General features: G+C 40.0%; 6 protein-coding genes across 7 annotated transcripts; all 6 read right to left on the bottom strand.

Moving 5' to 3' along the window:
- Positions 1-7,612: 7,612 nt before the first annotated feature.
- On the bottom strand, positions 7,613-10,193 carry HOXB4 (homeobox B4; the record flags this gene model as incomplete). The annotated part of the gene is made up of 3 exons (XM_083376099.1): positions 10,115-10,193; positions 9,519-9,930; positions 7,613-7,938 (listed from the first exon to the last, which is right to left on the bottom strand). Exons 2-3 carry the CDS (start codon positions 9,925-9,927, stop codon positions 7,613-7,615), a joined length of 735 nt encoding a protein of 244 aa, XP_083232225.1. The 5' UTR covers positions 9,928-9,930; positions 10,115-10,193.
- An 18,739-nt stretch (positions 10,194-28,932) lies between these two features.
- On the bottom strand, positions 28,933-31,286 carry HOXB5 (homeobox B5; the record flags this gene model as incomplete). Its single annotated transcript, XM_083378027.1, has 2 exons — positions 28,933-29,229; positions 30,647-31,286. 2 exons carry the CDS (start codon positions 31,284-31,286, stop codon positions 28,982-28,984), a joined length of 888 nt encoding a protein of 295 aa, XP_083234153.1. The 3' UTR covers positions 28,933-28,981.
- Positions 31,287-33,719: 2,433 nt separating this feature from the next.
- On the bottom strand, positions 33,720-37,025 carry HOXB6 (homeobox B6; the record flags this gene model as incomplete). The annotated part of the gene is made up of 2 exons (XM_083378059.1): positions 33,720-34,570; positions 36,605-37,025. 2 exons carry the CDS (start codon positions 37,023-37,025, stop codon positions 34,314-34,316), a joined length of 678 nt encoding a protein of 225 aa, XP_083234185.1. The 3' UTR covers positions 33,720-34,313.
- A 10,515-nt stretch (positions 37,026-47,540) lies between these two features.
- HOXB7 (homeobox B7) lies at positions 47,541-52,130 on the bottom strand (the record flags this gene model as incomplete). The annotated part of the gene is made up of 2 exons (XM_083378709.1): positions 47,541-48,071; positions 51,731-52,130. 2 exons carry the CDS (start codon positions 52,128-52,130, stop codon positions 47,818-47,820), a joined length of 654 nt encoding a protein of 217 aa, XP_083234835.1. The 3' UTR covers positions 47,541-47,817.
- Positions 52,131-55,131: 3,001 nt separating this feature from the next.
- Positions 55,132-56,748, bottom strand: HOXB8 (homeobox B8; the record flags this gene model as incomplete). Of its 2 annotated transcripts, none has more annotated exons than XM_083379112.1 (2): positions 55,132-55,439; positions 56,322-56,748. In XM_083379112.1, 2 exons carry the CDS (start codon positions 56,746-56,748, stop codon positions 55,132-55,134), a joined length of 735 nt encoding a protein of 244 aa, XP_083235238.1. The 2 variants fall into 2 exon arrangements, with proteins under 2 accessions (XP_083235238.1, XP_083235239.1); XM_083379113.1 differs by having other exon boundaries at positions 55,132-55,436; positions 56,322-56,742.
- Positions 56,749-66,042: 9,294 nt separating this feature from the next.
- Positions 66,043-69,951, bottom strand: HOXB9 (homeobox B9; the record flags this gene model as incomplete). Its single annotated transcript, XM_083378026.1, has 2 exons — positions 66,043-66,278; positions 69,438-69,951. The coding sequence occupies 2 exons, from the start codon at positions 69,949-69,951 to the stop codon at positions 66,043-66,045; spliced, it is 750 nt and encodes a 249-aa protein (XP_083234152.1).
- Between the last annotated feature and the right edge of the window lie 1,844 nt (positions 69,952-71,795).

The following is a 71,795-nucleotide window of genomic DNA, read 5'->3' as shown; positions in this document are numbered from 1 at the left end:
CTTTGCTTCACCCTGGTAGGTGTGAGAAACCGAGAGGATTTTTCTCTCTCTGAAGATAAAATGAACATTTATATAGGGGAAAAGGCAGATTGATTTACGAATTTAAACACATTGGTTTTATTGGGGATCATAAATCTGTCAAGGAGACTACTGATCAAACTGAGCATGTTCCTAAACTCCACTCTCTGGCTAGCTTCAACTGCCCACTTCTTTCTCCCTAAAAGGGACCTTTACCAGATAGAAAGAAAAAAGAAAAAAGAAAACAGAAAACAGAAAAAAAAGGAAGGAAGGAAGGAAGGAAGGAAGGAAGGAAGGAAGGAAGGAAAAAGAGAAAGAAAGAAAGAAAGAAAGAAAGAAAGAAAGAAAGAAAGAAAGAAAGAAAGAAAAGAAAGAGAGAAAGAGAGAGAGAGAGAAAGAGAAGAAAGAAAGAAAGAAAGAAAGAAAGAAAGAAAGAAAGAAAGAAAGAAAGAGAAAACATAGCATAGATAATGAAGAAAGAGAAAACACATGCTTTGGGCTTGGTTTGAAGCAAATATATGCACACAGGAAGCAGGGCACACCTGCTTTCCTCTAATTTCCAACTTGAATGCACCTCTGAATGTGTTGAGCTAGAACCCCATCATTCCCAAAGTAAGTGGGGGTATAATTTAGTAAAACACATGCAAAAGCGGTGTGTGTGTGTGTGTGTGTGTGTGTGTGTCTGAAATAAAACTACAAGGCAGAAAGGGGAGAGAGTGTCAGTGTCCTTGGCCTGACCACCAAAGATTCATGGCTCCAGACTGGTAGGCCCCAATTGCTGCATCTAGAAAGTTTTCGTTCTGGAATTGTGAGCAACGCACAGGGAGGCTCTGACCCTTCTGGAGGATTCAAGGGCATATTTTTACACATGCGCTGGCTAGCTAGTTTTCTTGGTATGACAAAAGACAAGCATAAGATGGGCCTGGAGAAAGAAGGTAGGTCTGTGTGTGTGTGTGTGTGTGTGTGTGTGTGTGTGTGTGTGTTTGTATGGGTAAGAGAGAGAAAGAGAGTGAGCAGAGGAGGTATACAATGTTCTCTGTCTTTCATTGATCAGTTTTCCTACATATTCTAGCTTGCCTCAGTTGCCTTTCCCCCAGATGTCTTGGGCTATAATTCCCATCATTTGTACTTTCAAAACATCTGGAAGGTGGCCTGGGGTTTTCTTGTTTTTATTTTATTTTTTATTTCCTTACTCAACAAAATACATTTCGCAAAAAAAAATTCCTTTATTAATCACTACTCATCTGGAAGTTAGCTTTCCTTGCGAATGCCAACTTGGGGATATGGGAGGAGTGGGGAGCCTTGTGGGTGATCTTTAAAGAATATTTTAGGTAGCCCAAAGCAAACAGCAGTTTTGGCCATGGTTTTGAAATGCCTAAATGGAACCTTGCAGACTGTAACCCTGTAGTTCCTTTGCTTTTACTTAGGTAGCTTTAAATGGCCTTAGATCAGTTTAAAGCAATCAGTTTTGAGGTCTCAATAGGCAAAGATTAGTCTACAGCCTGGCTTGTGTTTTATGACAAATATTTCATGGATTTCCATAGTTATAGCTCTCACTTGGCCTTGCAGGTTGGAAGGGATAAGATTCCCTATTGATTTGATTTATTCAGTCTCCCTTTGAAAAATATGGGCCTTTACTACTTTCCTTGCCTCCTATAGCTAGTATCAGAAACAACATAAACATGCTACATTTCATGGGTAAATATATACCTGAATTATTTCCAGAATTTTGTAAAATCTCCAAACATTACAAGCATTTCTCAATTGATATTTCACAATTTCATAAGAGAAAGAAAAGAAAAGAAAAAACAGGAAAAAATGGACAAGTAGGGAAAGAAAGATAAAAGATGGCAAGACAACCATTTTAGTCTCTGGGCTATCTTCAGTAGTCAAGAAATATATTCATCAAACTCTGGACCACCAAAGCTTTTTTAGGCAGAATGAGATGTTAAAACATTTGAGAGGTATTGGAGGTAATCTTTCTCAAAAAGAATGAGGAAGACAATGAGAGGAGGATAAAAATCTTCTCTTTACATTCTAGTTTGGTAAATCTAAGGGGGTTATGAAGGACATCTAGTCATAAAATGCTGTCCGTTGTTCTTGCAGGGAAGAAAAAAAAAGTGAAAGAATCAACCCAACTGAGAAGCAAGGCTAAGTCACAGCACTGCTACTTCTACAACAATCATTGTGATTTTTGTTGTCACCTCTGATGATGACAAAGTAATATCCAGTGTACTTTGGGAGAGGGAAATTGTCTCTGTTCATAATTAAATCCAAGCAGACCAAACTAAGATAAAAGCACATTAAATTAATTTCTATCAATCAAACCAGCTTAACTTTTCCCCAATCCCCATTCATTATAGGGGAGCACTTTTCTTGGGATTCTGCCCTCAGCAGCAAAGTCTGCCCAAAAAAAGAAACTTCAGACAGCCTAATTCAGCTAGAGGAAACATTAACAACGTCTACAAGAAGCAGAAGAAAATCTGGTGGTGAGAAAGGTGTTGTGAAATGGCTGTTTTCAGATTGGCCTCCAGAGTTGGAGTTTAGCCCAGCCCTACTTCTGTGTGAGCCATGCTACATGGCACAATGTCCAGTCCTGAAAAGGTCAAGGGGTTTGGAGAGGTCATCCTGTAGTTGCAATACCAGGCTAATCATTCAGAAAATGTGTCCCTTGGATGAACTCAGCACTCACTCTGCAGCTCACCAGGGTCAAATTTTAACTGCGTTTGTTTAATATAAGTGTTACCCACCTTGAAATGTAGATGGATAGATGAAAAATAGATCGATGATAGATAGATAGATAGATAGATAGATAGATAGATAGATAGATAGATAGATAGGCAAAAATCTATTGCTTGTGTCTCTGCTAACAAATGTTAAAAACTTCATATAAAACATACCAGACATATGCATTTTAGCAGCAATTTACCAGCTATGCCTCTTTTTCCTCAAGTTGCATTTATGTACCCGGACTATAATCTGTTTGCTAAAGCTTGAAAATGTTACTGGGCGGCAACCCCAATGTTGTTCCCAATCCCGTTCCTACCCTAATCCCGATCCTAACCCCATCCCAAATCCTGATCCTTACCCTGGTCATATCCTCTTCCTAACTCTATAAATTTTAATAAAAACTCTTACAAAAAATGAAATATATTATCTTAGACCGTGGAAAAAACGATTTCTAGGAAACACAAAATCTATAGTGAAACAGATAGGGAGTTTCTTAATTTAGATGCCTTCTGTCTTATCAGTTCTACCAAAATCTAAGAAAACTGCATTAAAATTAAAATAAACCTTGCACAGGAAATTAAGTTCCAGAACTCTCACATAATCAGGAAACAAATTAAAACCACTGTGTTTGTTCCTTTGTTCTTTTGGTGAAAATAAAAACTCTGTCTTCATCCAGAACTGCAAATTCCATTAAAACACTTACGGGGAAGTAAGACCACAGTGGTCATTGGAATAAACAAGGCTACATAGAATCCAGCTTTTTCGCTTCACAGGATACAATTTTAAGAGAAGACATTTGACATCGTCCCTGCCCAATTTCATTCTTAAAACCCAAGCAATATGCAGTTTCAAAAGAGCAACCCAAAAGATATTAAAGTAATATCTATATATAGGTATATTATTTTACATATATTACCTTTTTAGCTTCACAGGATTTTTCCCCAGATGTTTAAAGCTGATGGTATTCATATTTGAAGTCAAGTCTTCCATTAAAAATAAAAAAAGTGTTCAAATTTTAATGTATATTTCGGAGAATATTATCTCCTGGAAGATATCTTAAAAGATTCAAGGCTCCTGGGTGCTCCCTTTTTTTTCCCAACAGAAGGTCTGTAGAGGTTTGCTGTTGAATAACAATAGGAAAAGGATAAGTATTTGAAGAAAAGAAAATGATTAATGATTTTTTCCGCATAATTCTCACATTTTTCTCAGCTCCTGTCTGCTTTCAATGCCTGTGAACTTTTGGAGGCTATAGAAATCCCCACCCTAAAATCTATTCACACTCTCCAGCTTTGATTTGGTTCTATAAAAGCTACATTCTTACCAGTATATGCTTTAAAGTTTTGTTTGGGATACATAGAAGGGAGAAGGACTTGTGGTAGCCCTAAACAGTCTGAAGTGAACCCTCCAGTATCACAAAAATCAAGAGAAATTAAAACAATGTGGTCTAGCTACCACCAGTCCTGGGGGGGGGCAGGGTTGGGATTGGGGTTGGTAATCAAGCTTACAAAACATTTGTTCCACTTCAATATGGCAATAATAGGAAATCAGTATGGAATACAATTATAAGATGCTGCTTTTCTTCCTTCCTTATTTTTTTTCAGCCTTCCTCAAGCCTGTCACTACCAGATGTGTTCTGAATATTCCTGAAATAATAAAAATCTACCAAATACTTGAAATGACATTGCCCTCAAGTATTAATCCATAAGAAATATGGGATGGGGGAATTAATTAAATGTATTGTTATAAACAGATCTTTTTTTTTCTGTAGGTGCAGGATGCATGCACTTCCCTCTGTGCATGCATATATAACTGTCCCAAGACATCCTGGAGGGACCATATTTACTTATAAGTTAGTCCCATTAATTTCCATAAACAAAGGATCTGTCACAGATTATTTTTTATTTATTTATTTATTTATTTATTTATTTATTTATTTATTTATTTATTTATTCATTCATTCATTCAATCAGATTTAAAAACTCTCCCTCTCACTCACAGACTGACTCTGGGTAATGTACAATGATTCCCAGCATTATGGCTGTTCTTTGAGTTGTTCCAAAGTAGTTCTATTAAAAAGCAATGGATTAAGTGGACCTGCACAATTTTTAGCAACCCCAAACTTCTTAGTAAAGGATTAATAGAGGGTATAATTGGCACATTCTTAATTTGATTTAGAGTAGTCTCACCCAAATCAATGAGGCCTAAGTTTGCAATTATTATCTGAGCTATCATAAAATTAAATGATTTTATATATAACTAAATTCTAATCAGGACAGGAATTTTTGCTTCAACTTTGATATGATATATATTTATTTATTTATCTATCTATCTGTCATATGAAAGGTGAGCAACACAATTATAGTAGATCCAGTAAAATTAATGGGATCTAGCTTGTTAGGAGTTGTTTAAGTCTCATTGATTTCAGTTGGTCTGCTCTAAGCATGACCAAGTTTGGATCCAACCTATTACAATTAAATGTAGACATGCGGATTGTGAATAAATCCTACTGAGATGCATGCTTTGATAACACAATAAAGCAGTAAAATAACACTCAGTTTGAATAATGGATAAAAAAATATAGCCAAAAGGAAGGTTATAGAATCGTTAACTCTCCCATGGAAATTACTTTCTCTGAGGCATTTCTCAGGGTAGAAAGCAAGCGGGATTTCTCTTGCACAAACTCCATTAAAATGAATGTGACCTTCATTTTTACAGGTCTTCTGGTAGAGAACTTCTGGATGAATTCTACCTACATGATCAAATAAATTGGGACCCACATTAATGATATAACTCTTCTGTCTCTCCCTCCCTCCCTCCCTCCCTCCCTCCGAGTCTATGTGTGTGTTTGTGTATGTTTTTTCAAAGAGAATTTAAGTTTTCTTCACACTAGCTTGTATCACCACCATACACAACCAACCATATAAACACACACACTCACACACTTGTAACTTGGAAGTGGAATGCTATTTCATCCAAAACAGTATTTTCGATACTTTATATGGGAAAGAAAATGAAAATTAATACAAGAGCTATGGAGCACAAAAGAAGTCATTTGTCTTCTTGATTATCTATTTGCTTGTCAGAGTTTGAGCTATTGCAGTGGCTGGCTCCTTTGTAATATAAAAATACATAGAAAAACCTGCAAACACCAAGAAACATCTGCGCAAAAATTATGATCATAAAATGCAGTAAATACCTTAAAGAAGGTAGCTTTTCTTACAGAAAAAAGAGAAGGGAAGGGATAAATCTCATGGAGAATGTAAGTCTGCCCTCTTAATATCAGATAGAAATCTATTACTGTAGTATTTTTTAAAAGCAAAATGGAACCACCCTGATGCATACTTACAAGATAAATCATTCTATACAGCCTGAGTTGTAGTAAAGGAAGGAATAGTCTATGGTCAAGCATTTTTCATTTGTCAGAGAAGTTTAGGCTTAAAAATTGACAGTTAAAATCTGCTAGAATCCAAAAGTGGTGGAATGTACAGTGGAGAGGGGAGGTGAACAATCACAACAAAGTAATCCTGTCAATATTCTAGCTGTTAACAGATTCTGAAAAACGCACAGTCATGTTCACAATAAAATGTTTTATTTTGTGGTATACTATATACATGTTTGCATGGATATCACACAAAACAGCGAGAAGTAATTATACAAAAGCGAAAGAGGGAGGGATCTTCTCTCCCTCCATAGAGTTCTCTGGCATCACCCCATTTTGGAATGTCTTAGAGGGAAGGGAGGGGAAGAAGGGATTTGTGCCTGTGAAAAAAGGATGCAGGGAATGTACAGAGGTCATATATATCTTCTCCTTGCCCCTAACTCCCTGGGGGAATTCCCTGAAGTCCCATCTTCATGTGTACATTATTTGGTCCAAAATTGGGTATAAAGACACCAGAGGGGCACTCTTATAAATAAGGCCCCCCTCCCGTTTTAATGGCTACTGGAACGCAGATGGCCTTATAATCAACTTTATGGAGTGAAATGTACAGCACTCTTGGCTTTCCATGTTTCCCATGTTATGTAATTAACCCGAAGAAGCTGCCATTTTTAATGGGTTTATTATTTCAACACCCCCTCCCCATTTTTTCTTGCTCTTCTCATTTTGTTTTGTTTGTTCCTTTTGGGCCCTTTTCTTACTACATTCACCAGCCAATTATATCCTTAGAGGGTTCACGCTCCAGCCCCCTCCCCAATTCTAATCATCCCCTCATCCATAACTGCATTAAAACAGCTTTCAATAGTCTTAATCAGCTCTCTCTCTTTAGGATGGCTTGTATGGTAGGTGAGGATGGATGATGGGGGGGGGGCATAGGGAGCAAAAGGATGGGATTCCAAAGAGGAGATAGAAAGGAAGGAAGATGGAGAGGGAGGGAGAGAATCCAGTCCTCCTTAGGTGAAACCAAGCCTCATTTATTAAAGATGACTCTGGCTGTCGAGCTAATGGCTGGCATAAGGTCCTTCGTTTGTACGGGAGAGTAAACATGACAAATGGGCCCAAGTTTGGCTTGATTAAGGATGAAGAAGGGATCCATCTTAGCCAAATCTGGAAACCCCTACCTCCTATACAGTAGAACAGAGAAACTACCCCCAAACACAACCCGGCCAGTGAGAAACCACCCCCCCTTCTCTTTTGTTTCCTCTTCCTCGTATAAATAGTGATCCCACCCACCAACCTCCATATCCCTAATGGCCCCCATCTTTCTTCTCAGGGAACAAAAACCCATTCCATAATCACTTCTTAGCACACGCATTCATATACATCCCGCCCCAAACACACACACAAACACACACACACACACACACACACACACACACACGCACGCATGTGTGCACCCACACACCCTAAGGTCGCATTCAAGGATGGTTATAGATTGGGGGTGGGTTTTGGGGTCGGCCCATTGGTTCGATCCTGGGGGCCTCCTGCCCCGCCTGGCACCGGCAGGTTGGCAGCAGCATTTGATCGGATCTTAGTATTGGGTAACTTGTGGTCTTTTTTCCATTTCATCCGCCGATTTTGAAACCATATCTTGATCTGGCGCTCGGACAGGCAAAGGGAGTGAGCGATTTCCACCCTTCGCCTCCGGGTGAGGTAGCGATTGTAGTGAAATTCTTTCTCCAACTCCAGCACTTGCTGCCTCGTGTAGGCTGTCCTGGAGCGCTTGGGCTCCCCTCCGGTGTAGCTGGGGTTGACTGGAAGAAGAGGCACAAAAGAAGTGGGAAGGAGGGAGGACAAAAGAACAAGGGCGGAATGGGGGAGTGTGAAGGTTACTCTTCTGCCTCTTTAAAACAAAACAAGAATGGTCTTCACTGCCCTCAGTCTCCTGCAAGTGATAGTCAAGCAGACCACAAAAACAAATCGCAAACCACAGGTCCCCGCCCCAAATCTGCTCAAGATTTTAAATCCTTCCTTCCTTCCTTCCTTCCTTCCTTCCTTCCTTCCTTCCTTCCTTCCTTCCTTCCTTCTCTCAGAAACCTTTTATGTGGGGGGCACTCCAACATACCTAGGATGGTATTCCAGTCTTAGATCTCTATCAGCCCACCAGACACACCCCATTGCATTTAGTACAGCTTACTTTTGAATAAACCCACCCAGGATAGGATTACAGAAATACACCCATGGGTGTAGCTGGATGCAGTGAATGGAGCACGATGTTTTTAAAATGATACAGGCTTAATTGGAAGGTTTGAAGTAGAATATCTATTCAACCTTTTTTTTGTCTACCCGGAGATCAATGCCTTTAACAAGGACTGGAACCTTCCCTCTTCCTCCGGCCTTGCATAGCCCTAAAATTTATACATCCTGCATTAAAAAAACCTTCACTTCATTCCCAGCCTTAGCTGAGATCTTCAAAGCAATTAAACAACAAAGTTTTAAAGTTAATCTACAGTAAACCCATTAACTTACTATCTGTTAGTTTGGTATCATTGCTAAGAGAATGACAGCAGACTCTCTGCCTTAAATTACGGATAGCAGGCCACTTTTAAATTTATCGGCAATCATAAGCAGAAATCAGAAACAGAGGCCACTATTTACACATGTCGACTATCTAATAAGGAATCCCTCAAGGATAGGAATGAAATATAGAGTGCAGTTAAACCTCACCTTATTGGACTGATAAACACCATAAGTACCTTGAAATCACTCATAGTGAACAGCATTAATAAGCTCAGGGCTGGCAATTTAAGTGCCCCAAGCAAAGTAATATTTATCCACGTGTACCAAAGAGTTAAGTGTGCACCCCAAAGTTCTATAAAGTTTCTGCTGGAATGTAACACACTCTTTAATACTAAATCATCTTTTCTCTGATTCCACTATATAGCCACCTTCAGTGCTTTGAAAAGAGGTTGTGAAAAACTGTCAAAAGACTTTTCAAGAGAGGAATTTGAAAAAAATGTACAAATTGAACTTTTAAAAATCCCATACCTCCTTAAAATTTTTCCAGTGGAAAGGAAAGGAAAGGAAAGGAAAGGAAAGGAAAGGAAAGGAAAGGAAAGGAAAGGAAAGGAAAGGAAAGGAAAGGAAAGGAAAGGAAAGGAAGAAAGAGAATCTGGAGAAGGATGTTAACAGGACTTCAAAGGCAGTTGGCCAAGAAGAGCAATAAAAATTTATGGAGGATGTAATTATAGAGCTCTGCAAACAGGGAGACCATAAATCTCCAAGGGGAATGGTTCTTTTACAACGGGGGCAATAAGCCTTTTTCCCTCTCTTCCCAACGAGACTTTGAGGTGCAGGTTAGTATAAAGCGAACAGCTCTTTAAGGTTCACTTACCCGTGCTAACATGAACCTTCTTCATCCAAGGATAAACTACCGGCTCTTTGCCAGGGCTTTGGTTGAGAGAGTTTTGGCTACAGGAAGGCGGTGGGCTTGGCGTGATGGATTCGCAAGTATGATTTGGTTCGGAGAGATGGTTCTGAAGTCCAGCCGGAGCATGTTGGCTCCTGGGGGAGAGGACCAGTGGCTGGTGCCCAGAGCCCTGACATGGAGGATAGGATGGTTGGTTACAGGCGGACCGCGCTGGGTACAACGCCTCGTGTTGGAAAGAGTTCTCCTGTCGCCTCTGGCCGCTGAAATATTCCGGAGTATGACTGGGAAGGTAATCGTGCTGGGAATATTCTTCGCATGGTGGGAATTTGGGGTCCACATAGTTGGAGTTGATCAAGAAAGAACTCATGGCCATTAATTTTGGAATTGCAAGAGCGCGCGCGCGCCGGCACGCACACTCTCGCTCACTCACACACACACACACGCACACCCCAAAAATATACTAAAATTTATTCCTATTTCTTCAAACCCCCCCTCCCTTTCCCCCTTCGCCCTTCCTTCCCCTCCCCTTCTCGTTTTCCTGTTTCGCAGATCCCTCCTACTTTTGCCGTCAACTGAACAAAGTTAGCTATCCATGTGACCCCATGAACCAATAGAGAGGTAGCCTGGGATTCCCGGATAAGGAAATAATCACGAAGAAGGGAAGGGGTGGGGGCGCACTTTTAGCCTTACCGTTGCCACCTCGCATTCAATTTTAAAGCAGGTTGCTTTGGAGCCAGTTGGGATTTATTTTATCTGTGAAATATATTCGGGATATAAATAGGATCCTGCTTTGCGGTACGAATAATCGGCATTCCGCATTCCTTTTTGATATTTAAAAAAATTATATTAATATTTTAATTTCACACACGCACCCAAAATCGAGTAATTCCATAATCTCTCAAGTCAGGAAGACACAAAATCCTAAACTCCACCCCTTGTCCGCGGATGTTTGGTCAAAACTCTATACACCCAACGTCTCTTTTCGTAGTGAATATTTCAATTCAAAAGGCATATAAAGAACTTTGTTGAGAACAAATATGAAACTGGAAGGAAAAGAACGGGATCTATGTGAGGTATTCATTTTCTTGTCTCGGCTTAAATTTTGTGAGCGAGTCAAACCAGTGGCAAAGATAGATAGAGGTTATTTTGGATCGATAGAAACATCATTAACCAATTCGAATTACCCATCCTTTAAATGACAGCTAGCTTCTGGTTTAGACAGGTTCTCTTTCCATGTTTAGAAGATAAAAATCATATAAACATTAAGAAGTGGAAGAGAGAATTGGAACTAATGTCATCAAATTGTGTTGGGCATTAACTGAAGAAATTCGCTTTTAAAAAAGTATAAAAAGAGGTTACAGGGTTCCTATATGGACAAACATACACACACACATATCCTGATTGTTCCTTTTCATTATACTACACTATCTGTCTCTTCTTCCTTTTGTAAACTTCACTGGGCAGGGATATGCTCCTTTTACTGTGATTTCCCTCCCAATAAGATTTCAATGCAATAGGAAAAAAAAACTTCAAATGTTTAGATGATAGTAAAAAGTGGGGAAAAGAACACCTGTGATAGATGCTTGTGTGTGTGTGTGTGTGTGTGTGTGTGTGTGTACACACACAAGGTATGTAAAACCTCACAGATGGAGGTGCACCAATGGTGCATAAAAAGAAAATTTTTAAGAAACATGATTTTAACGATTTATTCTCCTTTCTTTTTCTCATTCTTCTTTCTTTAAGGCTGGGCTCCGCTCCGTAGGGTTTGTGTCAACTACATATTCCCCTAGATGCGAATTTGTGAGGCAGCTTCTTTTACACAAATTCGGATCTACAGGGTACATACAGAAGACAGAGAGACCTCCTCCTTTGCGAAAAAGGGAGAAAAAAATGTTAGTTTTCAGCCAAAAGTGGTTGGCATTTGGAAAAACAATGGTCCAGTTTCAAAAGAAACTGTGTGGGCATTTGCAAAATAGTGCAAATTATCCAGAATATGTAGTAGAATCCATTACAGTTTCATCCATCCAAAAAGGCATGCAGTTTTTGAAACATAATCTGAAAGTTAGGGGTTAAAAGTGGATTAAAGAGGAACCTTAAGCAGAAAGAAATTCATTCTGAATCTAGTTCAACAAGATTTATCCTTTCATTAGAATGAAAATCACTCCTTTGCATGACTTCATGGTAGTAAAGAATAACTTCCAAACATTGCAAATATTTTTAGGCATCTTTGCATAAAATGAGAAGTACAGAAGTAAAGGCAGAGAAATCTGGAAACAAATTAAGAGGTAGACCGGGAAATAGGGGGTGGTTCTTTTTTGTTCGCATTTCCTTTAAATCCCAGAAAAATGAAGAAAAGATCAAAGAAATGTAATTACAGTCCTCCCACCAAAATGGGGATATAAATAAAATATGTATCCTGGGTAAACCATTCATCTTCTGTAGGTAGTAGGAATGAGGAGAACAAAGTTGTAGGCAGACATTTTAGAAAGGTAAAATAACTCCACTTTGTTTTAGGATGTGTTACTAATTGTCCCTAAGCCTTACTGAATTCAGTGTTCTCTACCTCTTAAGTAGGTCAGAGTATTCACTGTTCCTGCAGAAAGAAAAAAGCTTTTCTGTTACCTAGACATATTATCAGAAGAACATTTTATTCATTTTCTTCTGAAGTTAGGATTGAACTACTGGAGCCTGAGGTGTATTCCTCTGAATAAAATTATATCAGTATGTGTAGATGAATTATGACATACATATACTGATATGTAATATATTTACTCTTTGTGTGCTGGCCTTCTCAGGATAGATTCTTCTATCAGCAGTACATGTAAGCACACAGTTCAATCCTACTCACGTGTTTAGGAATAATTTTCACTGTCTAATACAAATTTGCTCTCACCTAAGAGGTGTAGGATGTGTTGTATTTTGAGAAGCAAAACTATTCACTTCAGGAATAAATATTAATTTCAGACAAAACAAAACATTTGGAAGGAAATGTGACTAAACTTATCATTATTTTCCAGTTGGTTTTCCCTCCTTCCCAACTTCCTACCAAACAACATCCCTCCACCCTCCTAGTTAAAAAACACAACAAGATTCTTGTTCCTTTTTTCCAATAATCAAATTTCTGATAACAATATTGAATATTTTAATTATTCAATATAAATAAGTTTTAAATGATGTAAATCTGCTTTCAGCAGAATTTTCTTTTAACTATGTCCAAATTGAATACCTTCATCCAAAAATGGAGTGTCCACATATCATTTTGTCTTTATACACCTTTCCAAAACATACCAATCTCATTGGCAGAAAAACATCAAAGGGCATTAAAAATTAAGCTACAAATCTTCAGTTTTAAAAAAATAAAGCTAACTTGATGAGGAATGGAGTTCTGGTGATCAAAGTTGAAAAGAAATTCCTGCTCTCTACAAGAATGTTTACCAAATATGGATGCACACTAGTTACATCTTTCAGACACCAACTCTTGTTTTTCTTCTGATCTGGATCTTTTCCATTTTTCCCTTTCCTGTTTTGTGGAGGGGGGTGTTATATGTACATTCTAGCTGCCCTTCATTTAAGATACAGGCTTCCTGGTGAACGAAAAATGAGGATAATTCTGTCTTTTAAAAGAAACAAAACAGAAATATCGGTACTATTTTTAAAAATTCCTTGTACAAATAGACAAATGGGGGGAGGAGTTATCCCAGTATCACCAGCACCCCTAGCGTTTAGCAGAAACGTTCACACTTTCCTCCAAAACACACAAACCCCGAAATCAAAAGAAACAGCAACGTCCCCGCTTCTCCCCCCCCCCATTCGCATCTCCTCCCCGCCCCCTAACCTTTTGCGTTTAATTGGGTGGTGGAGAGGAAACATTTTCGATTGCTCTAATAAAAATGTCTTAACTTTTCGGAAGTTTGGAAAGAGATTTAGTCAAGCGATTTCTGCATAACAGAAAAGTTAATGAGGCTAAAAAAAACAATCTCATCGCAAACGTGGCCAAGGATCCTGTTTGCAAAATGTAATAAAATTAAGTAGATCGGAAAGGATGGTTGGCAAGGATTATCCACAAAGGGGCTCACTTTTCGGGATCCTGTGAGAAAAGGGATTCCAAGGGGAGTCTCATCAACATATAGACAAAACACCTGCCCGGACATTACATCTTAAGACCTTGGTACATAACTGTCACTCTAACATACAACATTTCCACCTTTTCCAAGGGGGGGGGGATGTTGCGCAAGAATCGGCACAATTCTTATAGCTATTGCTCGTCCTCTTTTGGGCTAGAACTATGTTGACTTCCGAGGAGGGCCGATTCTTAGCGCCTTTTGCCAGCATGAACCCAAGGAGCTTCAGGAACTGATCCCAAAGTATCTTCACCCCAAATTCGCGCTTAAAGCTCCTTAAATATTCTTGAAGTCACTCGCGTTCCCTTTTCCCACAATTAAAAAGATAAGTGCGCTCGCTGCCAGCTACGGTACAAAATGCAACCGTACATCCCGACCACTTCAGCCGCAATACGCCACCTCTCCACCCCACTCCCACTCCGTGCCATGCAACCCTAATACCAACCAGAAAAGTAGATCCTTCGCTTATATCTTCCCTTCCTCCTTGTCAGATATTATTTTCTCCGAAAGTTTCTTTCTTTCTTTCTTTCTTTCTTTCTTTCTTTCTTTCTTTCTTTCTTTCTTTCTTTCTTTCTTTCTTTCTTTCTTTCTTTCTCTTGGCTTTTAAAGCTTACGATATATTTGGCTACTGGCTTTCAAGCAGCCGTAGGCCTAACTGAGCCTTTTCGATTCGGATACCGGCAAGTTTTCGTATTAATCTCCATAGTTTGTCAGTCTTTGTTAAACAGCTAGGCGTGTCCCGAGCGCCTCCAACATTTTAATATTTGTTAGACGCGCTGACCTGAGTTTCACCCCACTCCCGGGCTCTCCCCCTTGCATTTCTATAATACGCTTGCATAGTTCTCTCGGTCATATTGAATTTTACTCAGGCCATTACTTTGTACGGGAGAGAAGTGGGAAGAATGCCAGGGCCCGGCTTATGAGCGCAGTCCTGTCCTTTATAGGGGCCGCAATTATTGTTTGGTCCTTTTAATACACATTCCTTTTACTATACATTTTAATTATAGCACAATGCATTCCTGTGGATACAGCCCATATACACAGCGATATCAGTATATCCGCACTTATACCTTACTATGCACCCAACACTTATAATAGGATTAGTAAGCATGCAATATAGTACAATATATGTACAGGAAAAAATACAGTGAGAGAGAGAGCACAAGAATTGTTCAACTTCTTTTGTTTTTGGGAAAGAGAAAGTTTTGTTTTTTCCTTTGTTTGGTCTTAGAGGTTATGTTGAAAGTACACTTGTCACAAGAAGGGAATAAACACTTGGCACAGAGAAGGAGAGAGTGATAGTCTGTCTAGCAAAGAGAGGAGGAGGAGGAACACAGAGAAAGAGAATTGTCTGTGCGATTCTCCCAAATGCTATCTTTACATTTGAGTAAAATGGCACTAAGCAACAACGGAAGTATTTAGGTTAAATCTCATTTATATCTGATACAGTGGCCTCTTCAAAATATTTAGTTGCCTCTAAAAGATACTAATCAAAAGGAAAATAATATTTGTGGAAATTTTCAGGGAATTAGCCTAACTCATCCAAGTTATATTTTTACTGTTATAATTATTTAATGCCTTTCTTATTGTGCAATCTTATTTATTATTTTGCATATGCCACTTATTCTACAGGTTCCAAACACAGAGCAATACTTTACATAGGTTACTGACAAAGCTGGCAAAGTGCCATTAAGTTATTGCTGTAAAGAGGTCATTATATTGATTGCCTTGTAGAAATACCCATTCTCTTTCATTTTATCTCTACATGGGATGGAAGCTTTATCCAATAACAAGCAAGCTTCACTGGTTTCTTCCCTTTTCCCCCTAATTGATATTTCTTCAGTGGCTATTTCTATAGGACTGGAATATGTGAGGGCAGGAAAACGGAAAGCATTAGTTGCACAAGTTCCTATTAGCCAAGTAAGCCTGCATATTAGGGACAGAGACTTGGGACTCTTATCCATTCACACACCCATTCCTTCATAATAACGCTCTAACTAGAGATGACTGCACTTTAGAGATAAGTGAATTAATTAAGGGTACCGGGGAATGGATCACCTAAGTTCCAGCTAAACAGAGGGCCATTTATTTAGTGGTATTTTATAAAATACGGACAAAACCTATGCCATCTATTAGAATTAAACCTTTACCTTTCCCGCCCCCCCACTACCACATGCACAAATATATTTTCTTACATTTCCATGGATATGCACATGAAAAATAAAACACTAATTGGAAATTAATTTACAGACAGATCCTTAAACATGTGGGATATATTATTAGATATAAATATTTTGCATTTAACTTCTTTGGTCCTTTTAATTTTGATAGTCCAACAAAAATTTATGTTCAAGCAATTCACCTAAAGATGAGAGAGAAAAAGAGAAGCTGAGACTCTAGAATGGAATGGTTCTTTATCTTTAATGGCATTGTATATCCCTGAACAACCTTTTTTGTAAACAAATTGAATCTTTTCAATAATATTTGCTTCTAAATTTTGTATCTGTGGAGAAAATGTGATTTTAACTCACTTAGGATTTTGATATTCACTTGAGATTGTAATCTCTTAAGAGATTTCAGTTATACTGTAATAAATTGGTTGAAATCCAAAGTTTGATAAATACACAGTAAAAACATGGAAATGAAATTCTGCTTTTGTTGTTGCAATGTTATTATTATTATTAATTAAGTGAAATCAGAGTTTTTTCCTTTCAATATTGTAACTATTTTTTTTCTTTTGAAGGTTGAAGAAAGGTTCTCTATCATTTGAAATTAAATGGCCTTTTACAATTGATTTAATCCACCCTTCTTTCATTCCTCATTTTTGCTAAGAATATTCTGCAACAATAACTTTAAGGATTTTTCCCCATGTAAATTCAGAGACTTTACATGTTAAAGAGACATAAGTGAGTTATTTATTCCTTGTGTAAAGCTAAAAAGAATCCACCTGATCATTCTAAAAAATACTTTTGTCAAGTAATCCAATATTCAATTTCTCTGCCATTTAACTACATCATGTATTGGTGTGCAATTGTATTTAAAAGGCAATATGTTCTTAAGGGTATTATTAACTGGATAAGACAACTGCATTCATTTTTTGAAATACAATTCAGGAATACAGAATATTATCTGCTTAAAATACAGAGTATAAATCCACAAGCTAAATATATAAACAAAGAGAAACAATTGAAAATAGTTTCAAAATAAAAAAGTTCAATATTCAGTATTGAATTTCAAAAAAATATTTTGACAACAGATAAAGAATAAACAGGTCTGGTTTTCTGATGTTTATTTTTTAAAAAAATATTTATTTATTTTATTTCTTGTTTAAAAGTGTAAACCATTCAAAGTAGCCAATTGCTATTAATGTGACAAAATAACTTTTTCAGCCTACTGGGAAATTGTATGGGACAATCACTTGGTGGAATTCTCCCTTTATATATGAACATTATATATTAGTATATAAACCAACAACATTCAATGAATATTTCTGAAATTTCATAAGTCAACATAATCTTTATTTATTTTCAAGAGTGTTTGTACCTACAGAAGTTTCCCCTTGCATCATGTTCTAAAGCAACACTTTCCAAACTTTTCCCTTCACTGGCCAAAACTGCTTATCAGAAAGTTCATTTTACCCAATATAGGTAAAACACATTAAGTCAATTAAGTGGGCAATGGTTATGTGTATGTTACCCCTCCACTTTTACTCAATTCTGGTTTAATTTACACAGGTTTAGCAAAAACAGTGCTCTAAATCCCTGAAAAATGCCTGCAAATTGCCGGTCTAAATCTCTATACATTCAAAGCTGAATTAGGTTCTAAATCCTTTGGAACTTCATTTTGAAGTAATGTGGGGAAAGATTTGGAACATTACTGCCAACGTAAATTAAGATTTATGATGATTAATATTATTATTATGCACCATTAAAAGTAATTTCTTAATTTCAAATCTATTTTTCTACGTGATTAAAAAATACCACTTAAGGACATAGATTTCTAACCAAAGGAAGGATTGCAGCTAATTCTGTAATATTAATAGTATTCTATATTCTATATCCAGAATACTTTATACTTCCTAACAACTCAATTTTCTTGAATTCCAGCTCATCTAGCTGATATTTTTATGTTACAGGATTGATGGTAACTTGGTCAAACTGCACATAAGGTGGGTCATATAAACCATCGATATGACCATTCAAGAGCAAGGTTTTATGGCCAAAAACTGCCACCACCAAAGAATGTAGTAGCCCTGGGATGCTAGCATCCCAAGCCATTCATTTCTGCAGAGCTTGCTCTGGAAGCCCAGGACACTGGGCTGTGGCCAAGGTGTTCAGAGACACTTTTTCTTGGAAAAACGAGGGAATGGAGCAGAGGAGGGCGGGCGAGAGGGCGGAGATCCTTCAGAGCCCTAAAGAAAAGCGACCGTCGAACTTGCCCCCAGGTACGTTTCCTCCTTAATGCCGGGAGTTCCCTTTGCACTTCCTAACTCTTTCCTCTCACGTTCACCTTCTCTCCTCCCCCGCCAGAAAGCCTCTTCCCTCCTTCCCCCTCCCCGCCGCGTCCCGCCCTCCTTGGAGCTGACATTCTGTCTATCCGCCTCCAACACAAGACCTGGTCTCGAACCACCTAAACTTTTGACCCTCGCCTTTTTGACCCTTGGCGCTATAATGGCTGCCCTCTCCAATCCGCCTAAGACCACCGTCTCTGGCCAGATTCCCCAACCTATACCGATCGGTGCTTCCGGCCGTCGTTCCTTCCCCAACTTTGCAACACACCCCTGTCCATAATATATTTGCCTTCCGGGTAGAAAAAGAGCGGGAAAGGAAGGTCGAAAGAATGAGGCGGCTGGAATCGTAGCGGGCAGAATCCCGGTCGCTTTTCCTTCCTCTGTTTCATGCCGGGTAGCGGCCGGTGGAAAGTAGCCTTCCCTCTCCCTCCCGCCCCCTCCTCCAATTCTCTGGGCAAAGCTTCTCGTGGAAAGGCAGACCCTTCTCTGCAGAGGAGGGCTGGACGGCTGCTGTGAATCGGTCTGAAGCGAGCTCTGCTGGCAATACCGCGCTGTTACAAGTGCGGAGTTTCACCCTTCTTCCACAGGTCCAGCTCCATTTCCCCAACCCCAATTCCCACCCATACGATACTTCTATAAAGTTGTTTTTAGGAGAAACTTTCAGTTTGTGTTTCTGGTGTAAGACAACAAAATCCTTTCACAAAACGTGGAAAATCAATTCCAGAAGATTAGGCTGTCAGGAACAGCCTATCTATCCATCCTCAAAACCCCGAGGCTTGGCATTATAAAATCCTATCCCCACTTCACAGGGTTTTGAGGAAAAACCTGCTGAATTGCATAAGGTTTGCCATCTGTAGAATGCAAGGGGGGGAGGGGGCGAGGGGGGGGGAGGAAGAGACCACTTTTCTCAAGGCTACCTGGTGCCTGGGAATCAACTTTGGGGAATCAACTTTGCGAAATTATTCGGAAACGCCGCAAAGGAAAAGAATGTCTGAATTTCGAGGAGAAAACAAGTGAAGACTTCTTTACTTCTTACAAGAAAGAGCCCTATTTTCCTCCAGTGGTTTAATTTTGTATTTGATTACTTAAAACCAAGAATGGGTTCTTGGCATGGCAAGTACAGGTCAATTATACTCAAAATGACATCCTGTCCAATCAAGTTCATCACAAGAATCTGTTCTCCCATCTTCTCAAAATTGATCATATTTTCCTCCTCCAAGCCGGCCCCGCATTGTGAGAGAGAAGCCCGGCAGAGCCAGCGAATCTTCCTGAGTGAACGATTCTCTTTCTCTTCTTCCTTCTTTATTACTTTGTTGTGTTTTTCTGTTCTCAAAGCAGCATACTCTGTCGAGCAATCAGTCCACCAGCCAAAATAAAACAAAGGAAAAAATGAAGAGGAAGGAAGAGGAAAACTAAGCAAAATCTCAAGCATTGGTTGGAATATTTGTGATGCTGTAGCTTTCCTCAGTTAGAAAGAAAATGTGTTTTAAAAGGCTGCAATTATCAACAGAAGAGAAGAGCGCTTTTCCATTTCATCTTCAAAGATAGTCTCTACATGTCCCCAAATTTCCACAAAATGATGGTTTCCTATGAAATGGACTTCTGGGGGGAAAATGAGATATTTTCAAAGGCAAAAAAACCTTAATGTTTCATCCTGGTAGAAATATTCCAAATTCTTCACATTACTCTACAGTTTTGGAAATTTGTTTGTGGGGTTGGAAGGTGATACTTAATGATAGAGACTTGCCTAAAGCTGCCCAGAGAAAAAAAATGTCTGAAGATGTTATCACACATAAACCTTAGAGGGGAAAAGGAAACTTTAAAAGAAAAACATAAACAACCAATGCACTAAGATAAGAATAAAAGAAGTTTGGAAGAAAGCTTGCAAAGAAGGGTGAAGAAGGAGTAGGGGTGAAGTCTAGTGACATGAATAGGACTTAAAATGGGACACTCCCAGAACACTTGAAGAAAAGTCTCCCCTTGCATTTCTACCGGGAAGTGGAGGTTCTTCCCCTTCAAGAGATGCCTGCTCTTTACCTCTGTCTGCTGACCTAGGAATGATCCCCGGTGCCTATGAATTATTGATGAGCTATAAGAACCCGTCCCCCACTTTTCAGTATGCAAACCCCATTACACTGTTAAAAATGGTGATTTAATCATTTGGAATAGCTTTGCTTTGCTTCCTCCTCACCCTACTCCCGCCCCTCCACAGAATTCATTTGTGCCCCTTTTTCATTTAATTTTCTTAATTAAAATCTTTTCACAGATTTTAATTCCTCCTCTTCCTCCTCCTCCCCCTCTCTCCCTATAAAAGAGAAGAGGACAAGGGAAAGGAAAAAAGTCAAACTCCACACCTTAAAAAAACTATGTTGCATTTTAAATAATACTATTAAAATAGTGTTATCATTATTCTTTTTAGTAAAAGGACAAATCAGTACTGACTATTGTCCTATTAATTAAATATTTTAGATGCAATATTCAGTAACCTTTCCTTGGCAGTGATGGCGGTATGTTAAGAGAGGGAAAAGAGAAAATAGATGAGAATGCAGGAAAAGCTGAGACTGAGATAAAAGAGGGGAAAATCTGTGTTTAGTTCCATTCATGCCCCACAATGTTATTTGAAGTTTAATCTTCAAAAGTAAAACTATAAAGAATTAGAATGAAGACAACTTCAGGGTAAATGTATTTTATTTCAATGAGAAATAAGCAAATATCACATTGAAATAAAGAGGATTTAAACATATACACAACTAGTACTTTTAAAAAAATATTAGCAAGTTGTTTACACACACACACAAACACAAATGCACACACCTAGCAAGTTTCCCTGCCTCTTTTTAAATTTTACATACTATTTTTAATGCTTTTAATATTATTGTACATCACCCAGAATTCCTCTGTGAAAGAAATAGGCAGTTCTTCAATATAAGCAAATAAGTAAATGTAGTGTGTGTGTGTGTGTGTGTGTGTGTGTGTGTGTGTGTGTGTGTTTGTGTTTTGCAGGATCCAATCTGTTGATCACCAGGACCAGAGATTTAGTCTTCCAATCTTTCAAATTAGTGCTGGAGCCCATCTTCAGGGAATGTATCTCTCTGTTTGTGTCTGTAGACAACTAGCAAATTGTACACACAGAGAGAACAAGAAAGACAGACCTGTTTAAAAGTACTTCTTGGGATCTCTGCCATGATCTCATTGTACAGCATCCTGTAAACCAGCCTGAATCCAGGTAGAAGGCAAAATCCTGGCATGAGATAAATGAATTCATTTACTTCCTCACACAGACTTAGCACCAGCCGGATTTCAGAAAATGGGTTGTTGGGGGCCCAATTCTGAATAGGAAATTCCAACTCAGAAACTAAGGAAAGGCGTTACCTTTGTTATAAGAGCTATATTGTCCAATCTTCATCCCATAAGTTATCTGTCTCCAAGAAGCCCAGAATTGTTTGCTGCTTAACTGTATATCAAGTATAGGTGTATATAAACAAATGTGTCTCTGTCTCTTTCTGTCTCTAAATGACAACAGGCTGGAAACAATGGGAATGATAATGCTACATTTCTGAAGGGCACAGAAGAGTGTGAGAAAGCATACATATAACATCTCCCACATCTGTATACAGAGTGATGCCCGAAGGTGGTATCCTACAAATTGACTGGAGATCACTAGAACAAAGTTACATTCAAGACAATTGCTTCAAAGAAGGGTACGTGATGTCTGCAAATCACAAATCAAATATTTAATTGTACCTCTCCAGATTTAGCTAAAGGGCAGTGGCTTGTGAATTACTCAGTAAATCTGCACCAATAGTTTTAATTGTATCTATTTAAATGTGTATAAATATTTATATTTAGGTGGGTTATACTAAGCCATTGTGAATTGTGGCTGTGAGCTTTCTACTGTGTATTTGTATGTGAGCCAGTGTGAAAGAAGCATTCATACAATAGTTTATACCCACACATGTGCCTGCAATGAATAGGGTAGACTGGTTATCATGAGGCCAATAGAGTTCAAGGGGAGTTTATGCATTGACTTCAAAGAACATTGGATCTGACCTTTAGTGGTCAAGAAGTCAGCTATTGTTGCCTGACAAATGTACTACTTAGAGAGGTGTATATTGGCTGGTTTGGAGCAGATTGCCTTCTCCTCTTCTTCAACATCCCCTCCCACACCCTTCACAATGTGTATGGGTGGACTGAAAAACATTAATTGGAAAAAGATTAAAATGTGATGACTAAACTGGTCCATTTTGCTTTAGGAAAATGGTTCAGGATCATTCAAGGGTGGAAAGTGGCGGGCGCTGGTGGTGGGGGAGACATATACATGTCTGTATATTTCTATGCATAGTTTATTATTTACAATTGCTAGTTACCTTAGTCCAATCATGTTTCTAATAGCAAATTGTCATATTAGCAACAAGACCATCTATAGCAGTTTGCCACCACATTTCCTCTTGAATATATTTAACATGGGAAATATTTCTTTAATGTTTAGATGTAAGATTCAAAATACCTCCATACTTTACTATTGATCATTTGTAGAAATTCTTCCACTTTGCCATACCTTTAAACTTAGACTAGTCATCAGAAGATCCTCAGAAAGATAAACATTAGGATTTTGCTTGTGATCATGATAAATTTATTGTGCAGAAAAATAGATTGCACGCAAGATTTTTTGCTTCTTGTTTATATTGTATGCCAGAGCAATTTACTCTTGAATGCTTTAAGGATATAGCATTGTACAGTTTATAACAAGAAATAGAATTTTTCATAGGAACCATCTGCTATCTAGGTAGAATTGTCTTTCTGTTGATTCTGCTCTGAAAATAGTCTTAGTCTTTTTTCAAAAGAATGATTAGTTTAAAAAAATCAAAAACAAGAGAAATTCTTGCTTTCCTTTACTATGAAGTGATTGCTGAGTCTTTCTGTGGTCTAGCAGTATTTGTGGAGAATTAGAAGTAACCAAGATAAGATGAATGTCCTACAGAAGGGACATAAAAGAGAAGACATGCAGTGAAAAGATTGCAGAACTAGATCCAGGAAAAAGAAAATGAAGACAGTTTCACCACTTATTTACTCCTAGTGCTGAAAGATTCAGATATATTTATCTTGGGGGAAGGGGCTGGAATGGAATGATGTAAGACTGCAGCACCATTTTTAAACTTTACCTTCCTTTTCTTTACCTGAACAAGAAGGAAGCAAAAGCACCACTTCCCTTTGTTCACAAATGCTGTCTTTCAACACCAGCTATCCCCTCTTGGCATTACTTCAAATACAAAAGAAAAGGGTCAGCCTGTAGACAATGCTCCATATTTACATCAAGAATTGAAGGCCTCTGGTTCAGGCCTTGGATCCTTGAGATAGTCCAGGTATCCTTAGTTGGAACAAGCCTTTTCAATTAGTGCTATGCATTGGGCCCGCAGTGCAGTCTTTTCCCAGTATCCATGAGATTAGCTCATAGTGCCGTTTAGCAATACTTAATCCTCAGTTCACTGTGCATATGGTCTGTGGTTGCTATATTTGAAAACACACAAGATTATACATCCAAGGGACAAATGCAAAGAGGTGAATAGAGCAAGTTAGAAGCATAGAAAAAATGACTGAAGAAAACAAAGTAGGGAATGGTAAGAAAAAAGTAGTTGAGGGTTATAGGGTAACTAAACCTGTGGAATGATTATGAATGTTTCCTCCACAATCACATTATGTCCTTATGAGACTTGGACAGTATTGCCAACAGTTTACTCAGTATCCAAACCCTTCTAGATAGTATCATCTAACTACGGCTGGAACGAACAGAACAAACATGTATGCCCCTTCTCCCCCTCCCCGCACTGCATGAGCATTCAGACGCAAACACACATAATACAAAAGTGTATTATACAATAACAAAAGAACCACATTGAAAATAAATTTTAAGGACATTATTATCTTCCCAAGACTTTCTAAAAAGGAGACCACATTATTGCCTCACTTTTTATAAGATTAGTAACAAGAATTGTTTTAAGTAACAGTAAGAATATCATTAACCGACAACATGCTTTATAGTCTAAATGGGGAGAAAACAAGCAATAGAAATTACCCCCTCTTATACAACCCCCAAAACATGTGTCTACCAAATGGCATGGTCATAAAACCTTAGTTTAAATGACTGAAGGGGGAAGGGGTTGAGCGGAAACAGGAAGGAAATGTAAACACCACAAATTGTTAAGACAAGAGTTCTCTCACCTTTACGGCCAAAAAGCAGCAGGGAATTGGCACAAGATCTCTTATACCCAAAAGTTTCTCCTCTTTCAATTCTTAAATCAACTAGAGGCCCTGATTTTCAAGATTCTACCCTGTGTGATGGTGCTTGTTACTGCTGTTTTTTTTTTCTACATTTCTCAACATTATTGGAAGAAAAACCTCCAATAAATGCTAAGCATATTTCTGAGATGGCTGAAATACAGAAATAGTTTCTACCAATACAGTCCTTTTGAGTGGAAAGGTTTGATGTAAGTGCTACAGTGGCAAATTAGTGAAATTTGGTGCTTACAGAAAAGTAAGGCTTCCTTGTACTTTTTCCTATAATATTAATTGAAGTTGATGGGAGCACAATAGCATTTAATGGAAAGGAACAAGTTGAGGTGGTGGGTTTGGGAAGTCACAGTTAAGCAGAGAACAAATAATTACTGAAAACTGGGTCTACAATTCCAAACCATTTAGGCTAACCATGTGACAGTCCAGAACCTATGTTATTTTACTAGCCAATAAACCCATGGAATAAACTTAATGAGATTTACTCCTAAGCAAGGTATGTTGGTTAGTTACCAGAGGACTATACAGCATGTTCTAATGGCATCTATCAAGCAATAAAGCCTTGCTTTATCAAGATCATTGGTCAAAAATGTTGCATGCTCTTACTGCAAATGGAAGCTCTTATGAATCAGGAAGGGAGGGAGGGAGGGAGGGAAGAAGGAAGAAGAAAAAGAAAAGAAAGTTCAATATCCCAATCAGTTTTTCCCCATCTTCCTCAATACAAATGAATATGCTCATATTAATTTTCATTGACAAAAAAGATTACACTAATGAGCTCTTCTAAAGTTAAATCATTAATTCAGTGTCAGGGCCTTCTACTTAGATGACCCTAGCCAAGGAAATACAATTTTTTTTATTGTTAACATCTAGATTAGGCTACCTTGAATTTAATCTAATTTTCCTTTTTCTTGAGATCAAAGAAATAGGAGTCTTTAAAAATATTTTTGGGAAGCAGATCTCCGTGTCATATTTTTTTTTCTACTTCAAAAATCTAGTCTTTATCAAGGCTCCATAAGTGATAAAAAAAAATCTGTCCTATGAATCATGTATCTGTCTATGAAGTTCAGCTCATAAGTGAACTGAATATGAAACAAGGTATATACATGCGTAGTGTACTTGTATGCATCCCACAATGTATGTGAGAGTTGCGTGCCCTCAGAACCCAGTAAACAAAGGGGAGGGGACGTACACATACTTATTTTCAACCAGAAAATTCTAAGCTCTGTATGCTATGGCCACAAATTTTCACAAGGTATTTTTCTTGTGGAGTGTGGCCAGGAAAGCAGCGACAAGTGAGTATTTGCAGTTATGCTGTGGACAAAAAGAAGGAAGGAAGAAGAAATTCTAGAGAGAGGGGATGACATAATTGTTATGGCAAGAAAAAAAATGTCCTGAAACCAAACGCTGAAGGGGGGAGGGGGAAGGGGGGGAGAGTAAAACCTGGAAGAAATGGGAAAGGGTGAATTAAAAGCAAAGTGCCCTATTATTTTATTCAGAGCTTTTTAAGGTAAGGACAGCCTTGCTTGGCATTGCTTATATCTACCTTAATAATTCTTAGATCCTTGATTAGAACTTGAATTATTTAAGTTTTCACCAGCCCTAGACTGAATCTGCAGATTACTACTAACAATAATAATAATACACCTTGTTTAAACCATTCTCACCCTTGCACCTTTGACTTCTAAAGGTAACTCCCAGAAAATCCAATCCCACAGATTCTGAGAGAAGGCTCTCCTCCTAAGCTCTGACATCAATACAATCAACAATTCTGTATAATCCCAAAGTGCTTTACAGGCTAATAGGTTAGAGTGAATACATATAAAGCCCTCTGCCCATACCTCCCAAAATTATTGGTATATTCCTCTAAACTACCATCATTATTAACCGTTATCTCTGTTTTTTTCTTGTTTCCTGCAAATCATATGCTTTTAAAAACAAAATTATTGTGGGCCACACTCAGGTAATTCAGGGGCCTTGGCGACAGTGTTCTCACTGAGATTTTATGCAGAAGAAAGTTTCCAAGGAAGAGGGAAACCCCTCCCTCTAGGCCCCGCTCCCTCCACCCCCATCTATAACAACCTGGTTCTTTAAAACTCATTTAGGCAGATAGTATTTCAAGAGAACTTACTTTAAGGTTAGTAGTTCCTAAGTCCTCTTTGGAGTAAACAGTGCACCATGAACGCTTCCTATTTCTGCAATGGAGCTGCTTTTATCTGCCTGGAAGAGTGTTCTCCCTTTCCTGCCCCCTTCCAAGCCAAACCAGGCAGTTAAAATGTCACTTAACATTCTGGAGAATGTGAAATATATTGTACATTGTCAACTCCCCAAAACCATAAAACTAACTTTATGGACCTCACGTGACTTTTGAGAGCCAGTGAGGGGTATCTGGCTGAGGTCTGGGCGATTTTTACGATCTAACTTCTAGATAAAACCCTATCCATTTGACATCTTAATGTCACAGCCACTTTCGGTATACTTACTTGACTTTACTACGGGTAAAATATATACATGCGTGCATGTATGTGTGTGCAGGCACAGGGCGGGTGTTGTGTGTCTATGTATATTCAAGAAAAGGCAAGAAAATGGGTTGTTTTGGAAATGACAACCCACACCCCAGCCCTCTCAAAACCATTTTAAGAAGTAACCAAAGAGTTTGGGGTAAGTTTGTAAGACCAATTTTACTTCCTACAAGAGTGTCAGAGAGAGGAGGGAGGGAGGGAGGGAGGGAGGAGAGGGAGGGGAGAGAGAGAGAGAGAGAACTGCTCTAAGCTAATTTAAGAATATCAAAGGCTACTTATTTCCCTATTGCAACAAACAGACCTTAATCATAGCACTGTGATTTAAGGGGAGGAGGGAAAAAAGTTACCAGATTAATTTTTAAAGGAAAAAAGAAAAATTGCCTCATCCACATTGTTTATATTAGCCTTGTTGAGACAACTGTGATTTTCCATGCTGAATGCATTGTGTGTATATGTATAATATTTGCAGAATTGTATAGAAGCAAACAACAGATAATAACATATATACTGAGCACAGATAATAACATATATACTGAGCTCTAAAATTTGAATGGCATGTTGTCATTCTGTGATAACTTCAGTGGCTCCCTAAATGTTTGGTTTGTGGTCTTTGAATCTGTAATCTGAAGCAAATTTACTTGGAAGTAAAGGCCTTAAAATGAGATAGAAATTTCTTGGTCAAGAAAATGGTCAGTCTTAGTCTAAGGAAAAAAAGGAATTATTGAGAACCGAACCACTGGTTTCTCTTTTTTTTTTCTGAGTTGTGCTAGTTCAGCATCTAATACCGCTTACAGGGATGATTTTATATCCTTGGCTCATTAGAGATTTTAGGGGAGTGGGACAAAGACCCCTAAGGAGAACCTGGAAGCTGGATCAAGCGGTGGATGAAGAGTATACACTTTCTCTCTGGGCCTCTTCTTAAAATGTAGATTTTGCTGATGAGCAACTTTAATGTTGTGACTTGTGAAAATGGTGGAATAAAAAAAATGCAAAGAAGGGCACTATTTTTCTGGCCAGGAGAAACGTTTATTTGACTTCAAGTTAAGGCTACAAACCAATACGAACAGCGTCTTGGCAAGGATGGGAACAGGCGGCTAGACGTGACAAACGCCATTTCAGACACACAGAACACTGAATTCACCCTGCCCACTAAAACGTCCTATTAGTCACTGTAGAAATATTTCTAGTATTTACAAACATTTTAAACATACTATGGTTGGTCCAATCATATACCCTTTTAAAGTGAACTTCACTCACATTTATTTAAAAAAAGAAAGTTTCAGAACTGGCCTGGGATAAAAACAAGGCCAGGATCAAATCACAGACTTGACAATTTCAAAGACAGATACATGAGTTTATATAGAGAGATATACTGGGTTGTGGTTTTTTTTAAAAAAAGTTTTTTTTTGTGGTTGATAGTTTTTAATTTTCTTTCTTTTCTTTTTCTTTTTTTCCTGCTACTGAGTTGCAGGAGCCCCCAACTTGAATAGAAGGAAAAGAGATAAGGGTTCCACACAAAGTTGTGAACTTTTAGGAACCCATCGTTCCTTCCCCATACTGGCTTATAAATAAGTTATAACATTTAAAAAGCACATTAAAAGAAAGAAAAGAAAAGAGAAAAGAAGGACATGCTAACTTCTTCCAGAAAGCATCATTATAGCACAGACACAAACATTTAGAACATCTAAAGCATGGAAGAAGCCTCTGGATTTTATCTTTTAATTTAAAGGGGTGATTGCAGCAAAAGACACAATCCTGGAATAATAGTACCCATGAAATTGCTTATTATTATTATTAATAATAATAATAATAATTATAATCATAATTTAAAAATCAACAGCATGCTGAATGGAAAGTGCTTCACTTTACAGTACTCCAAACTTAACAAAAACAAATCTGGCTGTTGCTTTTCGTTTGCTTGCTTGTTTTAAACTTTCTTAACTTCCTGCCCCCTCTTTCCTATTTCTTAATATTCCTCCTAGATATAATTTATGGCTGAAAAGCACTGCCACCAGATGCTAAGCTCATACTTTTGAGTTTGTTATCTTTCTTCCACTTCATTCGCCTGTTTTGGAACCAGATTTTTATCTGTCTTTCGGAGAGACACAAAGCGTGGGCTATTTCTATTCGCCTTCTGCGGGTGAGGTAGCGGTTAAAATGAAACTCCTTCTCCAGCTCCAAGGTCTGGTAGCGAGTATACGCCGTTCGGGCTCGTTTGCCATCCGGTCCGGTCATATCTGAATAATAACAACAACAGGGACATAGGAAAAAATGCCTTTTGTTGGTCTAGCTTTCTCTTTTTAGATCACAGGCACAGAAAGAAACCGCGCGTTCAACTGTTTCCTCCGCCGCCGCCGCCGCCGCCTGACACTGCAGACAAACGCCCCAGCAAATTGAGCACACGGCTTCTCTGCGTCTGTTTCCTCCATGTCAATATCCTTCGTTTTAATCTGGCTTCAGCCTTATTTCTAATTAATTTAGACCCATACCCCGCTCTCCCTTCTCACACTCTCTAGAGCCCAGGAGTCGAGAACGTGTTTTTTTCTAACACAATCTGATTCTGCGCAGGTTTCTTCGGAGGAAACTGCTGCTGTTGGGGACTGGCTCACAGTTCAGGGAGTTTGGTCTCTGGAAGACAACCTCCCGAAACCCCAGCCCCTCCTTGTCTCTCTTCCCTGGGTCAGTCCAGTTCGACTGGCGATCTAAACAGGCCGGCTGGAAGACTGAGAGGCGACCTTCCTAGGCATTGCGCCTTTCCTTAACACCCCCCCCCCTCCGCCCCCAAGTCTCGGCCACATTTCATTGGAAGCAACTTCCGCTGAAATCCTTAGGGCTCGCTTTCCACCCAAAGGGAGTTAGCCTCGGCGTACGAAGCGGGTCGCCAGGCAGTTCCTGCTCCCAACTCTGAGGCGCACACCCTCCTTTCATTTTTACCCCATGGCTTGAAGGGCTAGGCAAAGAGTTTGCCACCGCCGCCGCCGCCTTTTCGCCCTTGTAGACGGAGAAATGTGGGGCGGAGGGGGAGGGGGAAGGAGAGAGGTTGACAGACCCATCTGTGCCCCAAACAGCCTTCCTTTTTTTTTTAACCCTTCCCGTTACCTTTCCCATTTCTTCCCTTCTTCCCTTCTCAATCCTTGCTACTTTCCAACACCTCCCACCCTTCCGCTCTCCTAGTACTAACTAGGCTATGACAAGCGCTAGTCTTACTATTATTGTTACCATCAATACAGTTTGGCTTTTGCCATGTTGAATAACATTTTTTTTTAAACGGAGGGAACCTGGGTTTTGTTTTTTATTTATTTATTTATTTATTTTGAAAGATAAGAAAATACTCTTTAAGAATCGAACATTATAATGAAACAAAAAGACACTTGAAAGCAAATAGAAAAGGGCATCTGGAGAGAGAGACAGGAAAGTGTTTTCACAATGCGATTGAATTCCTTCTTCCGTCGCCAAAGCAAATATGTCCTGCCAAAATCCTATGCTTTATGTGTATGGGTGTGTATGTATGTACACACACACACACACACACACACACACACACACACACACGCCACAGACCCAGAGAGAGAGAGAGACAGACAGACAGACAGAAGGCGCAGGCAGGCATCCCATAGATCACCCCAGCCAAATTAAAAAGGAGCAAGTCCGTACCGTGGCTAATGTGAAGCTTTCGCATCCAGGGGAATATCTGCGGGCTTTGTCCTTCCGTGGCCGGCGTGGAGGTGGCGATCGGCTCTGCCTGAGCTCGGGCGCCGTGGCTGTTGACTTGGGAGCCGCTCTCTTCGGGACCCGAAGATGCGCTGGTCTCGTCTATCTCGGCAAAGGCAGCGGCGCTGGCCGCGCCAACAGAGGCTGCCTGGTCGGCAGGGGAGGACCCGGCTGCCTTGCCTCCATGGCTTTCGCCACCGCCGCCGCCGCCGCTGCTGCCGCCGCCGCCACCGCCGCCGCCGCCGCTACTGCTGGTGCTGGTGGTGCTGCTGGTGCAAGGGAGGGATTCGGGAGAAGACAAGGAGCAGCTGGACGCCTGTCTGAACCTGCTTTCGGGCGCTGCTTGGGCAGGGAAGGCGCGAGAGCTCTCCCCAACCGCTCCAAAGTGGCTGGAGGAGGAGGATGATCGGCTGATGCTCAGATCCATTCCATTGTAGTTGTATCCCCCGTAAGAGCCGGCGTGCATGTTGCCTGGATCTCTATAAGATCCGTTCATGGAACTGCCGGCCCCATAATTTAACAGCTGATAGTCTGGGGCATTAGGATAGCGTCCTGAGAACGAGTTTACAAAGTAAGAACTCATTTGGGTTTGTATTTTGGAGGGCTTGATTTGTGGGGCTCGTGGTCGTTATAACCCCTGTGCTTGAGGATTTATGATGTATTAATGAATTATAGCGATGCACTGTACTTCGTTTTTGCTATGTATGCGGCCAAATATGGGGGTGGGGTGGGGGGTGCGTTTGGGAATCACGTGCTTTTGTTGACCAGTCGTAAATTCTCACTGATGACCTCAAGAGGCAATTCATGCTCTATGGTTACAAATAATGACGATCCGAGAATCGTTAGGCCCATGTCAATGCGCGGCTTCCAAAGTGGGAGGAAAGAAGGGGGAGGAATCAGCGAGCACAGATGGCTCCTTGTTGGCATTGTGCGCCACCTACTGGGTAAATAAAAAAGTAGCCGACAGGGAGGTTACCTCACTCACCTTTTTTTTAAGTAGTCAAGCACTCAAGTTTTTCTGTCCTCTGCCTTTTCTAGAAATAAAATGTTTTCCCCCAAAAGTGTCGTTTCTGTCTTTGTTTCTCTACTTTCTCTTTTTCTTCCATAGGAGAACATGCTTTTCTAATGCGGAAAAGAAATTTTCTTGTTATAGTAGATGCAGTATAAAATTGTTGCTATTACTATTATGAATAACGGTTGTTTAATACCAAATAATAATCCCGGTGATGTTTTTGCTTTGATATTAGAAACGGCTATTCAGGGCAAAATTTATTCGGATGAAAATCAAGATGATAATTCCTCTTTCTCCCTTTCCTGCATCCCTTTTTTAAATTTGCATCTCCTACTTAGGAGTTACCATCAACATCAAAAGTTGCTTGAATGTTTTTGCATTATTATCATTATCATAGTATTATTTCTACTACTATTCCTACACTTTAATACAGTGCAAATAATAGAAGGGAAAATTAACTTAACTTGACATGATGTGGGGTTTTTTTTCCAAATAATCAGCAATATGATGAATTATACAACTGGCAATCTCTTGAGGGAACTGTTTCAAATGAAGAGGGTTTTCAACATTCATTTAAATTATTAAAATGCTTGGTAATAATCAATTTTATAATGATGGGCCAGATTTGGATTTGGAATTCTTTGTTTTTGTCCAGCCATGTCACTATTTTCTTTTCCATTCTTCTTCTGCCAACCTACAAGAATTTACAAAAACCAGCTTGCAACTCATTGAAAATTATGAGCCACATTGAAACTGGCACTTAGTCATAATAATCACAGCTACTAAAAAGTGTAGCAATAAGAATAAGTATTATGCAGCCCCAAGACTTCAGAATACACGATTTCATTGTATTTGGGTGGGAAGGAATTAATGACTTTATAATTGAGCATGTGAGATGAGAGTATTAGAAAGGAAATTATTGTTTCACAACTTTTTCTTCTTTTCAAAAAAATTCAGAAAATATAAAATAGTAAAAATAAACAAACCAGGGATAGCTGTTAACAACTTGCTAAGGACAACAGCAAAGAATTGTTAACCTTCCTTAAGTAATCAATAAAGGAAAGGAAAGGAAAGGAAAGGAAAGGAAAGGAAAGGAAAGGAAAGGAAAGGAAAGGAAAGGAAAGGAAAGGAAAGGAAAGGAAAGGCAGAATTAAATGAGGAAAAATAGATTTAAGGTTCTCTTCTTTTTTAAAATACTACCTGATTATTTCCTTTTAAATCGGTTATTTAACACATTTTTCTTTTGATCATAGGACATTAATAGCTCCCAGTCTCATATTTTAGCTTAATTTGGAGTAAGATATTAAGGCTAGTTAGAGGGCTTGGGGAGGGGGGGGCGGGTTGGGAAGATTTACCTAAGAGGAACTTGAGCCGATGTTTGAGAAAGGCAATGAAAATGTTATGTATGTTTTAGCAGATGTAGAATGGGACAGCGAATTATGCCTGTTTCTTTGATTTATTATATGTGTGGTGTGCAGCCCACATAACTCTTGTGCAGTAATAATAAAAAAATCCATATTAAAGTTAAATGTCAGCTCCAATATATTCTTGGTGAACAGGTCTTTTATTTAAGTTTAGGCTAAGCAAGTGGAAGTGCATGCATGCGTGTGTGAGTCTGTATGTCTGTGTGTTTATGTCTGTAGGGGGGCACTGAATATATCTTTCATCCTCTAACTTCTGTAGTATTTAAGGAATTGCTTGCCTGTTCAGATTAAGGAAATCACAGTTTTTTTAAAGCAGGTTTTTGAATTTTTTTACTACCAACCATACACCTCATATAGATATAGATATAGTCAGTCCTTAGAAACGATGTGGGAAGAAAGAAAACACATCCTAAATTATGAACATAACAAATGTTTTTCTCAGTGTACTTGTTTTTATCTTTTTATTGTTTTTATAGATCTTTTAAAATCTCCATAGCTAACACAAACTACAAATACAACACTACAAATTGTAATAAAATAAAACCGATTAAAAAAACTCTTTAAAAAAATCCACCATACTTTTTAGGTTGCAATTGTTCCTTTTTAATATAATTTTGCTTAAAACAATAACCCTTAAATGACAGAGAATCCAGGGCTTGATTAACTTAATTTTATATAAAAAAGCAAACAATGAGTAAATCGTGCATGACACTTCTGTTTTACAAAATAAAGACAATCAAATAGCCCCAAACCTGACACATATATATTGCAGCACCTCCACTTAAATACAAGGGTTAACAAGAATCCTAAGGAGGACACCCAAAGGTAAATCAGACAAAACAAAACACAACCACAATCTCAACTGTGGCAAAGAGAAGGGCCAATAAAAGGGTGTGAGAAAAATAAATTGGACTAGAAACATGGTTATGATATGTATGACAAATTCAATAATTCAATGCAAGTGAGGGTGCAAAAGGACAACACCACCATACAGTCTCATATATTTTACAAAAATGTTTGTCTCAGTTGTGCCTTTTGGGTGGGAGGAGTTGCCATTTCTGGAGCTCCCCAATTGTTGACATTCTGTTTTCTCATTCATTCATTCATTCATTCATTCATTCACTCTGCATTTATTCGGGCTCTCATTCTCTCTTTCTCTTCCCGTTTTGCTTTTTCATTCCGTTGGTTTCTCCTCTTCTTCCGCGCTGAGCTGAGTGGAGTTAAGGAGCTTGTTCTCCTTTTTCCATTTCATCCTCCGGTTCTGAAACCATATTTTTATCTGGCGCTCTGTCAGACACAGGGCGTGAGCGATCTCGATGCGTCGGCGCCTGGTCAGGTAACGGTTAAAATGGAATTCTTTCTCCAGCTCCAGAGTCTGGTAGCGCGTATAAGTCTGCCGGCCTCGTCTGCCACTCGGCCCAAAGGAGGTACCTGGTGGGGATGGAGAAGAAGGCAAGCGTGTGCTACTGAACATTTACTGGAGTTACACATATACATGCCAATGGCTGTGCTACCGCACCAGAGTATGTTGTTGTGAGTCTCTTTCTGTGTGTGTGTGTGTGTGTGTGTGTGTGTGTGTGCGGGGGGGGGGAGGAGGGAGAGAGACCCATTCCCTGAAGTAATGTTCCTACTCCAAGTGCCCCCCCCCGCTTTCAACTCTCAGCTATCAAAACCCACTGTGGTACCTAATACCAGTGATAATCAAATCCACTCCTATCTAATTGGCTCTTCGTTTCATGCCTGGAAACTCTTCCTTTTCCAGAACAATTCTGAAAACTTGAAGACACAATTCCCAGAAGTTTTTTGCCTGCTCTTGGCTGACTTTCACTGAGCAGCCAGAAAGCTCAGCTTGAAAACTTGCAACTCCACCATACAATCTGTTTTGTTTGTTTGCATGTTTGCATGTTTACCTTTTTCAACAAGAAAAGGAGGACAAAGCTTTGGAAAACAGTGATGTAACTCAGAAGCTTACTGTTTCTGGGAGAGTTAAGTGAACTGGTTCTACACAAAAAGATTCTCTCTACCTTTCTCTCCCTGTAAACTGGAGTGCCCTCTTGAGCAGTATTCACAAGGACTAAAATTACTGCACTGGGACACTTGCTTGGGAATAAATCCTATTCATCGCCAGTTCTTCTCCCAAGAAATAGGCTTTGAACATGTTGTGGGGCTCTCAAAAGCAGCAGAAGGGGAAGTGACTTAATATGGTGGGGGGGGGATATTTAAACAAAGATAAGTAACAACACTCCTTCACACAGTTGAGGGTCTAGGAGCAATATACATACACACACACACATACACACACACACACACATATATATATATGTGTGTGTGTGTGTGTGTGTGTGTGTGTGTGTGTGTGTGTGTGTGCAATAGCAGTCTGACAAGATTTGTTTTAAGAGAGTTGATTTGTTTTAAGAGAGTTATCTATGTACTTGCTTCCCACACTTCCATTAGGAAAGAATTAATGTCCAAAGTTAAGAATTCTTTTTACCCTATGCTCTCCACTTTCTTCTGGACACTCACCTCTGACCAGGTTTATTTTCCTTATGTGGTACTTAGTCTTTCCTCTCTTTTATTTCTATTTTCTCTTCCCCTCTGCCATTCAGTTCTAATTGCTTTAGAACAGAGCTTAAGCTAAACATCTATCTACCTGCCTAATCTATCCATCTTTTACCTATCTCTATTGCTTTCTCTTAATTTCCCCTCCCTTTGGAATGTGGGGATGGGAGGAGGAGCTGTGGCTACATCTTTATCTTCTTTAAATGAATTTTTATGGAAATTATGGCACCTGGAGGCAGTCGTTTATCAGAAAGGTGGGGAGAGTGAGTGAAAGAAAAACTGTCCACAACTTCCTCTTCAGGCAGGCATTCAATTAAGCTTGAGTTTCATTAAAAATGTAGCTTTCTCTTTTTAAATATTTAAGCCCTCCTGACATTATACAACAGGCTGAGTGTGCTGAATATACCTTTGGCTGAAATGGTATCATGTCTGTATCACTGGGGTGGGGGAGAGATGTGGAAAAGAAGTTAAAATCCAGATCTATTGAAAACAATTGGGGACTGGGGGTCAGTTTGATAGGGATTGCATCGTGTGAGTGTGTGTGCACGCGCGGATGAGTGTGAGTGCCAAGATGCCTTTCTAAATCATCCCTAGTGAGTGACAGCTAACATTGCCTTCTACAAGACAGACTGCTCGGTCAATAAATCTCTGCACTTTCAGTTGGAGAAAGTTGGCTAAAGAGAGGAACTAACTCTAGAGAAGTTCCTGCAGATAATATGACAAACATACAAACAAACAAGCTAGGCAGCAGCGCCTTTGAAGCAGTGCAAAAAAGTTTGAAGGAAATTTCTGCCTCTACTGCCTGCAACTTCAGATTAGAAGAAAAACATTTCCTGCTTTATCTGGGTAGCCATCTGTCACCTAACATGATTGGGAAGAATGAGAGGGGGGGGGAAAGCAACTTACTATTGCAGGAATTCATTCTCTGCATCCAAGGGTACACTGGCGTGGAGCACTTTTGATCCTCGTTGTCCCCGAAAACGTGCTTGCTCTGTGAGCATTCTGACTTCCGGGCTTGTTCCTGGCCGAACTGGACAGGCTCCTCTAGGCTCGAAAGAGAACAGCCTGTCTCTTTCTCCCTGTAAAAACCAGATGTCCCGTAATCGCAGGCTGGACTCCGGTTGTAAGCTCCGTTGGTTTGCTGGTAGTAAGGCGCGCCCGCGTAACCTTTCTCCTGGACCCCACCGCCCCCAGTTCCATACGTGCTGGGATAGTGTCTTAAAGGATCCGCGTAGCCCGTGGAATATAAAGGCAGCTGTCCCAGAAATGGTTCTTGACCCCCGGCTAAGCTAACCGGAAAAGTAGAGTTGACAAAATAAGAACTCATTGGAAATAATAACAACAACAATAACAATAATAATAGTTAACCAGAAGAACAGCGCCTGTTCTTTTCCCTTGCTCTTTATGATTTGTTGCGTTTTATAGTCCAAGCGGTTTAGCTATTAGCAGTATATGGGAGATTGGGTTTTAGCTGAAGGGGGATGGCCGCGTGCCAACCAGGGACATAAGGGAAGAGAACCATCTGATCACGCGCTGACCAATAGCAGGAGTCGGAGGCTGCGAAATAGCACCCTAGAGGGGTTAGCTCTGCACAGGGGACCCCCCAGAACAAACCAGTGAAAGCATCCCTGCCACCAATACTATCACCTTTAAACAACAGAAACGCCCCCCCCCACTCCCTCCCCATGCACAAGACACTACTACTCTTTACCCCTGTTTCGCGTTTATCACGTACTCAGTTATCTAGGAAAAAATAAATCCAAGAGCTATTTGGGGGTAATATTTTTTTTGTAGTAATAAACAAACGCGAGAAAGGTGAAAGATATGAAGAATGACACCGGTCTTATCCTTGCTACCAAGGAAAGCGAGGAGGAAAACATGGGAAATATTTTCAACTTGAAAAGTTTGTGGTTTTCCTATAAGTGTCTGGAGGAGGAGGAGGGGAGGAGGAGGGGAAGGCGCATTATCTCCCTCATCTCCACCCACCTTTGGGTTCAAGTGGGGGCAATGGGAGCCTTTACCGTACAGCCAATTCAAGCGCTCAAGCGGGAGAAAGGGGAAAAATTCCAGCCAGCGTCTCTTGCTGCGTCCTCTGAGCACAAGACAGAGCTTCCTACCAAGAATTTTAAACTCCTTGGGAGGTGCGGCCGGGCATCTGGCGGATGGGGTTACAATTTATTCTCCCTTCTCCAACTCCCCCCACGGGTATGTGTTTCTACCCTCTCTCCGCGCCTATTTTATCTCCCCGGTCTAATTAAATCCCTCCAGTATAAGTTTGCGGCTCCGTGTCCGAAGTCCGAGAGAGGCACTGCCGGTCTTCGAGCTAAGCTCCCACCACTTTCTGCGCAAAGAACGGTGCCCTCTTGCGTTTTTACCGTTCAGGCCGGATCTCTGGACAGGTTAGAGTTAAAAGCAGCGACTGGTCTGACTGCCACCCCCACCCACCCTTATTGATCACCTAACATCAGAAATTATTAAATTTAAATCAGGGGATAGTCCCGGGGTGAGAGATGTCAGGATGGTTGATAGGAGCTTTGGGGGCAGAGGGGAAATCCCGGTTTTCTATTTTGTGCGTTTGGGTTTGCAATAAATTCGGGAATAAAATTAAACCCGCGTCTAATTCGTTGATCTGCTTTAAAACTTTTTAAAAAGGTAACTATGAAGGGGATGAAAAAGTTGACCTAAAGGCTGGAGTTTAGCGTTCGACTTCTCACACTTGGCCGGGGAGCCTCGATCTGCAGCGATAAAATTATCCTGCCTTTGGCACGATTATGACAGTTTAAAAAAGATGTGCCCATTTCTTTCCCCCCTCCTCCCCAATTCCACTTCTTTCGTATGCAATTGTGAATTCAAGCAATCCTATAAAGATGCTCCACTTTTTTCTACAACAGTGAAATGGTTCCAAATTGTAAAATGCTACTTGCCCTGCCTATCATTTTGCCACCATTGTCATACTTGTTCTCTCTCTGCCTGTCTTCTTTGCTCCGTTTTATCCATCTTCCATCTTTTCTCAAGAAATAGTCCTTTTCGATTCTTAAAAACTTTGAAGCACTGTTTACCGACCTCACATCTTCATCACCAATCTACAAACATACACACACCCCTTTCCAAATTCACCGGTTTTTCTGATTTTCCGCACTTTTGGACAAATGAAACTGTAACCCAACCTATCTGCCTATCATCCCTCGGTTACAGATGTGCAATCTGTTCATAACAATTCTCCAACACACACCTTCAATTTGCTCCCACGTTTACATGGCAATGCTATCCCTGCAATGACCAGTGCGATTTCTTTCTGACAAGGATTAAGGAACCACAAAACATGTTGGCTTGCTATCTAATTTGTTAGCCTGTTTTTTAATGGCATAGAAACCCAGAGGGTCCCAACACCGCTATAATATAACTCTTAGAATGAAAGGAAATCGCAAGCAAGGGGAGTAATTTTTGTTTGTTTGTTCAAGGCACTCTCCCTCTTTTCTTCTCTCTCTCTCTTACACACACACACACACACACACAAATAAAAATTACCCTGGTCTTTGATTTGTGTTCCTGCCGATTCTTTCCCGCCTTTCCTTTATGTTCAGAGTACACCCTAACTTTTAAGTTAATCTGTTTTACTGATATGTAGAAACAGAGAAAATTGGGCAGAAAAAGAGTAAGAAAGCGGATCTCAGCAACCCCACACCACTTCTCAAAAAACTAATTTCAAATCAGCACAGCACAACACTTCAGACCCCTGCTTAATAACAGGAAAATCTCACAGATTAGCAAGAATCTCTGAATGGATTATTTGGCTATTTAAGTGAGTAAATGTGCTACTTTTTGAACTTTTAATCTTTAAGAACTGGCACTGGAAATGTGCATTGTGGATGGATGATGGATGGATGTGGGGGAAAAGGCATTGGTCTGGTAAAGGATTGCTTAGGGAATAGAAGATAGTTAAATTTGAAATATATAATAAATGCATTTTAAAATATTTAATGTATACTCTTTAAAATGGAAAAAGCCTGGTCTTTTTCAAACCTGATTGTGTGTTGGAGAAAAGTTCCACTGCTCAAATTTGGCAACTCAGATGGAATAGTTTAAATGCTGCAAAATATTTGAAACTTTAAATCTGAAAATAGGTAAACTCAAAAGTTAATCCACTGATTGATTTGTCCTGCACTAGTAGTTATTTATTGTCCAAATATGAGGAAAAAAAACTTCCCACTTTGCCAAATCTTGGCAATAATAACTGCTTTCAATGTATTTTAATTTTACGGTTTTTAAAAAGTATAAATCGATACCTGAAAATGACTTGAAAACCAGCTGTACACTATTCTATGTTGTAAGTCGGGTGTATGTTATAGAAGTAGGGATGTATCAGTTTTCAGTAATCAATATCTGGGGCCAGAATAATCCCTCAGATTATTGCTGTTCATTCATTGAATGATCATTCATTCATCATTTATTTATTTGATTTCTATAGCCCCCATCTCACATATTATCTAATACTATAGGTAATTGAGAACATTTATTTTAATGCCGAGCCCATCAACATCTTTTTCTTCTAATAATTCTAATTTTCATCCTCCTTCCTCCTCTGATTACTCTGAAAATATAGGGCACCTTATTCTTAGGTCCCTTGGCAAACTTTTATAGTGGGCAAATATTTTTCAACTAATATTTTTGTTAGTTGAAAATAATATATGAGACAGCTGTAAATCAGAGAAATTCTTCTCTATGACCTGTTATTGTTAGAACATACTGACAGGCTTTCTTTAAACTCAGAAAAATTATCTTGACCAGTTTAAGGCATACGTATGAGAAGAATTAATAAAGATTAACAGTATTTATTTATAGAAGTTGTAGCTGGTATTTTGCTGAAAAAGTGCCGTTTGTTTCTGACCCCCTCTCCTGTTTCCTCTCCATTCTTTCCTGTCTTTTTGCTTTAGAAAAATCCAACTTTAGAAAGCACCAGGAAAAGTGGTGATGGTGGTGGGGGAGATAAATGAAGGGATTAAAACCTACACCCAAATATTTCTTTAGGCAGATGCTAGGCCAGGGAATTATTTGGTGGCAAAAGGAGGGGGGGGAGTTGAAGCAAGCTTAAGCAATCAGAAAATTTTCAATAAGATATAAAATGGCAAGGAAGTAAGGAAATTTTATTTCTCCTTTGTGAATGGAGGTGTTGGAATTCAGCAAACAGCATGATCTTTTACAGGAGAATCAAATTGGTACCATAAACTTAAGATTGGCCTTTAAGCACACCCTGTACACACACACACACACACACAAACAGGGGGGGAGGGAGAGGGAGAGAGAGCGAGAATTGAATAGCCTCATAAATTTATTTAGGATCATAAAAGTATTCACAAGAGATAGCTTCTTTTGTCTTACCACAAGTCTAACTGATGTTTTATATTGTTGGCATTTATAAAACCTACTGAAAGCACACAACTCATAATACACACACAAGCATGTACACACCCACCCACACAAATACTTTGTCTTATCCTCTCAATTTCCTGTTTTCAAGCCTATAACCATTCAATTTTAATTTTCAGCCATTTGTGTTTAATTTACCTGACTTCCCCTGTAATGTATAATCATCTTTTTAATGGGATTGTGGAGGATTAAAAAAGAGTATGGGAAAACTCCCATTAATTACTTTATCAAAAGCATTAAGCTAATAATTAACTAGAAGGGGAAATGGCTGTTTATAGTAAAGTTAAGAAACAAAACAAACAAGCTGGCCCCACATTTTTTGGAAATGTTTGACTAAAAAAACAACAGAAATGGCAAATGCTGCAAACCGATATTTTAACATATTTTCCAGCTCTCTGAAAGCAACAGAGGAGAGAGAAACTAATGTAATTGTCACTTGGCTATCTTGTGTGATGAGAGGTATTCTAAAATAAAAATATCTCAGAAATCCTCTCTTAAAGGTGAACCTCATTATAATGATATTTACACAAACATCATGGAGGAATGCATGTAATTGAGGCATAAAAATAAAATGATTATATTTAATCTGATCCTGTTAACATACGTTAGTTTGTGGGTGCGGAGGGGGAGTTCTACTCCACAGTAGCCCGATTAATAAGTTTATACTTACACGTCAGCCCTCTCCAACCCTAGTAAAATTTTGAACAGTAATATCAAACTATGTCTTTCAGTTGAAAAATGGAATAGGTTTGTCATATATTGACAAAAGTACCTTTTTATCAGTTTATCAGAAACAATTAAGCAAAACATTTGACATAATTCCTTAGGAAAAGATTTTTTTTAACTGATACAAACAAACACAACTCCCATCTGAAATTATTCCTACATTCCGAAAGCTGTAAAATAATACCTCATGCAATTTAAAGAGAATAGTCTGTTACCATGAATGCACTTTAACACACACTAACACCATCTTAACTAAAATAGACGGGTAGAAATTCTCTTCAGCCCATTTTCCAGATTCTGTAAGGCATGCCTAATCCATTACATGACAAAAATAAACTAATTGTAGAAAATGCAAATCTTAGTCTAGTTGAACTAGTTTTCATGGGGAATTTATCATTGTACAGCATGGAAAGCAACTCGAAGAGTTCTTTAATTGGACGGTAGATGGCAGCAAACAGCACCAAATGAGAAGACACAGTAAAAGACGAACAGTCAAAATACAAGAATAGGTGCTCCGTTGGGGAGGAGAAAACTGCACACATAGAAACAACTTAGCTGTGTTGTTTAAGCAATAGGAATTCTTTCACGAGTGGCCTTTATATAACCCACTTACAGGCCATCTTTTTAACTGGAGAGTGATACTTCCCAGTAGGAGTAAAAAAAGGCCATAATGATGAACACATGAATATTGGAAAACAAGAGGTTTAGAAATGGCACTATTCTGAAAATAGGAAAAAAAAACCCATTGTATTAATATAACAACAACCATGTTTCAATTCTCAAACGTCTGGTGGATAGAAAAGAAGGGTACAGAGAATCAGAAAGATCACACTAAATCTATGTCCAACAGTCATAACTATATATAAAAATGCAGAAGACATTTACATGTTTTCATTTTTCCCCCTTTATATTCCGTGCAGTTGTGTGATTTATTTGTAGCAAGGTGATGTTGATAAAGAAACTTGGAAGGCTAGGAAGTTAGATATTTTTTTGGTTTTTAAAATGTTTAACTAGCTGTTACATACATTTCAAACTGAGTAAGCAGTATTTGCTTCCAGGTAATAGTAACTGTTTTTCAAGTACAGATCCTCAACACTTTATTGGTAAATGGTTAATTGAACACAGCCAAGAAATGTTTTAAATTATTCTGTGAGGATCTCTCCCTCTTTTTTTTTAAAAAAAGCATATCAATTAGAACCCAGTCAAAAATATTATTTATAGAGCAACAAAAGGAAAAACAATGTTTTTAAATATTGATGGAATGACTTGTACAAACATCATCATCTTTATACAGTACGGTTGTATCTTACAAGACATACACATGCATGCACGTGCATTTTCTGTTAACGCCCAAATGTAAGCAGTGTTACCTCCCTTATATATTACAATTTTGGGGTTTGTACGTCTTTAGTTTAAAACCTAGTGCAGTTAATTTTTCCCTTAATTGTATTTATTAACTGTTGTGACCATCTATCTCTGTGTTCTGTCTCTTCTCACCCTCCCAACCTTACATAGACCGAACAGTTTGTTAGAAGAAAAATCACCTACGTCGACACAGAACACCCTGGAGAAAAGGATCTAAATCGAACTGGCTGCTGTACAGAACTTCTTAAAATGAGTGGATTCGCTCGCTGACAAGCAAGTCTCGATAAATCGTTCTTCCTGGGATGGGGAAGAGATTTGAAGGGTAAAAGAAAGAATGAAAAGAAGCCTGCAGAAGGGGTTGTATCCCCCTATGTTAAAAAAAATATGTAACTATTGAGGTAGCTCGAATTCTCTAGATGACATGGACATCTTAATCCATTCCTCCCTCCCTCCCTCCCTCCTTCCTTCCTTCCTTCCTTCCTTCCTTCCTTCCTTCCTTCCTTCCTTCCTTTTCTTATGCAATGATACATTTAACAATAGCTTTTCTCATTTTTAAATATTTTTTCATATAAAAAAGAAAGCAAATCTATGTTCAGTTCTTTGCCTCCTTCAAATAATATCAGCTTCAATTTTAGAAAATTATGAGCTTACCTTTTGATGCCCATCCTTCTCTGGATTGGGAGGAGGAGGAGGAGGAGGATGAAGAGGAGGAGGCGAAAGAGGAGGAGGGGGGGGAGATTGAATTGCGTTTGCTTTTATATGTAAGCTGACAAATATTGTCCCAACCTGATAGCCGTCCATTGCGACTTCTGATAGCTTTTTTCCTTTGCCGCGTCGTTTTGTACAGAAAATGGAGTAACTTCCCTCTTTGAAAAATGAGCAAAGCCTCCATCCGGTACCGATTCTCCATTTCCCCCTCCATCATTAAAGAGAGAAGCCGAGTCAGTACAGAGAGAATTGGAAAAGGAAGGGTAGGTGGGATCAATAATATTAGCTATTTAAGCTTAGTCCCAGATATGTGCGTGCATCTGTGCGAGAGTGTTTTGTGTGTGTGTGTGTGCGCGCGTGTGTGTGTGTGCATGAGAGAGAAACTGTGTGTGTGTGTGTGTGTGTGCGCGCGTGTTTGTGCCGGTGCTTCCCCTGCTCCTCCTCTATTTTTAGCCCTATTGAGCTTATACATGAAAGCAAAAAAAAAAATGTTAAAAGAGACGACAGTCCTACAGAGGACAGTGATCCGACCCAAGGTACAGCGGCCAAAAGAATGGTAGAATAACCACATGGGAAATCATAAAAAGTTCATGTTCACGGTTAGCAGTCCACATGACCAGCTCTGGCCAATCGCAGAACCCAGCCACTCATAAAGTTCTATCACAAAGTTGTAAATTTTCATAAAACAACAAGGAATTTATTGCATTTCTTCATGACTGCTTTAACAGCAGTCTTTTTCTCAGCCGCCATCTTTTCTTTTAAAAAAAAAGGGAGAGTAGAAGAAAGAATATACGAAGATTTTTGGGGGGGGGGCTCCACATCTCGGCAGGGGGCCTTAAACGACCCCTCCTTCATTAAAGGTTAAAAGGACCTCCTCTGCAAAGCCACCTCTCTGCACAAACCCTCCCAAGTTTTCGACCCTTCTTCGCAATAGGGATCCACCATTGCCTCATACCTGTAGTGTGTAAATGCGGGAGGAAAGGGAGGGAGGCACAGAAGCACTTGTTCTGAAATTGTTTTGTTTCCTTTAAAGCAAAAGTGGTTCTCCTTAGCTTAATCGGACTGGGGTGGGGAAGAATATTCTCTCCCATGATTTCCCTTCCGGAAATTCGCTACGAAATTAAAACATTAAATGCTCCAGTTTCAAGACCTCAGGGGGGAAAAACAAGTATATAATAATAAATACGTAAGAAACGTATTTAACGGAGTCAGGCATATAGATGTTATTATATGCATGCATTTGTGTATGGAACATGTGTATTTACATATCTATGTGTGTGTGTGTGTGTGTACACAGACATACAAGAAGGAAGGCAGGAGGAAAGAGAAAGAAAGAAAGAAAGAGGAAAGAAAGAAAGAAAGAAAGGGCGTATACTCGCACAGGCGCACTAAGGTTTTTGAAGGCGTACACACTACCGCAGTGGTACATGCCACGAACACAATAGTAGTGGTCCAATGCAGCAAAATCGCATAAGGGTGGGTGATAGGACAGTTCAGGAATTCTGTTTCTACCCTTAGAACTTATCCACTGAAATTACTTATTTTGCTTGAGAATAATAAACATTTTTATTTAAATAAACATTTTTGTTTATTTAAATAAACATTTTTGTTTATTTGGTCTTTCACATCCAACCCATTTCAAAGAAGAAATTAGACATAGTATTCCCTCTCCTTATTTCTCTGGATAGATTCAGGCAGGTACTACTGAAATGTTTTTCTCATGCAACCATCAATTAATAGCAAAGCAATTTTCTAATATTTTATTTTGATAATTTTATATGTGCGTATCTATTTCACCTATCTTTCTATTGCACGCACATACTCATGCCCAAGAATACACACCTCTTCTGTGCGGATAAGTGTAACTAACTGTATGCAATATTACAAGATCTTGTCTAAAGATTATTTCTTTTCATAATCTATAAGTAATATTTTTAAACATTTCCTTCTCAGAAGTATTAGTATACAGTTGAAGGCAAAGTTGATAGCTGAAAAATACTGGAGAGAAGAATTTTAAAACATCAAAATATTGTTACAGAAAGTGTGAGTGAGCAAAAATACCTATTTCATGATTTTATTTTTAAGTTTTAAAAATGGATGGAGCTTTGCCTTGATTTTTCCTATTTGTCATTTATCTTTACATTTTGACCATTTAGCACCTTACCACCAATGAAAACAAAAGCAACTCTGTACTTCACAATCATAAAAACTAAAATGCGAAGTATTTAAGATACCATTCCTCTTTTAGTTCTGCAATTACTGCTCTAGGATGTGAAAGTACAAAACTGAAAAACTAAATTGAAATGATGCCTTGAATGTGTCTGAAATTTGTTACAAATGTTGCCTTTATGACTTAAATCAGTCTCATTTGTATTATTTTTTTATTGTTAACTTTTACTTGCCACACACAGATGTCTCCCTATAAAAAGCGGAAAGCATAAAGATACAAATTGAAATGCATATTTGGAATTTCACTTTGTTGTTGTTGTTATTAGTAGCAGCCGCAGCGTATCTTATTTGCTGTTTTGTCTTTTGAAGTAGCTGATTGAAAAAAAGGGAATCACATGACACAGTTTCTCTTCTTTTCTTAATTAAAGCTCTTGGAGTCAACCCTTAAGCAAACCATCACAAGCTTTAACCCTCCATTCTGTTCTCAAAGTGGCCAAACTACTGACATTGGTAAGCTCATATGAGATATGCAGGGAGAATAAAATAGCTTGTGATTTTAACATGATGTAATCAACAGAGAAGGGTACCGGATTTTTGCAATAGGATTGAAAGGCATTTTTAAACATGCATAACAATACATGGAAGAAAATAGTAGGAATTGAGAAGGAATTTTTGAAATCTGCTCTCAAAGCATAGGCGCCAGTTGGAAGACACAGGAAAGGTTCCCTGTTTGCACCAAATAAATGATATCTCTAACCCATGTAAAGCTGCTCAGTGTCACTTTGCACTGTGAGATGAACGGCATATAAATTTAACAAATAAATAAAAACTACAGTCATTAATGGACAGAATGTTTATAATATTGTTTTTAATTATTTTTCCCCTTTCTACGCAGAGTAATCACAGAATACAAATCAAAAAGATTGTTAAACTATTAAAGTATTTGCTATCTATCATATACATTGGTTTTACTCAGCACAATATTAATTTCAGGTTCTCTAGTGACAGTAAAAATGAAGTGGTCCGTTGCCAAACATGTAAAAATATACATCAACAAAAACAGAATAAAATAAAATGAGCAAGGAAAAAACAGCACCAGTAATCAGACTTAGAGGCACAAACCTACAAAGAGGAAGACAGGAATTTTACAGAATTATGTACAACAATTTTGTCTTCTGCTAAGTTTTGTGTTCCCTTCATACATTTGGAGTTCATGGGTTTTCTAAGGAAAAGTGCTAACCACGTCCACATTTTTTTACTTCATAAACCATTTCTTTTAAATTACAAGAGGCTCAAAAAGAAGTTTTAAACAAGAAAATTTACAAATACTTGGACTATATTATACCAACATGAAAACAAAACAGTTACCTAGATTTGATTCTAAAGAGACATTTAATAGGTAGGTTTCTTTTTTTGTTGTACAAAAACAAAATAAGAGAGAAATGTTAATATAGGTAGTTTTTTCCAAGTGTCAAGAAGCAGAAGATAGAATCCTTTCAGTTTGCTTAGATGTTTGTTTCTTGTTTCAATGTACAAACTGTTATGTTAATTTTTACATTTTCCTCTAAATTTGTGGAACAGTGCGGTCAGATTACTTTTCTTTCTTTCTTTCTTTCTTTCTTTCTTTCTTTCTTTCTTTCTTTCTTTCTCTTTCTTTCTTTCTTTCTTTCTTTCTTTTTCAGTGCCATTCTCTCTTCCATTCCCACTTTCATCCCTTCTTTTTTTCACTCTTCTTCATCTTCTTCAGCCTCTGGTTTTTCCTGGCTATTTGAGCCTGGCCCTGCAGGTTTGTTTTCTTTTTTCCACTTCATCCGTCTGTTCTGGAACCAGATTTTGATCTGTCTTTCTGTAAGACATAAAGCATGGGCTATCTCAATGCGTCGCCTTCTGGTCAAGTAACGGTTGTAATGGAATTCCTTCTCCAGTTCCAGGGTCTGGTACCTGGTATAGGTCTGGCGGCCTCTCTTTCTGTCAGTTCCTGGAAAATAATAAAATAGAATTTTACAAGATTAATTTGGCTTTGCACTTCTTTATGTACTTCTATTTTTTAACATGTTTACCCGCAGGCATATTCACAATATACATATGTTTAAGACTACCTACTTTTAATAAGACATATTTTTCCTTACATAAAAAAAATCTGTATTTTGTACTTTGACACCATTAAAACAAATTAAAAGAAAAGTATGATATTGCATACTTTGAATGAATCTTTTTCAGCTTCTTTAGGCAGGAATTTATTATTCAGATCTATAATTTCAAATAAACGTTGCGCATTAGGTGCACAACATAAGCTTGCTGATACTTATTTGGAGGCATATCAGGTTGAGTTTAGGACAAGCATTGAAGATTGAATGAATTTAGGACAATTTACAGGTGATGCAAATTTTGTTTAAGGAGATTTAATGCATTAGTTTTTTGAATGTCAAAATTCCTATCCCTACCAATAAAGATCAGTGAAAATTCTTGTTGAGAAATGCAAGCATGAATGAAAAGTTCTATAAAAGCTTGTTACTTATTTTCTCATAGGATGTTTGATAAGAGTTAAATCATGCAACAAGAATTGAGGTGGATGAAATTACAAGGAAGCTCTTTCCTGCAGAAATTTTCACATCTGGTAAACTTATTTAAGTCAGTGAAGGTTAATGTTAGGGTAACGTTACTTCCTTCCTTTTCCAGGTTGTGTTTTATTTAATTCTACCCCTTCCCCTGAGGGGGAAAAAATGGTATTTGGATTTTTTCCATTAGGAATTTCGGAAGCTGCTGAGCTCAGTTAGTCGATATGGGAATTCCTCAAAGCAAGCGTCCTGTCTTTGACCACAACTATTTTACTCCGGCATCCAAAGAATCTGGATTCAAACCAGAAATCAATTCTGCAGTCATTTCTTGCTGGCCTCATACAACTAAGGAGGTTTCGGCTTTGAGCAAATGGATTTTATCACCGGTTCTTGCCAGAGTTAAAACAGCCCTACTTTACCGCTCCGAAATGTGTTGATCAATTTAGTATGTTTATTGTTTAGCAAAAAAGGGAGAAGGGATTTAAGTCTTTGGCTCTGTAAAAAGAGCAATAAAGCAGGATATAAAGAGGAGGAAAATAAGCTGTTTGTGGAATGTGAGTTGTAAACTCTGCTGAAGGGAAGGCTGTAATGGTCAGTCTTGCTTTGGCAGTGGAATCTCCCAATTCCATGCAAGGCTCAAGGAAATGCAGGGGGTGGGGGGCATGGGGGGGGAGAGGAGGGGAAGATAAGAGACAGAGGAAATAAACCCCAGTTTTCATTGCATTTGTTGGAACGGGGGGGGGGGGAAAGCCATCAGACCCTCAATAAAGGCGGGGGAGGTCAGCCTTGTGCCCTGGTTGTGTTCCATCCTTCAATATTGTCTTGTATTCCAGCAGCAAAATAATAATAATAATAATTTGCTACCAGGAGCTACTACTATTGCTAGATTTTATAAAGTGGGGAGGGAAAAGGAAGTCCTTCTCAATTGCCTTTCCTCCATCCCACCCCACAACACTAAAGCTGGTGCTTTGACCTGCAATCTCTAAATCATGGTTTATGGATTACCTAATAAGAAAAAATAATAATAATCTATTATGTTAGCCCCTGAAATTACTGAGTCTACTGTGCCTTCATGTTCAAACACACATGCACACACACAGCCTTTGTTTCCCCCTCACCCCCACCCCTGGCTTTGGTCTTCTTTCATGCCATTTGGACAGAGACCTAGACTGAATTTTTGCCTCAGCCACTACTTTCCATTCCAGATGTACTTTCAAATAGAACTTTACTAGGGCATCCCCCAATCAGGTGTCTCCACAAGCCTGGGATTACAGCTTATATTGTAGCTGACCATGATGGTAGGTGAAGCCAACACATCCAAAGGGCACTGGAGTGAAGAGAGCTGCACTGGAATATTACTAGAAAATTGGCAGATTTCGGAATAGCCATGGGTGACAGAATTGCCGACGTGGGAGCCCTTCCTCTTCCTATAGACATCCGTTTAGTTTTCTGCCTATTGATCCGTGGACAACCTTTCAGGCTGTTCTCTCACACCAAAATGACCACTTTCACTAACATTCCAGCTGTAGAAGAATGTGTGAAACTGGCCCTTTTCAATATTCTCATTATCTCCACCTCAGTATTTGCTGGTCTAACAAAAGTCTAATCAATTTCCCTACATTCAATTACTGGGGCAAAGGGATCTCCCAATGGCTGATTCATGCCTTCCTCCACCTGTTAGTTCTCAAGAAATATAAGCTTGAAAAGGCAATGTAAGAGACACCACCTTTTACAGTGGGTCCTCTATATGATTACTCAGAGGTAAATATTAGTTGTTCCCCTTCAGATATGAGTGCATAGGATTGCAACTTAAATGTATTTTCCTTCCACTTAAAGCTTGAAGTGTTCTCTGCCCCTTAGTAGTCTGCCTCTGTTGGTTTCAATACAATGTGCTTGTTCTGCTGGGATCCTGTAACAGTAATTGGTATAATGGAGTTGATTTGTGGGAGTAAGAAAGGGAATCACCAATCCCACCAAGCATGGAAGAGAAATCTGGCTCTCAAGAGAAGCACAGAGCTATTACTGAATGTGATAATGGTGCTATAACGGGTTAAGGACAGTTGAGCTTAGAAAGCCCAACTGATGGAAGCTTTTTTCCTTCCCTCTGGATTTTGCAAGGTGCCTCAGAGTTTAACTTACATTGGTTTTTCTAACAGCAGAACAAAATCAGATAGAAGACAAGAGAAAAGTAGGCAGGTAAGACTGTTGTTACTTAATACAGACTACACACAATTGGGAAAGGGGATATTAGGTGTAACAAGCTCAACCAGTGCATCTGTTCTACTCTTACAGAGAGCCCTTTGGTTTCACAAGCCTCATGTGCATTTCTGTTCCAAAACCTGACACGTGCACATATTTTAATGTGCATAAGGGAAAGAATGATCTTATTTTCCCCCCCCCCCCGCCCCCAATTTCCAGAATCTGGTGGGTCTGAAGTACATCTACAGTTGCACATCCTGAGAGGAAGGGCATAGGACATGGGGGAGGGGGGAAGAGGAGGTGTAGGATTCCTATTCTGATGGAATGGCCTTTTTGAAAACAAAACAAGCCCCACTGGGTTTGTCTCTTTCTCCCCCCCCCTTTGTCTTTTAAAAAAACGTTTCTACTGTAAAATAGAACAGCTATGCAATCACTAAGAATCAACCTCCAGTGCAGGATCTGAGGAAAACTTCTGAGTTTATATGTGTTTGTAATCCCGAGGAAAGGAAAGGAAAACTGACTTTATAATCGTGTCTCTTTCTTCTTTCCTTCCACCCCCCACCCCCTCTTAATAGTACAGCGTGCTTTTCCCAAGACACCCTGTCATTGGCATACAGGAAGCCAAAAGCAGAAACAACAGAAGAAATAAATATTTAACCATTTGATTGTTTAAGGGTTACTTTTGTAGGGTAATCTCAGCGAGAGAAGGGGGAGGGGTGGGAGAGATTCCTTTGAAGGCAAACGTCATAAAAGGAGCCCAGCACCATCTTTTCCTCCCCCACCCTCCATATTACCTCTTCCCCCCCCCCCCCCCGGCCGCTGATCCTGGTTTCTCCCCAAGGCTTTCCCGCCACCTCCACTGTTCCCCGAAGGATCTCACCTGTGCTTCTCATCCAAGGATATATTCGCAAGTTGCTTTCGTGCCGCAAGTCCGTCTCCCTCTGGTCGCTTTTGTTACAGTTGGGCTTGGACGCGTCTCCCGGACACATCATGGACAGGTTTTGCTCAAAGGGGGAACAGTGCATGTTGAAGGAGCTGGTGTCCAGACCGTAGCTGCTGGAATACATGCCGGGGGGCTGGGGGTGCATACCTCCCCCGCTAGGGTAGAGCGCAGGCATGGAAGCAGCGAAAGAGGCCGTGGAACTGGAGCCATAGCCGGTGCGCTGGGCATTGGAAGCGAATGCGCAAGAAGTTTGCTCGGGAAATACTCCGGAGGGGAAAACCGAATTTGCGGCCTGATATTTAGAAAATAAAGCATTCGCATAATACAATGAACTCATAATCTGGCCGGGTGATTTGTAGGCCGGGACGTTTTAGTGTCGGTTTTACGAGGTACCGTGATATATTACGGAATTAGACTCCAGATTTACACCAAAAAGGACCCCCTTTTTCCTCCCTTGGCCACGTGACTCTAATCCACGTGATCCGAATAGCACCAATCCCTTCCGATCTTCCTCCCTCCCCTCCAACTCTCCCTCCCCCCCCAACTGAAACTGTACCCCCCCCCCGTAATATGGAAAAAGGGGGGAATCACTATGTATGGAGCAGTGGCCGGAATTTATACAATACGTTGCATTATTGATGATAGGATAGATACTGAATCTCCCAAGCTAGAAGCGGGAAGGAGCGAAATCATGCGCGCGGAGTCAGTAAGCCTCCGTTTTTAATTAGTTCTCAAACGAAGCTAGTAGGGGGGAAAAAATACAGGAGGGAGGCGGCGTGGCAAAAGAAAATCAAAAGATCTCCAGTGGGTAGTGGCGCCAAGGTAGGGAAAGAAGAAGAAGAAAGAAAAGAGAACTGCCGCGAAATCAAGAATAAGAAGTGAGGTGAAGTAGGAAAATCGAGCCACTTGGCCGATCCAAGCAAGAAAGAGAGCCTTAGGATTAGCAGGAAATGTTGTTGTTTCCCCCCCCCCCATCGGTTTGATTTTGTGTTTCTCTCTCTCTCTCTCTCTCTCTCTTTGAAGTTGCTCTTGACGGGATATATACATACAGATATAATTTTCTCCTTTCTGCCCCTGTTCTCCCTCCTGCTAAGTACCCAGGAGAAAAAAAAACCGCGGGATTGAGAGAGTCGGAGAACGAAGAGAGATGCCCGCCCTAACTCGCGGTCTCTGGGCGGGTTTTATAAGCCGACATTCCACTGGCATCTGCCGCCGCTCCCCATTCCCACCCCCCGCGACGATACAGTTTCTGACCCGCACCAACGTCGCCCATCCGAGCACTGGGAGACTTACTGTTTACTATTTCAGTTGCTACCTCCCCTACCCCTCCCGCTCCAGTGGCTCCCCTTCTGAATGCCATTCAATTCTATATGTAATTTATTCCACTGCCACAGGCGTTGAGCTCGGAGCTCGCTTTGCTTTTTTCTGGTGGCGGAAGGGGGAGCGAAGGGGGGGGGGGAAAAGGAAAGATTACAACAGATCTCTATTTAAGCGTGTCAGCTCTTCTGCTGGACTCAATTATAGGGAGAAGGAAAATGTGACCAGCTGGTTATTCTGCTTTTTTTTTGCTAGGGAAGCAAGGAAAGCTTCCAGAAAAGAAAAAAAAGGGGGCGGGGGAGCGACCGAGGGAAGAGAGATTAAAAGGCGCACCTTTCACTGAAACTTATCAAAGCCCTCTGTGACAAATAAAAATAAAGCTGGCCTTGCAGCTGAGAGATTGGCAGAAGTCCTCTTTTCAAGGTTAAATTGCCAAAAACAAGTGGGGAGATATATGGAGGGGCATGCAAATATCACGAAGCTCCTCACAGGATGGGTGGGGACTACCCAAAATGACAAGCTTCCAGAGCCTGAGGGGGTGGGTGGTGAGTGGAGAGGTTAAGTCTTCTGTTAGGAGCAGTAAGGCTGGAATTCAGCAGTGATAAAACAGAGGCACATGCAGACGTCATTAGCATAACTTTTCTGAAACTAAAAATATTTAGCCAATCTCCTAACCTGAAGCCAAGATAAGTCTGAGACACCTTTCAAAGAAAAGAAATTCTCTCTCTGCCTTCCTTTCCCTCTCCCCAAACTTCCACCAAAATTTCAGGTGCATTTTTCCCCCCTGAAAGCCATAAGTTTATTCTTTTGTCTCTTAGAAGGCTTTCTTGAATGGCAGTGGCTCTTTTGGATATGTGTTTATTTTCCCAACCCTTTTCTTCTAGATATCCAGGAGGAAGTGTTAAGCAGAATGAAGAAAGAACAATGTCATGGAGAAATTGTGGCTTGCAAACTTTATTTTAACTCCTTCTGCTGATTCCAGCTTCAACAATAGAACAAGGTGAAGAGAGAACAACAAAATATAGCATTAGTTTCCCCACCCCCATAAAGTAATTCACGTATACAGTATTACATTCTCTTTTTTTTTCACAGTAAACCTAGGGGGGAGGGGACAAAAAAAAAACAGAAAGAAAAAACACTTTTTACAACTTCTTCCACTGTGTGCATGCCAACTAAATGGGAAAGGCAAGAGAGAAAACGAGAAACACAGCTTTTATTTTTCTTTTGTTTTCCTTTTTCTTTCTTTTTTAAAAGGTTAAAAACACTTAAAAAGACAAACAGATAAATAAAACAAAATTGGGAACCCAAAAGGAAAGAGGATCTGTGACAATCAAAAATCAAAACAACTACAGCATAAATAGGCAGTTTCATGTTGTTGGGTATATTTTTCAGAGCTACCTGCAGAAAGGGAGTTTCAACCACAACACGAGAGAAGAGAGACAAGAAATGAGAGAGAGAGAAAGAGGGAGAGAGAGGGAGAGAGGGAGAGGGAGGGGGTGTATTTCAGAGGAGGGATGAGAAAAAGAAAAAATACCAGTAAGGAAGAAAGTCTTCAAAAGTGCAATGCTGTATACATTTTGTACATCATTTCCATAGCACTAGTCTCAAATAAAAAGAAGAGAAGGAGGGGAGGTGGAGAAAAAAAGACAGAGAGAGAGAGAGAGAGAGAGAGAGAGAAATTTTTCACAGCCATGATTAACAGAAGCTATTGCATTACACTATTACTAATTCTTAACTGGCCAGAAGATGAAAAATAACAAACAACAAGGCTAAAAAGATCCCATGATGTCTCGGGTCGTGTTTTTTTTAATATATATAGTTCATTGTATGTATCAAAGGACATCCAGGAGAAGACGCTCACAGCTATATTGTTTTACAGCAATAAAAGGCGAGATTCCCCTCCCCAAGCAGTATTTATCCTCTTTCCCCCCCCCTCGGAACCACCGTTCACATTAACTGGAATTAATGGAAGGATGAGGGGGGGGGCCTTTCTGAGGATTGCCTGTCCAGTCTTCCATCGCCTACTTTTTGTCCCCCGTCTGTGCTTCTCCGCCCTCTTCCACCTCCTGAGCCCTTTCCATTTTCTGTTTCTCCAATTCTTCTTGCTCACACTTGCTGCTGGGGAACTTATCTTTGTTGTTCTCCTTTTTCCACTTCATCCTCCTGTTCTGAAACCAGATTTTCACTTGCCTTTCAGTCAGTCCCAGGGCGTGAGAGACTTCAATCCTCCGCTTGCGGGTCAGGTAAGGATTAAAAAGGAACTCTTTTTCTAGCTCCAAGGTCTGGTAGCGACTGTAGGTTTGCCGGCCTCTCCTCCGTCCAGCGGCTGCTGGGGTGCGGGGAAAGAGAAAAGGAGATTGAGAAAAGACACAGCCACCAGGTTAGGGGACAGAGGGAGAGAGAGCGAAAGACGCGCGCGCGCGCACACACACACACACACAGAGAGAGAGAGAGAGAGAGAGAGAGAGAGAGAGAGAGAGAGAGAGAGAGAGAGAGAGAGAAAGAGAGAGAGAGAGAAACACAGACACACAAAGGCAGCGGCGGAACTGCCCTTCTTGTACGGTACAAAGGGGAGGTTAATTACACAGCAATGGATGGAGAGAGGCGCTGACGAAGAGGTCCACCACAGATGCGTTCCCCTCTGTTCGCCCGAGTTCTTGGGTAGCTCACCTCGCTCCCTCCTTTCCTCCCATCCCTGTCATTTTCTTGGGGAAATTATTCCCTGCCTGACATCCCAGGTTTCTGGCAACAAACGCCCTCCCGGCCCTTAAAACAACCGCCGCCGCCGCCGCCTGCCCCCCTCACATCTCCAGAGATTTAAAAGATAATAACCAAAGCGGCGAGAGGAGGGAGGGAGGAGGCGGAGGACGCCAAGGAGAGACACAAAAAGGGGGTCTCGGAGGTTGTAAAAGTACCATAAACTTTCGGGGAAGCTTCTCCGATTGAAAGAAGGAGGGGAGAGAAATCCAGTTCTCTCCATTCAGGAGAAAAGGTCCCTTTCAGGGTAATTAAGCGATAAAGCAATTCAGAGGTGCAAAAGTTTACGCTCATAAAACAGTACAAAGTAACCAAGGGTTGAGGTGGGGGAAGGAGGGAGGGGATGAAAGATAGTGGAAGAGGTAGGAAAAAAGGAAGGCGAAATTGCTTTATGGGATCAGGAAATGCCTTCTCGATGGCTGGACGCCTGGCCCTTCCTGAGATGCCTCCTCACCTTGCGGTCTCATCCAGGGAAAGAGTTGTGTGGGAGACGGGCTCTGCTCCGAATTGTCCGCGTCTTCTGCCAGGCCGGTGGAGGCTAGCTTGCAATCCGGATACTGCACCAGGTCGGATTCCTGAGCGCTGAAGAGGCTTTGTCTTTGCAACGGGTCATAGCCGTAGAAGTTGCTGGGATCCCCGTGGCACGCTACGGCGCAGGGATTCTGTTGGTAAGGGGAGGTGGAGAGAGAGGACGCTCCGTGGTAGAACTCTTGGATCTGGGTGGGGTGCTGGAAAGTGCCCCCCGTGCTCGGGCCGTACACCACCGTCGGTCTCCCTCCGAGTTCCTGGGCGAACCCACAATCGTAGAAGTTGGGGCGCAGGGAGTCCCCAGTTTTGTACTTGGAGAAGAGGGAGTTGACAAAATAGGAGCTCATTGTCATATAAATAGCTTATTTTAAATAGGTCTAGATCTAGGTATCAGGGTTAGGGGAGATGAAAAGCCACAGGATGTTAAAAGATTACGAACAGGCGCCAACCAACGAGTCTTTGTGATTTCCAGGAATATATACAGATATGCATAGATAAAAAAAAATCCTGAGGATGGAGTCAAAACTCTTTCCCAATGAACATGCTATCGGATCCCGCTTTTTAAAATTGCTGCTGTTGTTGTTTGTGACTGTTGTTATTATTATTCCTCTCTGTATGTGTGTGTCTCTTTCTCTCTCTTCTCCTTTTTCTTCTTTTTTCCACCTTCTTCTTTAACCCCCCCCCTTAAAATATATATGTATATATCGGCACTTAAAAAAAGTTCTCGCTTTACATTTCCAAGGCGAAGTGCCAGTTCATAAACAGTTTTCCGTGATTTACTTCGGAGCAAATGAGTTTGTTCATATTTCGCAGTGTCTTTTCTGGATCATTTGCATCTATTACGGAACCCTCATCCTATTGGTTTCCACATACTCCACACGGACTCTGAACAGCCTGCGAGCAGGAAGGAGAGTGAGTGGGAGACAGAGAAGGAAAGAGAGAGAAAGAGAGAGAGAGAGGGAGAGAGAGAGAGAGTGAGCAAGAGAGAGAGAGAGAGAGAGAGAGAGAGGAGAGCAGAGAGCGCAAGGGAGAGAGGGAGGGGGTGGGTGGGGTAAATATAGAGATTAAATATGCTAAACTATCTACGTTAATGAGATATCTCTCGTCTTCGTCTTCGCCTGGTGACAAATCATCTACCTAAGCCCACCCAAAAGATTGATATTTGGGGAGGGTTGAAAAATTAAAGAGAGGCTTTGCTCCCATCGTTAATTTTCATTTTTTTTTTATTTTATTTTAACGAGGCAGTTTTAGCCCTTTGGAAAATGTCAGAGTTGCTTTGGAAAACTCTAAAAAGAGGCCAGATTTAATTGCTATTCCTTTTTTTCTAAAAAGCCTCCTATAAATGTAATTGATATTTTAATACCAAGTTATCAAATCCTACTGCGTCCTATAGCCTCAACATATTTTAAAACAAACGAGATAGTCAGATTTAACATTTTAATGATCAATTTCCTTATTATTGATAAAGGCTTAAGCATCAGTGCCAAAAGAAAGAAACAGTCCATTTGTAACCGGCCTCCTTCCAAAAATGATAGGGCCTTAAACTGTTTAACAAACTATACTGCACACACACAAAAATAAAGCTAAATAAAAAGATGTGTAGGCACAGAAACACAGACGTACACACAGAAAGGGAGTCAAACAAATATTTAAAAAAGCAAAACAAAGCAAAACCACACAAACACTGATATGTTCTTGCTAGTTATATTGCACTAAATGAAAAACTGTTAAAGAGTTTTTATGAGTTCTTTCCTCCATGGTGATAAAAACCCAGGTTTTGGTTGGCACCTAAATACCGTTACTGCAAGATGTTGGGGTGTCAATACTAAATTAAAATGATTATAGTTTTTCATATATAACATTGACTTTTCAGCTCCCTGATATCACCCCTCCTACCACACTCCCCCCCCTGCTTCTGTTCCAGCAGAGATGAAGCTATCTCCCATCTCCCCTCATCTCCCACCACAGCTGTGGGTCTTCTTAACTGAGGGTTCACATGTGCCATCCTCAGAAGTAGCCCCCCCCCCCAAAAAAAGCCTAGTTCATACCACAAGGTGCTTTTAATTAGGAAAGACCGGGAGAAAAATGGAGGGGGGGGAAGAGAATGAGATTATAGGAGGAAGGTTTTCTGACATTGCTTTAAGTTGCTTTCAGCTTTTGCTAACTCAACCATTCACACCACCGGAAAGTAAATTCTAGGAGTCCTTTAGCAATTATTTTCATGGAGCTTTCTGTGTCCTCCCTGCTCCAAAAGATGCCAATCCTAACCCTCAAATGTAAAGTTTCCCAGCTGTATAAGCTTGTCTCTCCAGTCACTCCTGGGTGAGACACAGAGCTGCCATTTCTGCATTATATGAAATTACAGATTTTTGCATGCTGTGACCTCACTTTTTGTGTTGGGAATCTTGAAAAGGGCCAAACACTCCAGCTTCTCTTCTTCCAGCCGTGCCCCTTCCCGCCAACATACAGTTATATTTGGTTAACATCCCCAAGATGAATTCAAACAATTCCAACCCAAAAGAGAAGAACCCTCTCAAAAAAACCATTTCAAAGTCCTGTACATCTTTCAGTCAAAATCCTGAGATGCATCTTTTGAAACAATAGTTCATATAATGGTACCTATTCAGCTGAGAGGAAAGGAGAAGGAAAGACACAAAACAGGATGAGAAGGCTTTAAAATTATGTTTTGAAGGTAAGAACAAGTCGGTTTCATTTGTTTAAAGGCTATTTTTTTTCTCCAACCCTTCTCCCCTCTCTAAAATTCCTGGAAATAGTTGAAATGAGTGCTTAAAAATAGAGCTTTTATTTCTCTATTTTCTTTTCCTACCCACCGAACGGAAGAAACACTTTAAAAAATGTTTGATTATTGCTATCCATAAATTTTCCCAGTAACAAAACAAACAGGGACCAGCTTTTTCCTTCTCCAATATTTTCCCAGATTTATAGGGCAATCTTTGGGATCTTACTGAGAATTTAGCCCCAATATTTCCTTAACAACTAAGCCACAAACTGTCTAACATTTTATTTACCTGTGAAATGCAGTCCTACACTACTGAACATAATAAGGATGATCTCTGAATATGGATGATCTCATGCAGGACTGCTCCATAAGCTTTCTCAAAAATGATTCCCACAACTAGTATGTATTTACAACCAGTCCTCAAATACTTAGAATTTGCTGGCATTTTTTAAAAAAAGATATACCTGGCTGACATCTCCGAAGGCATTTGTTAATCTGCAAACGCTGACTACCAGGAAGCACCTAGTGCTCTGTGTTCTCTCTCTCTCTCTCTCTCTCTCTCTCTCTCTCTCTCTCTCTCTCTCTCTCTCTCTCTCTCTCTCTCTCTCTCTGTCTCTGTGTGTGTGTGTTTATGGGGGGGATGAGAGAGAGAGAGAGAGGGAAGAAAGAAGAAGAACCAGAATTAAGGTAAGATAGCTGAGTTATCCTGGAAGTTAGCATTTTAACAAACGTGCAGGGCAATTTAGTGTTTGATATCCTATGAAGAATCGTCATCAGCATTAAATCATGGGTATACTGTACTTGGGGCCTCTGATGAAAGGCAAATGTTTCTATTATAGGGAATGGGGAGGGGGAAGCCACCAGAGAAAGTGAGAATATAATTTACAAATACCCAGCGGAGGAAAGATTTATTAGGAAATCTTTCCCCAAAATACATCACTTGGTAAATTGTAAGTTCTCATTGTTTTATAGCTCCATGAGTGGATTAAAAAAGAGGGGTTTTTTTCCTATTAATTAGCACAAAGTACATCTGGTTTAAAAGATTGCAGCTTTTATGTATTTTAGGGTTGCTGAACATTGCCTGGAGTTGCAGTAGAAAAAGGAAGATGTTTTCTTATTTTCTGACTGCCCACATTCAAATTCTCTTTTTTTCCTTGAAGTTAGTTCAGTTTTGTAATGTAGAAAATCTGCTGGGTGTTATTTAATCAATTTATGGAATCTTGACTGTTTCTGACACTTTGTAATCTTTTTTGTACATTTTTCTTTATAAAGCATCTTTATTAAAATGTGTTCTGATTCTAGTTTTTAATAACTGTTTTACTTCCTATTGATCTCTTTTATTCATAGAGTTCCTTTGTGGACTGACAGTGGTTTTGAATGTGGCATTGGAAAATATTTGTTTCACTTACACACAGAAAACGTGTATACATATGTGTGTGCACACATTTACATTCACACATAGACATTTATATCCCTTTTTAAAAAAGAGACAGGTTGGTGTTGGAGTTACTTGGTCCTAATTGTATTTTGAAAGAACCATATTAAGGTAAATTTCTCTTCACCTACAAAATCCCTGTCCTTTTCTAATGTAACTAGACACAAACAGAAGATATTTTGGAATTTGTGTTGCCACAGAATTCCTTCACATTCTTCAAAAGCTGGACAAGTACACTGGAGAATGAATAGTTCAACAACCCTGCAAATATTTAAGGATATTTATGATGATTCTCTTAAAATTGCCATACTATGTAATGATGTACAATGATTCCTAACAAAGTATATCCAGATATCCTGTGGGCTGGACAATGCATGACATTTCCTAGAGTTTGTGACCTATCTTTCATCTGTAGCTAAATAAATCCTATATTTTGAAAATAGCGGTATAATTATCACAAAACAACTAGAGGGGCCAAAGAACATTGCTCGGATTGTTGTCATTATGCAGTTAAAGAACTGTTTGCTTACAATCACACACAGAGAGGGGTGGGTGGGACGCAGAAGCATACACACGCAAAAACACACTGCTTAATCATACTCTGAGTAACAAGTTCAGCATTAAATTGTTTCCACCAAGCTCTGTTAAGACAAATGGGGTTGCGCAGAAACAATTATACAAACTCCCCTTCTTTGGCTCGGGGTGTGTGCAGGAGATCTTCTCCACTGCCTTTGTGTGTTAAGTTTTCATCCTTCCTTCTTTGCTCGCCTTCCAATGGGCCGAATATTTATACCTTCTGAGAAGAAACGCTCCAGAAAGATCACCATGATTTGTCCTATATTTTATGCTTGGGGATTTATTCACAATGGTTTCGAGCAACAATTCCGTTTATTGTTCGTAATGAAATCAAGGTGTTGTAGACTCAAGAGAGAAAGGCACTGCAGCCCGGTTATTTCTGCCATGGAGTGATAGCACCATCTAACGATCATTCGAAGTAAGACGCCCGTAAAAATAATAGATGATAATAAGCAAAGATGGGTTAGGGAGATTGGTCGTGATGCTTTTATGGATCCCATCTTTTCTTTTCCATTGTGTGCATTTTAAAAGGTTGTTACCTATGATAAATCATGGAGGAGTGTATAAGATTTCTTCTGAAAGTGACCGTCGCCTCCTCAGAATTCTTGGTTAGTTCTACGGCGTTGCTTTCCATCCGGTCGTTTTCAGGGCAATAAAAAACAAGAGACCGGGGATTCTGCTTTTGAAAAACCACCATTGTTTTAAAGCTGGAGACTAAACAATTGAAGTATTCTGCTTTGGAAGGGAAAGCTTGGGTTGTAAATAGATTAAAAAGAGGACAGAAAAAGCTTTTCGAAATCAGACGTCTGGCCAGGACTTTGAGTGTGTGTCTACATTTGGTGGTGGTGGTGGCGATAGGGTGTTGAGGGAGTGGGGAGAAGGGGGATGTTGCTGAGAGTTTATGATCCAGGATGCTGGCAACTTGAAAGTGATAAGAAACGCCGGACAAAAAAACCCCACAGGATTTATCAAATTAAGAAATGCTTTCTTTCTGCCCTCCCTCCTCTCTGTTTCATCTTTCTCCTCTTTTTAAATGTTTCTTATTTTGGGGGAAAATAGACAAAAATACATCTTTGCTTCTTCTTCTTCCTCCGCCTCCTCTTCTCCCGCCATAGAAAGACATTCTGGTAATTTAGGAGCTTCTGAAAGTTTCCTACTCTTGTTTGCTTTACAGTCACTTAGTTCCTTAACCTTCAGAAATTTATACCCTATAAAGTTTTATGGTGGTCATATTCTTTTATTGCAGCCTACCACGCAGAGTTTTCTTCTCTCTTTTATGACGAGCTACTCTCCTACTTCTACTCCAGTAAAATATCCCGCATTTAGCAATCATTTCATTCTTTTAGAATATATATTCATGTGTGTGTGTGTGTGTGTGTGTACGTGGGTGCGCATGTACACATACATATACATGCATGCAGGCATGTCTGTGGTAATGGAGATAATTTGCTTTTTTTTAAAAAAAAAAAGGCTTCATAACCTTTTTTAAAAGTTATACAATTATGTGGATTTTGGACATAAACAAAAATAGAAACAATGCATGATTTTCTTTTGAATAGAGTATAAGGATATCCAGATGACTTTGGCAAAATCCAAAATATTATTCTTTTAATCTGAGTTATTTTTTTGGTAAAAATTACAAGATAGTTACTGGGCATTGAAAAATATGTGGGTTTCTTCCTTCTCTGAAGAATTCTGGATCATCACCCTTCCATCCCTGTGGAAAACAACCTTCATTGTCTACACCTTTTTCCTTATGTAAACATCACATTCATTCACTCACATATATTCCCTCATTCATTCATGGGTCCTTTATGTTTTATTTTGTTTTTTGTGTGTGAAAGTAACAAGAAAGACTCTTTTAGGCACAAATTGAAAGACAGAGAACTGCTTTATTTCTGTTTTGCTGAAGAGATTCAGAGATTTAGAGATGGAGCAGACTTTACAAAGAAATAAAAATACACTGAGAATGAGCTTTTTCTAAGGACAAAGGAGAGAATCTCCAACAAACCAATTCAAACCTAAAAGATCTTTATATAATACACAGTAAAGAGCCATTAAAGAAAAAACAAACACAAGTGCAAATATTTCTGCAGTTTTAGAAAAAGGCATAGAACACAATGAGATATAGGTCAGGGTCCCCTTTAAACTGATTTTTATTCTGTGGGATTAAACAACTGTGGAAAATACAGTTTGACCTTATAGAACTGAAGAAACAATAATTTTTTCAACATTTTTCCTCTACAGGGACTTTTTTTTTCTAACGAAATCAACTAGTTTCTCTTATTAATCCATGCATTACCAAAAATGCAGCTTTCAAAAACATCTCTTGTCTTCACTAATAAGGTCTAGGAAGGTATCTATGACTAAAATCAGTTAATATGCTAATATATGTGTGGAGAATGTTTTTCTTTACAAAATGTTCATATTAATCTTGAAAGAATTTCAGAGCAGTTTTTCTGCAGTGCTCAGGGTGTCTGAATCAGCCTTGAGAATTACTGGAGGCAAATTAATGCCGTGGATAAACCAACAAACTATCCTCAATCCTTCCACATACCTGCTGGTGCAATAGGCTCTCTAATGCTGGCAGTGGTATCTAAAAACCAAACAATACCTCCAGCTTTCTTTTTATTAGAAGTTAAATAGATAAATGCAGAAGTTCAGACTTTTTCTTTAAAAATCCAATATAAAATTGGTTTTGAAAACAGTATGAAGTTAGCAGAATTTAAGCCATGGGTATGCCCTATATTTTATTCCCACAGCAACATTTTGTTAGCTTTGTAGAGGATTTGCCCAGCAATCCTTCTTTCCTGATCTAAGACAACTTGCCTTGGATGTGGGCATTTCAAGTTTTTGTTTCCCTCCCCCAAACAATTTTTCAAAAACCCACTAAAATATTGTTAAAAATGTGCTGGAGTAAAAGATTTATTTGCTTGCCATTTCAGAAAATCCTTCAAACCAGGCAAAGCTATTTGAAATGTAAAGTTAAAATCTGCCTATCAAATTTTGAAAGCATGACGGCAGACAAAAAAAAATGGTAGAAAAATTCTGTACATCACTCTATGAAATTAGATTTTTCTTCTGGGACTTCTGTCTACAAAGAGCCTTACATTTAGGCAAAAAAATTTCCCCTCCCCCCTTCCTCATCCCTGTTATGTTATGAAAATTTCTCACCAGTAGAATGGTGTTATTTCTAAAAAGTGGGAGTGCATAATAGCAGTGGAAATCGGTTTAGTATGGAGCCTCGACTGGTTCTGCAACTGTTTAAAAGCTTAACGTGGTTTAAGCCCCATTTTACATTCTTAAAAGCCATAGAAAACAAGAGGAATCTTCACAAGAGCACATACATTCACGAGAAACCAAAACCATATATGCATCTTGCACTAAAGTAACTTACCTACCCCCTCTCCCCAACCCCATTCCCTCCGAGTCCTCCAAAAGGTTGGGGTTGAACTCATTTCAATAGTCATAGAGGAAACAGAATCCCAAGTCTGATTATTTAAAAGTGGAGAATGGGGCTAACAAAGACATGGAAACCCTTTTTTTTAATCTAATGGGACTTTTTTTCTGTTTGTAAACGATGAAGATATAAAAAGTATTAAAAATCAAAAGAAGCAATTTCTATCTCAGAAGCAATCAACTACCCTTTTGGGTCACTCCGTGTTCCTGTTCATATAAATGTGAAATGTGGTTCTATCCTGCAGGACAAGCAGAGGGGTAGGAACCCACAACATTCAAGTATTAAAACTTCTCTGTGAAACTGGATAAATGAGGATTGACTCAGAGACCCTCTATCACACTTGGTACTTGAGTGCTCTTTCTGAATAACTCTTGTCCTTAATAAATTATAGATACCAAAAGCAAAGAGTCCCTTGCTTTTACAAATTTAGGCATCTAGCTTCACATGCAGTTCAAAAGATTTTACTTTCTGTCCCTCCTTTTCCCTTTAAAAATGTTTTAGTGGAGAACCGTGAGAAACTTGAAGGTTCTCCCAATGTCAAATAAAGAGAAGGAAAGGAAATAAGCAAAGCCAGGGAGTATGGTCTTCCCTGGATGCCTGGGCACTGCTTGGGGCAACTTGTGACTAAAATATTTTTCTTTCCAACAGCTGTTCATCAAATAGGCTAAGAGAGGAAAAGAGAGATGCCTTCTGAATGCAAGCCCTCAAAAAGTTAGTGGTTTATAAATGGTTTTCCTGGAGTTTTCCTACTTGTATTCCATGAACAGAGGGGAGATCTTATCTGCATTAAGAAAAAGAATGTGATGTGGAGGTTGAATTGGGGTATCATTCATCTGTACAGTTGTTTGCTCCTGGATCAATCCAGTTCCAGCCTGGGGATGGAGGGGGGGAAACATGTCCTTAGTTGATGACAGGTTTAAGGTCAGCCTTCTTTTCCTTTCCTTTCCTTGGCTTAATCAATAGCATTAAAAGCAATCCTCCTCCAATTGCTGCCTATCCAATGCTGTACACTACAACTCTCCCTATTCTTATTTATTCTGGCAAGGAGGGGGCGGATTTGAACCTCACACTGTTGGAAGGCTTCATGTTTGGGAAGGTCTAACAAACAAAAGAAGTAGCTATGCTTACAGACTACATTGCTTATCAAGAATTACCTTTCAGTGCATAGCATCTCCCACCCTATTTATGGTCCCTTACTGGAGTGATCAGTAAATATATTTTAAAAAGTGGGAAGGTGGTCAAATGGAAACAAGCATGTGTAGTCTTCTGAATCCTTTGCCAGCCAAGCAGGAGAGGAGGCCTCTTTCTGGCTTGATTGCTTTTGTCCTCATCTCAAGCACAGCTGAGAATGTAGTCATTGACCATCAAAAACCATCTAAGTTTGGGAGGGATTAAAATTGGGGTAGAACAGAGAAAGGAGGAAGCAGAAGAAAGCTTCACTCTTTTCCCTGTTCCTTATTCATTTTCTTCATTTTCATCCTGCGATTCTGAAACCAGATTTTGACTTGTCTTTCACTCAGGTTCAGAAGCCTGGCCACTTCATGTCTACGGTCCCTGGTGAGGTACATGTTGAACAGAAATTCCTTCTCCAGTTCCAGGGTCTGATATTTTGTATAGGGGCATCTTTTCTTTCTGGAGGAACGAGCATGCAACCAGTTGGCTGCTGGGTTACCTGGAAAAAAAGAAAAAGAAAAGAGAAAAACAAAACAGGGTTACTCAGGAATTGACACCAAACCCTCCAAGGTTTTAAAAATCTCTTTGGGTCAAGATTTGAAGACAAGTGGAGACCTACCAAATCTTACCTATAATATAATGTTGGAAAGATAAATGTACAAAATATATCTGCAGTCATGTTTGACATGCAAATAGCAAATAAGACTTTAGAAAGGAAAGGAGGAAAAGAAAAATCAAAATGAGTAATTTATTTCAGAGATGGAAGAGTATGTTTATTTACATATAAAAGGAAGGAAGGAAGGAAGGAAGGAAGGAAGGAAGGAAGGAAGGAAGGAAGGAAGGAAGATGGCCCTTTATGTTTTGAATGAATCTATTTATATGGTACTTGGATAGGTAAACAATCCACACACATATTTTACATACTGGTGTGAAAGGCATATTTTCCCATCCATTTATATTTCCATAAAGTAGAAATTCCTTCCTTCCTTCTTTTGTTTATGTTAGAAGAGAGAAACATATTGCCTGTGTTTTCATCATGAGCCTCCTAACCCAGCAAAGTAGGGGATCAAATGGAGAGGGGAGGTATCTTCTCCTGAAAGCCACAACAGTCTCCCCAGCAGTGGCATATGGTGCCTTCTGCCCATGGATATTATTTTAGACAAGCAGAATTTCAGAAGTAACAGCCCTGCCTTGGAGAATTCACGAGACCTTTTTTTAACGGGCAGAGAAGGAGCAACACTACCACTAGAAGCCAAGTGAGTAAATAGGTCTGATGTGGCCACAACTCCACCAAAGGCAAAATAAAACAAAACAAAACAAAAAAGGCAGCTGGGTGTGAGTGTGTGTGTTGTGCTGTTCATGTAGAGCCAAACTAGCCTACTCCATTAGTAACTGGGTTCTTTCACATACAGGGAATTCTGCTACCAAGAGAAGGGACTGGGGGTCCTGCAGCAGAAAAGCCAGCCAGCTCTTGCCTGGTTTCCCGGGCCTCCTGCTGAAATTAAAAGCAGCCTTGCAAGTCTGAATTCTTGTTGTATGGAAGGAGGGGATATGGCCGCCATTTCTCCGTGGATAAAATGAAATCCATTCTCTCTCTCTCTCTCTCTCTCTCTCTCTCTCTCTCATCTCTCTCTCTCTCTCTCTCTCTCTCTCTCTCAAAACACACACACACACACACACACACACACAACACACACACACACGGCTTAGGTTCCACTTTCTTCCTAATCTTAGCAACTACTTCCTTCACAGAAGTGGCTGACTCTAATAAGCAAAAAATTAAATATTAAAGAAATTCATTTTTGTTAATAATTAATACTGCTACCTATCTTCAGGGGAAGGAATTCTCCACCATGGTCCCCTTTTTAGGGATATGGATGTGCCTGTGATTTCTTGGCATTTCATGGAAACCTGAGGTATGGCACAGGAAAATAAGTTTATTTTTCATTTCACACAATTCCCCAAACAGGAAACAAAAGACAACAAAACAAAACAAGAGAAGGAAGGAAGAGGAGAGGGAAGGAAGAGGTGTGTGGAGAAAGAAGGGGGTGGGGAGAGTTTTAGTTAGTAGGCTATTCTTAACACCAAAATGCACATTCAAAAATACACACACAAAAGCACATATGCACATACAAAGACAGGGTGTGCATTAGACTCAAGGTAATGCTTTTCTGTCAATAAAGAAGTTTAGGAATAAGCTGAATTGCAGAGAGATGAAAGCCCAATGTCTGGGGCAAATGGGCTTCTCCTCTCATTTTGCTTCCCCCCCATTTCTACCTTCTCCGCATCTTCACCCCACCGAACTTGACTCCGAAGACACGGGTGGACAGTCTGGATCTCTGGGAACCAAGCCTTTTCTCAGCAAGGTCTGTCTCTCTCTACTCTCTCTCTCTCTCCCTCCATTCTGGAGCTGGTGGGAAGGGGAGGAGGGGGAGGGAGTAGAAGCCAGAAAAAGCTTTTCTTTTCAATCTTCTCCTTCTTTTCAAATGTTTAAATTTGAGAAAAATTCAAATAAAAAATGGCTGTCGTCATCACTGGCACATGCTTTCCTTCAAAAACGAAATGAAATAAATAAATTTCTTGGAAAGTCATCTTGTGAATGAAATAACCTACATCCTGATTTGAAACTATTAGGGAATCACAATACTGAAGTCAGCTCTCTCATTGGAAACATCCCCGACATTGGGCAAAAGGCAAAGAGAAAGAAGCCGAGGAATTCGCCTTGCATTATAAGTAAAAAAAAAACACAAAGATTCGCATTATTATTATTTTTTTGAATCTCCCTTCTTGATTCAACCCATCCTACCCCAGTTTTCCTCACAATATTTTTCCTCGAAAGTGCCTGTGTTGAGGGGGCGGGGGGGGGGGGGAAGAGATAATAGTGTTCAAATTGCAGAAAGAAGCCTAGATGATTGAGTTTAAGAGTTTTATAATATGATCCTCTTAATAAATTTAAAACAAAGAAAAACCCCTAATAAAGCTTGCTTCTTTTATTTATTTATCCTGTTTTGGGGAGGGAGAAGGGAAGGCATTAGCTCTGAAATATTTATACCCACGTAGGGTGTACATTTCATACCCAAACAACAATAAACAAAGAAGAAGACAGTGCACACTACCAGGGATCGGGATCCTTCAAGGCAAATAAGGACACTTGGAGAATTGAATCTCCCTTCTTAGTTCTCAGTGGGATCCTCTTTCCACACTATTTTCATTCTCCCGTCTATTCCTCCTTTAGTCTCTCCAAACAAGCACACGGACACACACACACACACACCGAGGCTCGTTCAATACTTCCACAATCTATTATTGTTGTCCTCCCCCACCGCCAATTTTTATACATACAACCGAAGCCCGCGAAGCCACTGTCCCTTCCTCACGCCACCGGCTGCAAGTAAAGTCGAATCGCGCCCCTTCCAACCCTCACTGTCCAGTTTGCATGCTTATTTCACTTCCAACAATACGCTAAGCCGAGCAAAACCACCCCACTCCAGAACCCCCAGTCCTAGATTTAACACCAGTGGCTTAGATTGGGGGGGGGAGGGAAGGGGGAGATTTCTTTTTTAAAATCTTTTTTTAAGCTTCCCTTGCCCATTGTGCCTTTTACGACACCCCCTCTTAGGTTTTTATGATGTTTACTTCCTCACTTTTTATAACTTACTTTGATCTGGCCTGCTTTTGTCCTCGCTTCCTTCACAAACTTTATTGTCCTCGAAGCTGGGCCTTTGGCTGGAAGCGATCCCTTCCCTTCCAGCAGAAAGGTCTAAGTGGAACTCCTGTGTCCCCTGTTTACGGATCTCCCCGGGGTGTCCCAGCAGCGGTTCTGTTTTAACTGGTCCCTGCCCGGCTGCTATAGTTTCTGTTCTGGGCACTGGGTCCAGCCAGCTTCGTAGATACCTGCTCTCTGAGGTAGGGATGTTTTGATGCTGGAGGTAGGGATGATAGACCGAAGGAAGGGTAGCAGCAGTGTGTGGCGGCAGAGGCGTCCAGGAAGCGCTGAAAACGGAGGTTTTGGGCTGGAAACTACAGGAGGGGAACTCGAGGTGTTCAGTGTGGGTAGTTTGCCTGGAGTTTGAGTACTGCCCGGAAGAGAATTTAGCGGCGGGAGAGTCTTCGTTGTCATGGCTTATAATGGAGTCGACATAGTAATTGCTAAGAGTTCCAGAAATTGACATTCTTGGACATCCTACGAGCACCACGGTTCAATGAAGGGGAAAGCAAACGAGCGAGCGAGCGAACAAGCAATAAAAAAAATAAGGAGTAGATCTCTAGTTAAGCTGCTGTACAGATATTAGAGTATATGGGGAGGGGAGGGGGGGAGCTGGTTGGAAAAAAAAAACAAAAACAAAACACCAAACCAGGCGACACTCTCGCTTAACCCCCTTTCCTCCTCCAGCATCAACTTCCCAGCCAAGAAAAAGTACAGTCGGGACTGCCGGGTTGGGAGCTTCCAGCAAAATGATTGGTCAAACTTTTTTCGTGAGGCTGATAAAGCGTCAGGGCAGGCGTAAATCAATCCTGGCGGAGCGGGGCGGGCGAGCGGGGGGGGCGGGGGGGCCCCTGCGCGCCCGTGCTGTCAACCGCTCTCTGCATTCCATATCAAGGATGGATTGCGTTCTGTCGAGGCGATGTTGCAAAACGTCGGGGGTTCAGAAAGCGAAACGTACAGTGCAAACGGGGATGGGAGGGAGCGCCGGGCTGGGGGTGGATAGATGCTGCAGTGATGTCGGTGTGGGAGGGGGATCGATTCCCTCCCCTGAAACATGAAAGAGAAATGCTGAGTTTTGTCCTCTCTTTTGCCTTCCTTAAAGCTCTTCTGGGGATTTCTCCTCTCCCCCCCCCCCCGCCCCCAACCAAATCTATAAGCGGCCATTCTGGATTCCTTCGCCTGCCTTCGATATGTCAAGGCTACTTATCTCAGCCGGGAAAATGCAATATGAATTGTGCTTTCTTTTCTCTAAAGTTTTCCAGAAGAGGGCGGGGGACGAATCGGGTTACCGTCCAAGGCGTCTGGATGGACTTACGAGAGAGACGCTTTCCACACGGTGGTGGTTATTATCACCATCATGACTATTGTGGTTGAAAGCTAAGTTGTGGATGGCGAGTTAACCTATTGCAAAAGCTTTTAATACCGGAAGATTTCCCCACCCCCCCGTTCAACATCAACTGTCAAGGATTTGTATATTTAATCCCTCCACTATTATATATTAAACATTGTCGCACGTGTACATTATGTATGCCGGTGTGGATGTACGGGCGCGTGACCTGACGATGCCTGAATGAAATCTATAGCTTGTAGTAAAACAGTAGCTTGTATGGCAAACATATTATAAGAAAGGTCTGTCTACACGCGGATACATATATTCGCACTCACGTGCCTATTTATCGTTCCCATATATTTTTAAGCGCGGGTATTTACGTGCAGAATCACTGTGGGTTATAATGTTGCTTTGACAGACAAGATTTTAAACAGGCAGAGCGTGAACTACAGAGAAAATCTGCCGGTTCCGGACTGCAATAGCCCCGTTTGTTTGGAAAGCAAAGGAGGGGCGGAGGAGCTCGGCGGAGAGGAGACGGATTTGCACTGCTGAATCTCCCCTCCCCTCCCCCCTCCTTCTTCCCCGCCATATACACGCACTTTAATTTTACTACCCTTGTAAAATGTCCAATCCAGTACCGCTTCTTTTTCTTTCCTCACAGAAGGCGTTAGACCCGAGACGGCTAAATAGTTGAATAAAACTTACATTAGCTTTCTTTGATTTTTATAGCCTTGAATTTACTGCCTGTGGAAAGGGAGAGTATTGGGGGGAGGGGGGGAGAAGACAAGGATGGGAGAGATGTCTTGAACCTTACAGAACCCACTTTTTTCCTTCCTCTGTTCAACCTTTTTAAAGCTGCAGAATGAATCCAACACAAGCCAGATCCTTATGGATTTCCATTACTAAATCTCGTTCACTGCATTTTGCTTCCGAAGAATTCTCCCGTTCTGGTCAGCGGCTGTTGGAGCATAGATTGACAG

Source organism: Vipera ursinii (assembly GCF_947247035.1).
Source record: "Vipera ursinii genome assembly, chromosome: Z".
NCBI lineage: Eukaryota > Metazoa > Chordata > Lepidosauria > Squamata > Viperidae > Vipera > Vipera ursinii.
This window is presented reverse-complemented; position numbering and strand designations above follow the sequence as displayed.